This window comes from Megascapheus bottae, chromosome 13, assembly GCF_031878675.1.
Source record: "Megascapheus bottae isolate mThoBot1 chromosome 13, mThoBot2.hap1, whole genome shotgun sequence".
NCBI classification, from domain to species: Eukaryota; Metazoa; Chordata; class Mammalia; order Rodentia; family Geomyidae; genus Megascapheus; species Megascapheus bottae.
In genome coordinates, this window is record NC_143521.1 from 11,176,123 (window position 1) to 11,248,062 (window position 71,940).

At 41.7% G+C, this 71,940-nt stretch overlaps 3 protein-coding genes across 3 annotated transcripts; all 3 read left to right on the top strand.

Annotated features, from left to right (window-relative positions):
* Nucleotides 1-3,619: 3,619 nt before the first annotated feature.
* On the top strand, nt 3,620-45,736 carry Hpse (heparanase). Its single transcript, XM_090343299.1, has 12 exons — nt 3,620-4,068; nt 10,372-10,517; nt 13,019-13,144; nt 26,386-26,559; nt 28,046-28,214; nt 28,735-28,782; nt 29,594-29,687; nt 30,365-30,471; nt 33,089-33,203; nt 37,093-37,211; nt 38,666-38,812; nt 44,161-45,736. Exons 1-12 carry the CDS (start codon nt 3,827-3,829, stop codon nt 44,318-44,320), a joined length of 1,647 nt encoding a protein of 548 aa, XP_090199425.1. The 5' UTR covers nt 3,620-3,826; the 3' UTR covers nt 44,321-45,736.
* Nucleotides 45,737-64,993: 19,257 nt separating this feature from the next.
* LOC150055510 (large ribosomal subunit protein eL39-like) lies at nt 64,994-65,137 on the top strand. Its single transcript, XM_090343996.1, has one exon. It carries the CDS (start codon nt 64,994-64,996, stop codon nt 65,135-65,137), a length of 144 nt encoding a protein of 47 aa, XP_090200122.1.
* A 481-nt stretch (nt 65,138-65,618) lies between these two features.
* LOC150055511 (uncharacterized) lies at nt 65,619-68,534 on the top strand. Its single transcript, XM_090343971.1, has one exon. The coding sequence runs from the start codon at nt 65,619-65,621 to the stop codon at nt 67,857-67,859; it is 2,241 nt and encodes a 746-aa protein (XP_090200097.1). The 3' UTR covers nt 67,860-68,534.
* The last annotated feature ends 3,406 nt before the right edge of the window (nt 68,535-71,940 follow it).

Below are 71,940 nucleotides of genomic sequence, written 5' to 3' on the forward strand. Positions count from 1 at the left end.
AGTCTTGGAGAATCAGATGACAGCTGCATAATTCTTTATGGACTGGCAGCCATGGTCACAGGTGCCATTTTAGTTATGCTCTTAATTAAACAGGCACGAGCCTGTCTAATATTCACGTGGAGGGTGGATAGATCACCATTTTTCTACAGGAGTATGGAAAATTATACAACACTTGCTTCCAGCATTCAGTATCTAATTGGAGATGAGTCTCTTGCATTTCTCTGCCTTGGCTGGCTTTGAACTGTGATCCTTATATTGCAGCCTCTTGAGTAGCTAGGATTACAGGTATGAGCCACCAGTGCTCAGTTGTATTTCAGAAAAAATGTAAAAGTATTTTCATTATTAAATATTAAACACATTTTAAAGAAAAAGTTTCTAAGCAACTTTAAAATATTTTTTTATTTTTTATTGTAATTAATAAAAGGGTTACATGATATTTGCCAGATAGAAGGTGCATTAATTCACATACATTGATACCCTTTCACATGTCTTGGTACCCATTACCCTCCCCCCACCCCCCCACCCATTAAAAATATTTTTTTAAAAAACCTTTTAGGGATAGGATGGTAGCCTTGAGCTGAAGAGCTCAGGGACAGTGCCGAAGCCTAGAGTTCAAACCCCACGACCGACAAAAAAAAAAGTTGCAGGGCCAGGAGTTTGGCCTAGTGGTAAAGTGCTTGCCTAGCATACATGAAGACCCGGGTTCGATTTCTCAGTACCACATATATAGAAAAGCTGGAAGAGGTGCTGTGGTTCAAGTGGTACAGCCTCTAGCCTTGAGGAAAGCCCAAAGACAGTGCTCAGGCCCTGAGTTCAGTCCCCAGGACTGGCAAAAAGAAAAAAAAAAAGGCCGGAAGTTTGGCCTAGTGGTAGAGTGCTTGCCTAGCATGCACGAAGACCCGGGTTCGATTCCTTGGTACCACATACATAGAAAAAAGTCAGAAGTGGTGCTGAGGCTCAAGTGGTAGAGCTCTAGCCTTGAGAAAGTCCAAGGACAGTGCTCAGGCCCTGAGCTCAAGCCCAGGACTGGTAAAAAAAACAACAACAAAACAACAACAACAAAACCCTTTTAGCTTGGTCATGAAAATTCATGCCTCTAATCCTAGACTGGGGGAGACAGAGATAGAAGGAAAATACTTGGAGGTAAGCCTTAGGTACAATGCAAATTTTTATCAGAAAAATTAATACAAAAAAAAAGATAGGGCTATGGTTCAAGTGGTAGATGAAGGACTTGCCCTTTTGGCTCAACCTCCCCCACCTCCTCCCTTGCCACCAGTTCTGGGGCTTGAACACAGGGCCTGAGCTTTTTCTCAAGGCTAGTGCTCTACCACTTGAGCTACAGCACCACTTCCAGCCTTTTCTGTGTATGTGGTACTGAGGAATCAAACCCAGGGCTTCATGCATGCTAGGCAAGAATCTACCACTAAGCCACATTCCCAGGCTTGGTTTGTTCTTTCTACGGGAATATGAAGGATTGACCCCTACCATGTTTTCCCAGGTGCATACAGACATTAGGTAAGCCACCAAAAATGTGCAGACTGCCTGACACCAGCAGGAGAATCCACCTAAGTCTGAGATCTGAGGATTGAGGTTATAAATCAGCCCTAGTACTAAGTATGTGCACACATACACGCACACACATGCACACACAAGCACCCTTTGCATGAATCTTTAAAAGCCTAATGCCACTGAATTAATCAAAGCTCCATGTGGCAAGGTACCATGTTGTCAGTAATAAATGATTTACATGGACAGTCCTAATTAATTTGAGTTCTTTAATATTTGTCATTTTCATCACCAATTTGCAAGTCACCCAACTGGAGTGGTACAGTAGAAAAACTCTGAATTTGGAATTAAAAAACTGTGTCTAATGTATCTAGTTATGATGATGAAATAGGGTAATAACTTTTAAAATTATCTATTAATGATATACCTTGCATTGTATGTGGAGCCAAGAGTGGCACATGTTCTCTGTCAGTTAATTTAAAAATATGAAATGTTTATCATTACCTCCACTTTACAGTTAGAGAAAGTGAAGCACTCTGAAGCTGACAAATGGGCCCAAGAGCCAAGACTCATGGCTTACCAAGCAGTATGATGCAAGGGAAAGGACGTAACTTGATACAATACATGGTAAGCAGTAACTTGCTGTAAAACTGTACAATATCTTATCATAAAGTGACTCTGAATTTGGGCACCAGTGGCTCATGCTTGTAATCACAGCTACTTGGCCATACACAGGAGACCTCTTCTCCTCCAGTGGTGCACAACTGTCATGGGAAAAGTAAACAGGTGGGTCATGATCAAAGAATGGGCTTGTCCAGACAGCAAGCAAGGCCCTATCACAAAAACAACCAATGCAAAAGAAAGTACTGAAGCATGCTCAGCAGGACAGTGCCACCTAACTAGCATGAAGCCCTTAGTACAAATCTCAGGATTATCTAAACATGTCCTTGAAATAACAATTTCCAGTCAAATTCCTATTCACTTGTTCACTCCTTCCAGCTGAAGGCCTATAAAGTAGTTTTGTTCAGCACAGTAGGTCAAGCTTCAAGTCAGGAGCCAGAACATTCTGATTTCAGCTGAGAGCTATTGCTCAACATGTGAGCAAGTTATTTTTCTTTGCTTCCTCATTTAGGTTTCCAAGTTAACATGTGAGTCATTGAATATTGACCATACTAGTCAGCATTTCACAATATTTACAAATACTAGAACTTAGAAAATTTACCACGATTCAATTGTAAAATCACCCAAATATTACAAAGACATTGCTTGGATTTTTGCCCCCTAAGGGTAAGAGACAGGATATGGAACAGCTGTATGATCCATGTCCCGAAAAGTAAAAGAATAAAATAAAAAGCACTTTGTCTCCTATTTTTCCTCCACTGCCCTGCTGCTTTAGGATTATTCTTTCTGGGTACCTTTGTATGTGCAAATGATTTGTGGTGTGTGCATGTGTGTGTGTGTGTGTGTGTGTGTGTGTGTGTGTGTGTGACAGAGATATGTATACCTTTATTGCAAGATAAAAGTCAGATGCAAGTTGCAAAATTATGCATGTAATATTAAGTTGCTTACAAACAGATTGATGCAACCTGTCTGTCCAGGTTGGTTTCTAACAATGATCCTCACATTCTCACATTACAGACTCCAGGGTAGCAGCATCCCCTCCTTCTCCACCCTCCTCCTCATCTCTCCTCCCTCCCTAACGCCCCCCCCCCCAAAGAACTTTTGAAGACTGGTCTCTTTCTAGCTGCAGTTTAAAGCTCCCTGACATGACAACCAGTTTCCCGGGCAGAGGGCTGGGGTTGGGGGACAGGACTTGAGAGGCTCCAGGGAGCAGCTTTTGAGGCCAGCTAGCTGAGTTACAGGGAGCCCAGAAGCCCAGAGCACCGCACCGTACGGGAGGGTCCGGGGAGGCATCTGGCGCCACCCAGACGGGGCCCGGGGTGGCACAGCGGCCGCCGAGCGCGCGCGCGGAAGCCGGGTCCCGGGCTGAGCGCGGCTCCGGGGCGTCCACGCCCCAGACCTCCGGGGAGCCGGATCCCGGCCACCTCCGCGCCCTTCAGATGGGTGTGGACGGTTTCACAAGTGGACCTGACCGCCAGGGAGGGGGGAGGCTGCGAGGAAATGGGAGTGACCGAGGTGGGGGGGGTGGAGTGGGGAGGTCGGAGGGGAGGGATGGAGGGTGCAGCGGGGAGGGTGAGCAGACGCCAGCGGAGGAGGACGGGGCGGGAGGACCGGAGGACGGGAGGACCGGAGGACCGGAGGGCGAGCGCGCCGGGTGCACCCGCGGTGGCCGGCGGGCGGAGCAGCCAGGTGAGCCGGGATGCGTGCGCCCGCCCCGCCGGGGCCGCGGCTACTGCTGCTCCTGGGCGCCCTGGGCGCCATGCGTCTCCCGGGTCCCCTCTGCGCCTCCTCGGGCGCCCCGGCGGGCCCCGCGCAGGCCGAGGACGTGGCGGAGCTGGAGTTCTCCACCGAGCGGCCGCTGTACCGGGTGAGTCCCGCGTTCCTGTCCTTCACCATCGACGCCAACCTGGCCACCGACCCGCGGTTCCTCACCTTCCTGGGGTAAGCGTGGGTCCCGGGCCCCGTCCCTCGCCCGTCCTCCGCTCCCAGCGCCCGCCGCGCCCGCCACTCCTCCCTCTTTGCTCCCAGACAACTTTACGCCGGGGTCTGGGGAGACGCCGCCGCCTCCAGGGCGCCCAGCCCCCTCACTCGGGGCTGAGCTCCAGCTGAGCGCAGGTGTTGAGGGAAGGGAGCTTTGGAAGGGAAACCTGCCCACCCGCCCAGCACTTCCTTGGGAGTAGAGGACCCGGGGAAGCCCAGCCGCCGCCGGAGGACGCGGGTAGACTGCCTAAAATCGTGATCGGAAGATTTTGCGTGTTATTTCTCTTGCTTCTTTAAATGTGTGTGTGTGTGTGTGTGTGTGTGTGTGTGTGTGTGTGTGTGTGTGTGTGTGTGTGTGTGTGTGTTAGACCTGGAGGCTGACAAGGGGCTTCAGTAACAATCTCAGGTCATCTAGGACACTAAAACTTCCAAAGAGAACTACATATTTGTTTTAAGACAAGGGTCTCATTACATGAGCCAGGCTGGCTTTGAACTGGATACCTTCCTGCTTCAGGACCCCAGTGCTGAGTGCTGGTATTACAGATGTGTATCCCCCATGCCCTACTGCTGACCTTATCTGTACTGATCCATTTTTCCAATGGCAAAGAACGGGACACCATCAGGTTCCCTTCCAATGTCACAGGTAGCAGTCAGACCACCCTGCCTTGTTTCCCAACGGTGGTAAACTGGGTGAGTTGATATTTACAGGCTGTGCGGCCACTTCAAGCCTTGATGGAATATAGGTTTCTTCCTGCCTCGTTATAAGGACATGATGGGATAACAAGTATTTAGGTAAGTGTCTGACTTAGAATGTTTGAGCTATTTTTTCTTTCTGGGGAAATAGTGCTTGCCAGTTTTCTGTTTCTTTCAACTGTAACTTACATTGCTGTTGTCTCCAGCCCCTGGCTGTAAAGAATTTCCAGGTAGTGAGGTGTCCTGCTTTTGCCTTTCCTCTTAGGGATAAGAAGCTGACCTCAGGCTGCAGCTGGTTGGGGGATGGGAAGGCTGGTGATTTGTTGAACCACAGACATCCAGATCTGAGCACCCCTGGATGGGGCAGGGAGATAGGGAAGTACATCAGTAAAACCACAAGGATGAACTGGGAGGCCTCAAGTCCTTTGCAGCAGTCAGCAGAGGCTTACCACACCCTTGCCCCGAAAGACTAGTGGAGATTGCTCCCCAGAAAGACCTCAAAGCCAAACCCTGCCCTGTGACTTTCTGGGTCCAGACCCCAGTCTGAGCAGTGGTGCTTACCTCAATTAACTATCACTCCACCCTAAACACATGACTCTTCCAGTAGGCAAAAACCATCTCTTTGCTCTTCCTACATACCTTGCAGCTTTCCCTGGGGCTTTCAATCAATTACCTGTTAGCAAAGCAATAAATAGAACTGAGTTTGATGAGATTGGGTTTTTTGGTTTTGTTCTGTGGTTGCTGTGTTTGTTCTCTGATTTACAAAGCAGTTCATTCTTTTACATACTGTTTTGTTTCCCCCTGGGCTCTTCTGGGAGAGAGGCAGAACTGCCCTTTTCTGAGATCAGACTTTATTCCCTCCTTAGGGCTTGAGATTCCCTGTCCCCAGAGTGGGTAGCACCCCGCTCAGCCTCGCCCAGCCATCTTGGACAATGATGTTAATTAAAACCTTAGAGAAGGGTGAGACTGGAGGTTCATCTCAGTTCCTCAAAAGTTGGAGATGTGTGGGCAAGGATAGCAAGGGTTGAGCTTCTGAGTGTGGAGGTCAGGATGATGACAACAGCTAGGCCTTGAAGCCATGTCATTGCCAGCCCTGTCCCAAGCTCCTTCCGGGTGGTGATTCCTTCAGGCCTTGTCACTACACTGTGAAGCAATTATCATGAGATCATCCTCATTTTAAGAGTGGAAAACAGCTGGGTACTGGTAGCTCACACCTGTAATCCTAGTTCCTCCGGAGGCTGAGATCTGAGAATCAAGGTAGGAAGCCATCTTGGGCAGGAAAGTTCATGAAACTCTTATCTCTGATTAACAATACCAAAAACCTAAAGTAGAGTCATGGTAGAGTTCTAGCCTTGAGCAAAAACAGTGGCCTGGACAGTGCCCAAGCCTAGGTTCAAGCCCCAAAACTGGCACCAAAAAAAAAAAAGGAAAGAAAGAAAGAAAGTGAAAACTTCAAAGTGAAAAATTCAAACCTCCATGAGATCTTCAGTTGCTTTTCATACTTGGCAAATGCGATTTTTTTTTGGTTATGTGTGTGTCAGACATACAACTGTCAACACTCTTTTTTGATTTGGCACTCTGCCACCTGAGCCACACCTCCACTTTGCATTATTCATTTGGAAAAGCATGTATTTTGTTTGTTGTTGCTACTAGATTTTGAACTCAAGCCTTCAGGCAAGCACATTACCACTTGAGCTATGCCCTTTGTTGCCCTTTGTTCTAAACGCACAATTTGGTAATTGATGGTGGAAAGAGTCGCAGTTCTTCCACATGCCTATTTCTGGCAGAAATAACCATGGCCAAAGAGAGACAGAGAATTGCAAACACTCACAGGTCTGACCACTGAGGGGTGCTGGCGCCTTTGGCTTGGTAGTCCTGCTCTGCCCTCTCACAGAATAATCCTCCACCTCCTTGTTTTAGCATTCTACCACTAGGCCAAACTCCTGGCCCCCTTTATGGAGCTTTTGAGGACAGGCTACACTTTCTTCCATGCTCCATTCCTCTCCACTTCCCAGCACATCATCTAGATATTTGAAAATAGACTGTTGCCTTCCAAATCACTCCAGATATGTTACCTTGGACACATGATCTTCTTTTTCTTCAGGTCCCATGTCTATAAAAGGAGGATAATAATGATAACCTACTTCACTGAGTTGCTTGCCAATTTCATGCATAAAACACCCAGTGTGGCCTAGCTATGCCTATTTGAGATGGTGGTCATGTCTTCAGTATGAAATTCCCCATCTCCATATCAAGCTTCTAGTCATTGCTCATTGCACTGAACATTTTACCCCTCTTCTGTTTATTGATCTGATCTCCCAATTTCTTCTCTGCCTTTAAATGCCACCATTGCCATTGTCCTAGATATCTTCAAGTCTACCTGTGCCAACAGTCTTTCCAGTTCTTCATCTCCATATTATTTGGTCATCTGTACTGTGTTGTAATGGAGCTAGCTTGGAACCATCATGAGTTGTGTGTGAATTTCTTCTTAAATCTGATTGGTGACATCCCTCTCTGATCATGAAAAAAGATCTATGCTGGGACTCTTTACATCACAGAAATAGGAAAACACAAAGATCCGGGGCACCGTTCCTATGAAGTACCTCATGCTTTACTCCATCTTTGCCAGCTAATAACATAAATATGTCCTCATTCTCTCCTCTCTTCCCTCTTCTCTCTCTCTTTCTCTCCTTTTCTTTATCTCTAAGTAATGACAGAAAAGGTTTCAATTAGGCTGGGAGTTTGGCCTAGTGGTAGAGTGCTTGCCTAGCATGCACAGAGACTCAGCTTCAAATCTTTGGTACCACATACATAGAAAAGTGGTGCTCTAAGAACAGTGCTCAGGCCCTGAGTTCAAGCCTCAGGACTGGCAAAAAAATTTCAATTAATAAATAATTAAATCAGCTTATATATTCACTTCCATTATTATTTCCCACCTCCATAACTCTACTCATCTCTTCAAGTTACCTGATCCTATTTTAAAATATATACATTGAATATATTGACTGTATTCACCAACCCTTGCCTGCTCCATTTGTCTGTACACTCCCCTCCATGACCCCCAACTCTTTTTATTTTGTCAGTTGTGGGTCTTGAGCTCTGGACCTGGGCGCTGTCCCTGAGCACTTTAACTCAAGGCTATCACTCTGCCAGTTGAGCCTCAGCACCACTTCCAGTTTTCTGGTGGTTAATTAGAGATAAGAATCTCATAGACTTTTTAGTGCCTGGGCTGGCTTTGAACCACCAGCCTAAGATTTCAGCCTCCTGAGTAGCTAGGATTACAAGCGTGAGCCACCATGCCCAGCTCCCCAACTCTCTTTATCACAATCAATCTTTCAACATCTGAAAACTTACATTCAGTCCATCCACTCATTATTTCATGGTAAAAGCAAGATCTTCTCACAACTTTCTCCCTAAGGCTCTCCTCTGCATGGCTTCACCTTCCCTCCACTTCTTCTGTATCCAATTTAGGCTTGTGGATTTATCACTCAAGTCTCTCCTGTTCTAATGACCCCAAGCCCCTGTCTCATTTCATTCAAACTCCAACCCACAGTATAACCATATTTTCTCTCTTTGAAATCTGCAAGTTGTCCCCTAGATGGAAATAATATTACTTCATATTTACTGAAATTCACGTTTACTGAAATTAATATACCATCCTTGTCTTTTGCACCAAATATAAGCAACTTTTACACACAAGAAAATGAAGGGCTGGGAGTATGGCCTAGTGGTAGAGTGCTTGCCTAGCATGTACAAAGACCTGGGTTCGATTCCTCGGTACCACATACATAGAAAAAAAAGCCGGAAGTAGTACTGAAGCTCAAGTGGTAGAGCTCTAGCCTTGAGAAAGACAATGCTCAGGCCCTGAGTTCAAGCCCAGGACTGGCAAGGAAAAAAAAAGAGAAAATGAAAACACCTTCAGATAATTCCTACGTTTTTTCCCTCTAACAAACTGGAAATGGCTTTTTGCAGCTACTTTTATGCATTATTTTTGTGGCTGTGGGTATTTTTCTTTTTTTCTGTGTCAGATTGAAATACTATGCCTTTGATCAATTTTGTTTTTATAGAAACTTTTATAGATGTTTTCAATCTGGCTTTTGTCAGAGGACATCAATATTATAGCCTCACACCACAAGAATATTCCACTACAAAAAAGATAAACAAAAAGTTCCTTAATACCCAAATCATGAAATATATATGATTGTTTTTATGCCACAACAATCATAGCATGAGGTCTTAATTTTGTTCAAAAGCAATTCCTGTCTGACCTCCACTTGCCCTTTTATCAAGCTAGTCTCCCTGGTCATTTAGCAAATATTTGGTACAAACTAGCTGCATATGCCAAGCATTTGTCTAAAGTCCTACAAATCATACAAGATTTGGGTCTTCGGGAATCGACATCAGGGGTGACAGCCAGGATAGATAAATCAAGGAAGCTGATTTCAGAGAGGGGCGAATGCTTTATAGGAAACAAATCAGGGTATTTGGAAGTGATGGAGCCACCAGATATGATAGAGGCGCCATAGGTGATAGCCTGTGTGTCTAGGACTAGGATGTGGTCCTCAGGTACCTGACCCAGGCCAACTTTCAATGCTATGGCAACTTTTCCAGGTGTCATTCCCTTTCCTGAGCAACACCAAACTCTTGCTTACAGAAACTAGCTACACAAATCTAAACCACTTTCCTCTATGATCAAACATAATTGAGATTCCAAGGAGCAGAGTACCTGAGGGACTCTCTAGGGAAGTTCCTTATGGCTGCCTTGGGGCAGGGTCTTAGGATCTGTGGATCACTAGTCACTCATTTTATACTCAGGATTTCCTAGCCTAGCTGAATCTTCTGTGTTCCATACACACCGGGCCAAGGGCTGGATGGAGACATAGTTTTTGGTATACTATTTGCATCTCATATTCTAAAGCACAGATCTCTTTTGTCTCTTCCTCTTCCATCCTTATCTTCAATGTGTCACATCCAGTCTTCTAAGGTATTTCCTAAGTCTAACCCTTGAGTCCTCCTCCAAATATAATTAATTACTAAACTAGTTTGTGTGTGTGTGTGGGGTTGTCATGGGGTTTGAACTCCGCATAGGTGCTGTCCCTGTGCTCTTCTGCTCAAGGCTACTGCCTTACCCTTGAGCCAAGCTCCACTTCCTGCTTTCTAGAGGTTAATTGGAGATAAGAGTCTCAGATCCTTTTGTGCCCAGTCTGGCATGGAAGCTTGATCCTCAGATCCCAGCCTCCTGCGTAGCTAGGATTATAGGCATGAGCCACTGTGCCCTGCACAAACCACTTTTTTTTTTTTTTTTTACAACTGCATGGTACTTTTTTTTTTTTTTACATATTAGTATATCCTGAATTAGTCCATCTCTCCCTTCCCTCCTAAGCAAGATAACAGCTAGAAGTTTAGAAAAACTGTTTTTTAAGAGAGAAGGTGCATGCCTCTAATCCTTTGAAAAGGATTGCAAGTTCAAAATCAATCTGAGCTATAAGATGAGACCCTGTTTCAGAAAACTAAAAATCAATAATAATAATAATAATCGTTGCTGCACATTCTGTCTTGTCTTCTGAACAGTTCTCCAAAACTTCGTACTTTGGCCAGAGGTTTGTCTCCTGCATACTTAAGATTTGGTGGCACCAAAACAGATTTTCTCATTTTTGATCCTAAGAAAGAACCAACCTTTGAAGAGAGAAGTTACTGGGAATCTCAAGTCAACCAGGGTAAAACTTTTTAAAGAGTATATGTTTCAGTTAATTGTGTCTATCTTAAATGTTATAGTTCATACACATAATTAATAAGAGATAAATGATACCCCCCTCAATCTCCAAGCTGACTTGTAGAGATGGCCAAATAAAAAGATGTTTTATGACTGTGAGACTTCACAGAAAAGCATGTTTGGCAGAACATGCAACAGGGGTTGGTGCTGGAGGACAGAGCTGCCAGGAGAGAACATGTGGATAGAAAGATATAAACTGAAGGGAATATTTCTACCTGGCAGTAGTATTTGGAAACATCAAGCAAATATTCTGCCAACAATGGATTGAAATAAATTTATTGTGGAAGAATGATCTAAGGGAGGCTGTAGAGATCCACTTTGCTTCTAAAAATTGAATTCCAGACCTGATTTAATGTCTTTACTATTATGCCTACCACTGACTTTAGCAAGCTGGTCAGACGATTCTGATGTTGGAAATCTATGGAAGGCTGGAGGGATGGCTCAAGTCGGCTCAACTTCAAGGGCCTGAGTTCAAATTCTAAGGCCCCAAGTTCAAATTCCTCTACCATGCCCCTCAACCCCCCCCCCCTCGCCCCCCAGGCTTCATCTGAGAAACCTGTTTTGAGTGGCATGAGAATTTGTCCTAAGACTTTCAGGAGTGCTAACAGACATTAAAGAGTTAAATCAATATCCAAACAATGATTAAGCACACTATATCTTTGAGCTATAATGATGATTGTATAATATTCTTATTATTCCCTCTGATGTATTTTATTTTCTTTCAATTAGAAAGTACAACAGTTACTCAGATGTTGGGCTAGAATTAGTAGAGCATTCCTTAGGAAATCTAGAAACAGGCAAGAGGGACTAGTTCATTACCACTTGGCACTTTCTGACCTGTCATATGCTTCAAAATGTATCCTGAGTTCCAATAGGAAGAAGGTTCTTTCCACATCCTTATTCTTTATCCCGGTTTTTTTTTGGGGGGGGGCGGAAAACCGGGGTTAGCCCAGCTCCTCTGCACCATCCTTTGTGAACACAGGGAAGGAGGAGGCACTGGCGTCCTCTCACAGTGCCCTGCTTCCCAGGAAGGATGCCATCCGCTAGATAGCTGGCCCTGGCAGCCAGGCCCTACATGCCCTGCTGCCTTGTGATAAGGAAGCACTTACTTCCTGACAGGATGGTGATGAGGTTTTCTAGGTGCACAGTTTGTGGTTCCTAAGCCCTGGGTGCTACTAAATTTAAATAGAGAAAAGTCAGTCAACTGTGGTGGCTCAAGCCTATTTATTCAGAAAGACCTGCAGGAAGAAGCCCTTGAACAAGTTTCAAGGCCAGCCCAGACAGAAACTTCATGAAACTTCATCTCAACCAAGAAGAAAGCTTTGCACACTGATGTCCTATCATTCCAGTGATGCTGGAAACAGAAACTGGAGGATCACAGTTTGCATCCACATGTCATAAGTGCAAGACTCTGTTTCCAAAAATCATTAGATCATACTAGTAGTCGGGAATTTGAATGAAGATGAGCATGAGACAAGCAGTTTGTTTGCATGTATGAAAGTAGAACCTACTGAAGTTGTCTCAAGAAATTGTTTTAGATAAGGGAAAGTGATAGAGGGGGAGAGGTTGATCTACGTACGTCATCTACCTATGTGGAAATGTCACAATGAATCCCCCATTGTACAACTAATGTATGTTAATGAAATGTTTTGAAATAAAAGAAAGATAGCAAGCATAAAGGGCTAAGGGCGTGGTTCAAATGATACAACAGCAACCCAGCAAGGATAAGGCCCTGAGTTCAAACCCCAGTACCATGAAAATTAATAAAAACAGAGAAGAAAAGGAGGAGGAGAAGGAGGAGGAAGAAAAAATTCTTGCCCTGTGCTTATTTCATTAAGAGAGAATCACTGCAAGGCAGATATGATCTATCACGAATGTATTGGTATTTGGGGACGTTGTTTTGTTTGCTAAAAAGCCCAATTAGGCCTTGAACACACAATCTTCCTGCCTCACCTTCCCACTTGCTGGGATTACAGGAGGGCATCAGCAGCCCCAGCTATATATTGAAAACATAGTGACCATAAAGAGCCGAACTGGTTTTTTCTTCTTTCTGAATGACTAAATAAAGTCTTGCGAAGGGAAGGCTGCAGAGAATGAGGAAGGAGGTAACATTGTTCCACAAACAGTGTACTTATTTCCTTATGTAACTGTAACCCCTCTGTGCATCACCTTTACAATACAATTTATAGATAAATAAATAGTCATGTCTGATGCCCTGTATCTGGTGTATAGCCAAGATTTCTTAGGAAAACCACCTGCCTTTGATTCTTGGGGTGACTAGCCAAGCCTAGCACAGATAACAGAAGAGATCTTTCTCTGACCTCGTACTTTATAACCAGAAGCTTGGACCACATAGTAACTAAGTAAATATGTTAAGTAAATATGTGTACAGGATTTCAGCTTCCTCATTGTAAAAACAATTTCACTTCTCTTTTCTATTTGCAGATATTTGCAAATCTGTATCCCTCCCTTATGATGTACAGAAAAGGCTACAGTTGGAATGGCCTTTCCAGGAGCAGAGTCTGCTCAGAGAACAGTACCAGAAAGAGTTCAAGAACAGCACCTACTCAAGTAAGGCCTTGCAATCACAAAAAGCATTAGCTGGACTTGGAGCTTATCTAAAGGATCCTGAGGCAGTTGTGAAAAGTTCTATGCATTCATGGGGGGGCGGGGAAAGGCTGGAGTGCAGCTCAGTGGTAGAGCATGCAGTTACTATGTGCAAGGCGCTAGATACAATAACCAGCACACACACACACACACACACACACACACACACACACACACAAGAAGATTCAATAAGCAATCTTGAGTTCAGATCTTCTAGATTTTTCCATGTTTTCTGACTTAGTGAGTTCCAGAATGAACATCATCTCACTAGGTCTCTTACTTTCAGAGCAAGCTGCAGTAGTCACTCATTTATGAATTAATGCTGGCTTTTACTACTCTCAAGAACTAAAGAGTCAAGCAGGAATATATTCCTCACATAGGAGCAAAACGTGAAAGGATAACATGTAAAACGTTATTTGTTCCATCTCCCCTCCCAGAAGTAACTCCTACATGTTGGAAATCCCAGAAATCCCAAATTTGAAATCCCACCAAATTCAATTATGTCTTAGTCAGATTAGGGATGTTTATTGGTAAAGTTTATGTAAATATTCCAAAGTTTAAAAAACTCTGAAATATGAAATGCATCAGATCCCAAGCATTTTAGATAAGGACTAGTCACTTTGTGAGTTGATGGTCAGAGGGTCTTAAGTCATATCAGACAGGAGATAGAAGCTAGGTCAGTTCATAACCTTGTAGTGACCTCTGAGTATTTATATCTTGGCCATCAGGCAACTTTTTTCTTTCTTTTTTCTTTAGTTTTTACCAATGCAGGACTCACTCAATCAACCAGGCCTTTATTACTAGTCCTTGAAAGATTTCCAATCCTCAAAACAGAATGATGTAGGGCCAGAAGTTTTGCCTAGTGGTAGAATATTTGCCTAGCATGCACGAAGACCCAAGTTTGATTCCTTAGTACCATAGACATAGAAAAAAGCTGGAAGTGGTGCTGTGGCTCAAGTGGCAGACCACTGACCTTGAGAGAAAAGCCAAAGAATAGTGCTCAGGCCTGCTTCAGGACTGGTAAAAAGAGAGAGAGAGAGGTGGGGGTGGGGGGGAATGATGTGTCCTACAGGGCTTTCACACAAATGAAACAAACATCTGGGACTTTGAATTACATTTTTATCTGAAGGCTGATGTTTTATGACATTGCTCTGGATCCCTGTTAAGGTGGTGCTTGCTCACATACTCTGAAATGGTCTCCTTTCGTATTCGAGAAGAGACATTATCTTGACATGATTTATTTGGGTTAGGTGTGTGTGTGTGTGTGTGTGTGTGTGTGTGTGTGTGTGTGTATCCCTGCATGATCCAGTACTGGGGTTTGATCTCAGGGCAGAATCCTGTCCCTTAGCTTTTCCTCTCAGAGCTGGAAATCTACCACTAGAGCCACAGGTTCGCTTCCAGCTATTTGGTGGTTAATTAGAAATTAGAATCTCATGGATATTCCTGTCCAGACTGGCTTTGAACTGCAATTCTCAGATCTCAGTCCCCAAGTAGCTAGTATTACAGGTGTGAGCCACCAGTGCCCAGCTATAGTCATGTATATTTGAGTATATGTATACTTTATTCTATCATGCCTTGCTTTATTGAATTCCACAGGTATCAATGATTTGTTTCCAAACTGAAGGTTTATGACAACTCTGTATCAAACAAGTTTTCCAGCACCATTTTTCCAACAGTGTGTACTACTTCTGTTGCCTTTTGGTAACCTTTGTGTGTGTGTTCCGATACTTGGGGCCTTGTGCAATTGCTTGACTTTTTCACTCAAGGCCTGCACTCTACCATCTGAGCCACACATATCTCTACCTCTGGCTTTTTGCAGGTTAATTGGAGATACAAATCTCTTGAATGTATTTGCCTCAGATAACTTTAGGCCATAGTTCTTAGATCTCAGCCTCCTGAGTAGGATTACAGCTGTGAATGAGCTACCAGTATCCTGCTGCTGTTCGGTGATTCTGGAAATATTCCAACTCTTTCATTATTCTACCATTTGGGGTGTCTATGATCATTGATCTCTAGTGTTACTATTGAAAGTGTTCTTGGGGTACCATTACACTATAAACCATATCAAACTTGATAAATATTCTGCTGCTCCATCCAACTCCTTCCCAGATCTCTCCCTCTTCCCTAAAACTCAAGAAGATTAAAATTAGGCTGAGTCAAGTGAAAAGAAGAGCCATAATCTCTCATTTTATTTTATTCTAGTTTTTGTTTGTTTGTTTGTTTTCTTTGTGACACTGGAGGGGGTTTGAAGTCAGGGTCTCACTCATTTCACTCAGCCAGATACTTTACCATTTGGAGCACATCTCTCCAACTGGCTTTTATACTGGTTAATTGGAGATAAGAATCTCTTGGATTTGTTTGCCTGAGCTGGCTTTCACCCGTGACCTTCAGATGTCAGCCTTCTGAGGAGCTAGGATTACAGGTTTGAGCCATTGGAACCTGGTACATTTCTCATTTTAACCCAAAAGCTAAGAATAATCAAGCTTAGAGAGCCAGGCACAGGTGGCTCATGCCTGTAATTCTAGTTACTCAGGAGGCAGCCCAGGCAGAAAAGTCTCCAAGAGACTCTTACCCTAAATAAAACATTCAAAAGTCAGAAGTGGTACTGTGGCCCTGTGGTAGAGCACTAGCCTTGAGCATGAAGAGGCTCAGGGATAGCACCCAGACCCTGAGTTCAAGCCTCACAACCACTACCACCAACAGCAAAAAGCTTAGTGAGGAAGACTTATGAAAATCTGGAACTGATGGAAAACAGGACCTCTCTCATCAAATAGCCAAGTTCTGAATGCAAATGAAAAGTTCTTGAAGGAAATTGAACATTCTGGGTCAGTGGACACACGCCTGTTTAAAAAGAAAAAGGCAAGACAGCTTTATTGCTGATAAGAAGAAAGCTGTGGTGATGCTTGATAGAAGATCAAACTAATCACAACATTCCCTTAAACCAAAGCCTAAGTCAGAACAAAGCTCCAACTTTCCAGGATTATGAAGGTTGAGAAAGGAGAGAGCACCACAGAAGAAAGAAAAGTTGAAAGCCCAAGCCCGGCACGAGTGCTCATTCCTATAATTCTAGTTATTCAGAAGGCTAAGATCAGATCACAATTCAAAGCCAGCCTAGGCAAGAAATTCCATGAAAGTCATCTCCAATTAACCATAAAAATGCCAGAAGTGGAGTTATGGTTCAAGTGACAGAGTGCCAGCATTGGGTGAGAAAGCAAACGGGCAGTGCCCAGGCCCTGAATTCAAGTTCCTCCAACCCTGCAAAAAAGAGAGGGAAGAAAACAAAGAGAAGGAAGGGAAAGGAAGAGGAGGGGAGGAGAGGAGAAGGAGTAGAAGGAGGAGGAGGAGGAGAGAGAGAGACAGAGACAGAGAGGAAAGTTTGCAAATGTTAATGACTGAAATATTTTTTTCTTTGCCAGTTCTGGGCTTGAGCTCAGGGCCTGAGCACTGTCCTTGGACAGCTCTACCATTTGAGCCTTAGCTCCACTTCTGGCTTTTCTCTATGTATGTGGTGATACTGAGGAATCGAACCAGGGTTTTCATGCATGCTAGGCAAGCACTCTACCACTAGACCAAACTCCTGACCCTGAAGTTTAAGTAAAAAAAAACTCGTTGTTGTTGTTGTTGTTGTTGTTGTGGGTCATGGGGCTTGAACTTGGCCTGGTACTGTCCATGAGCTCTTCAGCTCCAGGCTACCACCTTACCCCTGGGCCTGGGTGTTGTCCCTGAGCTCTGCACCTCAAAGCTACCACCTTACCCTTGAGCCAAGCCCCACTTGCCATTTTCTAGAGGTTAATTGGAGATAAGAGTCTCAGGTCCTTTTGTTCCCTGGCTGGCTTTGAACCTTGATCCTCAGATCTCAGTCTCCTGAGGAGCTAGGATTACAGGTGTAAGACATCACGCCTGGCTAAGTAAAAAACCTTTCTATAGCTTAAAAGTGCCAAAGAATGTACATGCTGACAGAGAGGTTTTGGCAAGTTTCAAGATTGTCTAAGCCCAACAAATGAGGAGGACAGCTGTGTTAAACAACAGATTTTCAGCATAGACGGAGCAGCCTTATACTGGAGAAAATGATCCTGTTTCATAGCTGGAGAGGAAGTTACTGACTACTTTCCCAAGGTCTCTCGTTAGGGATTAAGCTTATGGAGACTGTAAGCAAAGGCAATGTTCAGCCAGCCTTGAGAACACACTGAATCTACTCTGACCACTTTGTGAACAGCACCACTAAGGCTGGATGACAACACAGCCACTCTTGAAAGGGTTTGAAAAAACTCCTTTCAAAATATTACTGCTTATTGATTGCATACCTGGTCACCTAGGCGGCTCTGAGTGGAAACATAGAAGGAGGTGAATGTCGTTTCGAGGATCCATTCTAGGTACTATTACTAACATTCTTATCCCATGGGAAGGCATCGACAGTAAGTTGGGCTCTAGTGGGTCCTAGTAATCCTTGCTGCTCAGGAGGCTGCAATTTGAAGAATGGCAGTTCAAGGCCAGCTTAGACAAAAATAGTCCACTTCATGTCATCTAAAAGATAACCAGCAAAAAGCTGGAGGTGTAACTCAAGTGGTTAATTGCCAGCTGAGCAAGCAAGCTTGAATGCAAAATTATTACTATCACCTCAAGCCCCAAAATGTCAACATAAGAATTCAGGAGAAATTGACTCCAACCTTCATGGAAAACTTTGAAGGAATCAAGACTTCAGTGAGAGAAGTCAGGGAAGATAGAAAGAGAAAGGGTAGACATAGAAAGAGAAACAGAATTAGAAGCAGAAGTGACTATATTGCTGTGAATACATGATAAAACATTCATGGAGGTGAAGAATTGTTTCTGTGGAAGAGCAAGGAAAGTGATTTCTTGAGATAGAATCTACCCTTAGTGAAGATGCTGTAAACACTATTGACATGACAGGGATAAATTTAGACTATTACATAAGCTTAGTTAATAAAACAGCATCAAGGGTTCTAAGATGTATTCCAACCATGGAAGAGGCTCTTCCCTAGGTAAAATGCTGGCAAATAACATTACATGCTACAGAGAAATCTGTGGCCAGTAGAGGAATCAATTGATAAGGTCACCTTTATTATTTGATTTTAAGAATTTATCATAGTCTCCCAGCCATATCCTGATTGGTTCACAGCCATCAATATCTCAGAAAGACTTCCCACCAAGATGATGACTTACGGGGTGGGGAGTTTGGCCTAGTGGTTGAGTGCTTGCCTAGCATGCACGAAGACCTGGGTTCAATTCCTCGGTACCACATACACAGAAAAAGACTGGAAGTGGTACCGAGGCTCAAGTGGTAGAGCTCTAGCCTTGAGAAAGTCTAAGGACAGTGCTGAATCCCTGGGTTCAAGCCCAGGACTGGCAAAAAAAATAAAAGTAAATAAAAATGATGACTTACTGAAGAATCAGGTGATTGTTAGCATTTCTTTTGGCAAATTTTTTTTTAAATTAAGATGGTACATTTTTAGATTGAATGCTATTGTACACTTATTACAACACAAAGTAATATAAACATAACCGTGAGCTGGGAGTGTGACCTAGTGATAGAGTGCTTGCCTAGCATGCATGAAGCCCTGGGTTTAATTGCTCAGTACTACATACACTGAAAAAGCCAGAAGTGGGTGCTGTGGCTCAAGTGGTAGAGCTCTAGCCTTGAGAAAGCTTAAGGACAGTGCTCAGGGCCTGAATTCAAGCCCCAGGACTGTCAAAAACAAAAAGATAAAAAAACAAACCTCTGTGTGTGTGTGTGTGTGTGTGTGTGTGTGTGTGTGTGTGTGTGTATTTGCATGCACACACACATGCAGTGTACCAGTCCTGGGGCTTGAATTCAGGGCCTGGGTACTGTCCCTGAGTCTTTTTTTTACTGAAAGCTAGCATTCTACCATTGAGCCACAGCTCCACTTCTGACTTCATTTTTGGTATTTTATTGGAAATCAGAGTCACACAGCTTTCCTGCCTGAGCTGGCTTCAAACCTTGATCCCTACATCTCAGCCTATTAAGTAGCTAGGATTACAGGTGGGCCACCAGCACCTGGCTAAACATAACTTTTTTTGGTCGGTCATGGTGCTTGAACGCTGGGCCTGGGCACTGTTCCTGAGCTCTCCAGCTCAAGGCTAGTACCCTACCACTTGAGCCACAGCACCACTTCTGGTTTTCTGGTGGTTAATTGGAGCTAAGTGTTGTGGACTTCAGTGCCTGGACTGACTTGAGCAGTGATCCTCAGATCTCAGCCTCCTGAGTAGCTAGGATTACAGGCGTGAGTCACCAGTGCCCAGCTAAACAAAACTTTTATAAATACTGGAAAACAAAGCAAAAAAGTGTGACTATTTTATTGTAATAATTGTGTTTTGTAGTTATCCAAACGTGCAACATTTCCAAGGCATGCCTAGACAACGTTTAAAATAATTATTTGTAAGGTACTGGTGACTTATGCCCGTAATCCTACCTACTCAGGAAGCTGATATTTAAGGATTGCAATTTGAAGTCAACCTGAATAGGAAAGTCCATGAAACTCTTTTTTGTGGGCCTTAAACTCTGGGCCTGGGCACTGTCCCTGAGCTCTTCACCTCAAGGTTACTGCCCTGCCCCTTGAGTCACAGCACCACCTCTGGTTTTCTGATAGTTAATTGGAGATAAGAGTTTCTCAGGGACTTTTGTAGTGGGCTGACTTTGAACCACAATCCTCAGATCTCAGCCTTCTGAGTAGCTAGGATTAGAGGCATGAGCCACTGGCACCCGGCTCCATGAGACTCATATCCAGTTAACTACAAAAAGCTGGAAGTAGAGTTGTGGCTAAAGCAATAGAGTGCCTTGAGCAGAAAAGCTAAGGGACAGTGCCCAGACCCAGTGTTCAAGCCCTAGCTCTGGCACACACACACACACACACACACACACACACACACTAATTAAAATGAAGCAAATCCTTTACTTTCATAATGTTGACAGTATACCAGCTGAATTTTAGTGTATTTTGTAATTTTTAGTTTTTACTATTTTTTTATAATTTACAAAAAAAAGATGATATGTAAGAAATCCAAGGGGCCGGGAGTTTGGCCTAGTGGTAGAGTGCTTGCCTAGCATGCATGAAGACCTGGGTTTAATTCCTTGGTCCCACATACATAGAAAAAAAAAGCCAGAAGTGGTGCTGAGGCTCAAGTGGTAGAGCTCTAGCCTTGAGAAAGCCCAAGGACAGTGCTCAGGCCCTGAGCTCAAGCCCAGGACTGGCAAAAAAAAAAAAAAAAAAAAGAAAGAAAGAAATCTGAGAGTGGATTATGTATTCACAGTTAATAGTTCTGTATATTCTGGTGTTCTTAAGTGAAGAGGGAACCGTTCTGACATTGAATAAACATGATTCCTTGTTGAATTAAATTTGGCATCACTCATGACCACCTCAGGTCCCATTAAAAAATAACAGAGAGCTGGCACCAGTGACTCACTACTATAATCTGATATACTTAGGAGATTAATTGGAGTATGTGATTCAAAACCAGCAATAGCTGGATATACAGGTGTATACTTGTCATTCCAGCTATGTAGAAAGCATAAATAGGAAGATCATGGTCCAGGCTGCCCTGGGCAAAAAGCAAGAACCTATTTCAAATATAATCAGCACAAGAAGGGCTGGAAGCGTGGCTCAAGCAGTGGAACACCTACCTAGCAAGCAAAAAGTCCTGAGTTCAAACCCAGTACCACAAAAATGAAATAAAATAAAAATACAAAGCAAACAGAACATATGTCAGATCTACAGTAGTTTTTTATTTGTTTGTTTGTTTTTACAGTAGTTTTTATTTGTAATAATGTTAGGAGAAAGTCCCCTGATATTAGATAATCAATGGATTCCTGATTTTTGGGGGGGAAGGTATCATAGTAAACATTTTTACCAGTTTATCTTCAGTTTCTAGAAAGGTTTGCTATCTTATATTGTCTTTCTGTTGGCTGGATAATAGGTTTTGAACATCTTTACTGACTTCCACTACTTGGACATTTCTAGTTCTTACAGCAGGGGGTGGTCTTTCTATTCCTGAGCTGTTATATAATTCTTTCATTCTGTTGGCAATGCTACAATGTAGAAGAAATACAGATGCTCTTTTGTATTGGGAAGCATTTGATCTCTTGTTTTTGTTCTCAATTTTAATTTTTGTCAAGGAAATCTATCATGTTCAACCTGGGCATTCATTATAGATGACAGATGCTTAAGAAGTTAATAAGTGTGTCCCCTCATTGTTTTGATCTATGGCTGGGGTTAGGATGGCTATGTGTCTTGGGGAGAGAGAGGAAGGGAGAGGGGAAGGGAGGGAGGGAGGGAGGGAGAGGGAGAGAGAGTGTCACTCAGAGAGTCTTCTATAGCAGGAATATGATCAGGGTTTGGTTAGTGGCTTGTCTCCCTTCACTCAGTGTCCTGGAAGACACAGGCAGGTTTTCTAACACCCAAGTCCTTTTGGGTGGTGTGTTCTACTTAAATAGACAAAACCAGTTCTCTTGAGAACATACACCATAAACCTGTTTGGACAGAAACAAAATAAAATTACAGGTATCATTCGGGATGTCACTGTCCTTATTAAACTAATCATATTTAATGAGCTAATACTATGCCTTCTTTGCTTCTACCTCTTTCTCATCACTCCACCACTAACTCTCAGCCCTCTGGATGCAAGAGCCCTTTTGTAATCCTATGCAAGGGAAGGAGTCTCTTCTATTTATAAATGTGCTATCTGGATGGTTTTCATTCCAGGGATCTTTTCTGGTAAGAGTTCAGAAAATAATTGAGACTAGGATAGTTAAGTTTCCTAAGTAAGCTGGGTAGGTTTTCTTCTGAGTTTTATTTTATTTTGTGCTAGTGCTAGAGCTTGAAACAAGATCCTAGGTACTATCCCTAAACTTTTTGCTTAAGGCTGGCCCTCTGCCAACTTGAGCCACAGCTCCACTCTCCACTTTTGGCTTTTTTGCTGGTTAATTGGAGATGAGAGTATCACAGACTGTCCTTCCTAGGCTGGCTTCAAATGGCAATCCTCAGATCTCAGCCTCCGGAGTAGCTAGGATTACAGGTGTGAGCCATTCACACCAGGCTTATTTTTATTTTTAAGAGGAGATGCAAGGCTGAGAGTGTGGCCTAGTGGTAGAGTACTTGCCTAGCATGCATGAAGCCCCAGGTTCAATTCTCTGGTACCACATACACAGAAAAAGCCAGAAGTGATACTGTGGCTTAAGTGGTAGAGTGCTAGTCTTGAGAGAGCCCAAGGACAGTGCCCAGGCCCTGAGTTCAAGCCCTAGGAGCTGCAAAAAAAAAATGTAGATTCAACTTCTGGGTAGAATGGTGCATATCTGTAATCTTAGATTGTTGGGAGGCAGAGTTGGGGGTAATGGTTTGAAACCAGTGGGAGTAAAACTTACAGACTTTATCTTAAAAACAGTAAGGGGTTTGGGAAAGATGAGGAAGGATGTTGGAAGAGGTAACATTGATCAAGATGCCTTGTATTCATAATCTGACTCATTGAATTGAAACTTCATTGGATAACCGTTCAAATATAAAAAACAGTAGGTTTGAACTTAGAAATACTTAGGGTTGTTTTTTTTGTGTGCCAGTCCTGGGGACTGAACTCAAGGCCCAAGCACTGTCCTTGGGCTTTCCTCATGGCCAGAGCTCTACCACCTGAGCCAGAGCACCACGTCTGGCTTTTCTATGTATGTAGTACAGAGGAATCAGCACTCTACCACTAGACCAAACTCCCAGCCAGAAATACTTAGTTTTTATTCTTACAGATGTTACTATTTATATTATATTGCAGGTATGGATAATAGAATTTCAAGGTACATGCATTCTAATACATTTGGAAGAATAAAAACTAGAAGAATGGTGGAGGTAGAACTGATAACATGGTCTAAAATGCAAGCATTCTAGGCTTTGTAAAAATGCCACCATCTTTCCAGGAGGCTGGCACATTACCTCTGGAAGAGTTTTCTTGGTGTACAGCTGGATTTCCCCTGTGTCCTTTCTACCTGATTTTCTGGGGTAGATTACTGCATGTTCTCCTTCGACGGCATCCATCGCTAGGGCCCTGTAGGACAAAGGCATTACAGACTATAGTTGTGCAAGCCGGAGCTGAGGATTTCTGATCTCAGAAGCTTCTGTATGAGTTTGCAGTGTTTAAAGCCTATAATACCATGTGACTAGGTATCTGAGTCACCCCTTTATAAAAGTGTCTGCTAATACCACTCTGATCAGAAAGCTGTGGCCGTAGTTAAAGCCCCTGCCTTACTGGCAATCTCAGTTTTTCTACATTGTGGCTCTAAGACCCAAGGGACCCCAAACTTCTCAGACTCTGATATGCATCACTCCGGATGGCTGGCCACAGTTCTGTGGAAGTGGGTGACACAGTGAAAGTCACAGACACCTGGAGCAGCTTGCTGGGCAGTGCCAGGTCAGCAGCTCTTGGCTGCACTGCACCTGCTTCTCACCGCTGCAATCTCCTGGGAGCTCAGGCCAGAATGAGGAACAAAACTGGAGCAGGCTCTCCACATGAATAGAATTTTGGATTTATTTTGTACCTAGAAGTTTTCTGGAGTGAATTTCAGTTTTACAGCTGACTCTGAAATACACATGAAAATCACCTGATATGCATAAGATTAGTGATTTAAACACCACATTTAAAATTCAGGTGTTGCCACTGTGATCACACACCAGCTAATGGGTCAAAGTCTGAGTACAGGAGTTCCCAAACCTGTATAGCACTTAGTGTCACTGTAATTTATTTGTTTTGTGACAATAGTAGAGCCTGTTCTCAGAGCCTGGGCACTGTCCTTAGGCTTTTTCATTAAAGGCTGATTGATGCTCTGCCATTTGAGGCACAGCTTCACTTCTGGGTTTTTAATAGTTAATTGGAATCCCATGGACTTTCCTGTCCCAGCTGGCTTCAAACTGCTCCTCAGATCTCAGCTTCTTGAGTAGCTAGGATTGCAGGAATGAGTTACCAGTACCCAGCTTATAATTTTATTTTTCACAGAATGCCTGGATTAAAAGAAATATCTGAGCCAAGCACTGGTGGCTCATACCTGTAATCCTTGCTGTTCAGCAGGCTGAGATCTGAGGACAGCAAAAGTCCATGAGACTCCAATTTACTGCTAGAAAACCAGAAGTGGCACTGTGGCTCAAAGTGTAGAACACCAACCTTGAGCTGAAGAGCTCAGGGTCAGCGCCCAGGCCCAGAATTAAGCCCCACAACCGACAAAAAGAAAAGGAAAGAAGAAAAAAAGGGCCAGGAATTTAGCCTAGTGGTAGAGTGCTTGCCTAGCATGCACAAAGACCTGGGTTCGATTCCTTGGCACCACATACATAGAGAAAAAAAATCTTTGGCAAGAAGAAAAAAAAATCTGAAGCTTGATTATTAAACATTAGGTTTAAACCAATTATACTAATAGTCTTATAATAGTAATAGTAGTGATTATTAAACATTAGATTTAAACCAATTATACTAATAGTCTTATAATAGTAATAGTAGTGTCCAACAGATGCTGCTGTTTTTCCCTGGTAAACTTAATAGGTCCTGAAATGCCCTGTGTGTAGGGTGGTTCTGATAGGTGTCAGCTGAATGGCAGCTCTTTAATTATGCAGTATTTCTCAACTATTAAGAATGCATATATATATATATACAACATTATATCTACATCATAACTGACATATATGTATATATACATATATATATATATACAGGGCCTATGTGCTGTCCCTATACTACCCTCCCACCCCCCAATAAAGCTAGTGCTGTACCACTTTGAGCCAGAGTTCCATTTCCTGTTTTTAAGTGGTAAATTGGAGATAAGAATCTCACAGACTTTCTTGCCCAGGCTATCTTCGAACCATGATCCTCAGATCTCAGCCTTCTGAGTAGCTAGGATCACAGGTGTGAGTCACCAGTGCCTGGCTTACTATCTTGTGTTTTTATTTGCTAACACTACAAGCATGACCAGGATTCACTGTGGTTCCCTAGGCTACCCTGGCAGCTGTTTAGAAACCACAGGCCTGTAGCCCTAGGCCAATGTTTATATGTAAGATTGTATTTATTTGAACATATTATACAGGAATTTTTTGAAGTCAAATTAGATATAGTCTGAATTACCTGCATGAGTAGAGCTATTTAGATTATAAAAGGTAAGTTATGCTAACTAATAATAATTCTGCTTTGATTATTGAACACTGAGCCATAAACTGTGGTTTCCTGATTTACTCTCAGTCACCTGAGCAAAACCTGAGTCTCAGACTTGATTTTCTTGTATCTTGCAAGGAGCACCCAACAGCTAAAGCAAATGAGGTCAGACATTTAAAATGTTTTGTAATAATTAGTATGCATCTAGGATTTTCCTAGCAGAGAATCAATAGCTCAAAAATGTTATGTGCATATGGTCATACGGGACAATGCTAAGTGAAATGGACTCTAGGATATGGAGACAAGAGGTTTATCTTTGTGGTTGTTGCTTTCAATGTACTGTGTGAAGTTTTTTGTCCTCTTCTTTTTCCCTTATGGTTAATCCCTTGTTGCTATTGTATCTGACTTTGTACCTAGTATATTATGCATACATTTATTTGTTTATTTGAATTAGGGAAGGGAATATCAGGATGATGAGACAAAGGACAAAGGTGAACCAGTGTAACAGTGATACTCACAAGATAATATGTTGGAAATGAACTTTACAACTTGGGGGGTGGTGGGAGGAAGGGAAGTGGGAGAAAAACAGGAGAAGGGGTAACAATGTTCAAGAAAATGTACTCACTACGTTACGAATGTAGCTGTAACCCTTCTATACATCACCCTGGCAATAAAATAAAATTTTTAAAAATTAAAAATGTTTATTGGGTCAGGAGTGTGGCCTGTGGTAATGTGATTGCCTAGCATGCATGAAGCCCTGGATTCAATTCCTTGGTACCACATACACAGATAAAGCTAGAAGTGGTGTTGTGGCTCAAGTGGTAGAGCTCTATCCTTGAGAAAGCTCAAGGACAGTGCCTAGGCTCTGAGCCAAACCCCAGGACTGGGAAAAAAAGTTGTTAATCCAATCTTGTCATCACTTAGACCTATAGAGTGTCACTTATTAGGAGTAGAATTGCTTTGATTTAACAAAAGAAATGGTAAGCCATCCTGAGAGTTAGCCTGAGGTGCTGTTCAGTGTGGTGCAGACCTGAGTACTGAGTGTAACATTTCTCTTTTAGGGAGTTCAGTGGATATGTTGTATGCTTTTGCAAATTGCTCCGGATTGGACTTGATTTTTGGACTAAATGCTTTACTGAGGAATGCAGATATGCACTGGAACAGCTCAAATGCTAAGCTGCTTCTGGACTATTGTGCGTCCAAGGGATATAACATTTCCTGGGAATTGGGCAATGGTAAGCACTCATGGGAACATTTCAACCAATAAGGAAATTCCCTACTGGCACATCTATTCCTAATTGTGATATTGTTTTAAAATATATATTAATTATGCCAAATAAGAGAGTTCATTGACACATTGTGACATTCTTTTTAATATTAGTGACTAATTCTTCCATGTGCTCAACAATGAAACTATTAGAATGGCATATGGTAGAACACCTTTATATGTCTAGAAGCTATTAGTAAGTCTAGCGTATTAACTTATTATTCTCATGATTATTGTTGTTATTGTCCCACACCCTTCCACTTAAAAAAATTTTTATCTTGGGCTGGGAGTTTGGCCTAGTGGTTAAAGTGCTTGCCTAGCATGCATGAAGACCCGGGTTCGATTCCTCGGTACCACATACATAGAAAAAAGCCGGAAGTGGTGCTGAGGCTCAAGTGGTAGAGCTCTAGCCTTGAGAAAGTCCAAGGACAGTGCTCAGGCCCTGAGCCCAAGCCCAGGACTGGAAAAAAAAAATTTTATCTTGAGTTGGCCACACTGGCATTGAACTTACTTTCTTCCTATTCAAGCTCCCCAATAGCTGAAATTACAGATGTGTGCCTCTAGGCTCAGTTTATCTTATTTTTTTTAAGGTAAGGAAAAACTACTGGAGACAGCAACTTCCCTAGCTCTCAAGTTACCTTGAGATTTTCAATCTTTTAAGCCCATTATGTTTGGAAGACTGGGTTTAGCAAAACTGTGGAGTAAATAATTTGATTTTACTCTTCACTTCCTCTCTCTTTCTCAAGTTGTCAATTTAACTCAACAACCCCATGTCAACGTAGCTCAAGCAAGAGGAAAGTTTCCAGTTTAGAATCTCACCCAGGCCAAGCTCCTGGAGTCCCCATCTACACACTTGTTTTGTAAAGAATTAAGCTATGTTTATCAAAATATTGACATATGTCAGTCAATAAAACTAAATATAAAGTGGAAAAATAAAATGCAGTAATTTCATAAATACAACCAACATCTGCCAGGTACTATTTCTGAGTAATCTTTTTGTTTCTGAGTAATATTTTTGTTCTGAATATTCTTTTTTTTTCATTGTTGGGATAATGTATAGAGGGGTTGCAGTTTCATTTGTCAGGTAGTAGGTGTATTACTTCTCATACATTGATACCCCTTCTTATGTTTTTGTCCCCATTTCCCTCCCCCCACCCTCGGAGTATTCTTTTTTTAAAGTAAGTTATTAAATACTATATATATAGGGTATTTCCCAACAATCCACTGGTTTAATATACTCATTATTAGTGCCATATTAGTAAATGCCCCTTCTCCCACCACAGTTACATAATTTAACTTGTCAAGTTTTTCTGGATATCTTCTTTATAACTTTCCTGACTTTGGATTGCTAAATTTTTATAATTTGGAAAATGTTTGTAACCTGTTTGCTTTTAAATAATAATTTTTGATAATTGTGTAGGTAAATGATGAGTGTGAGAATTGCTTTCTTTCAGAACCTAACAGTTTCTGGAAGAAGTCTGGTATTTTCATCGATGGATTACAGTTAGGAGAAGATTTTATTGAGTTGCATAAACTTCTAGGGAAGTCCACTTTCAAAAATGCGAAACTTTATGGTCCTGATGTTGGCCAGCCTCGGGGAAAGACAGTTAAGTTGCTAAGGAGGTAAGAGCTAGAGGATGCAGAACCACACATCTTGAATATTTCTGGTGAGGTGCTGGTGGCTTACTCCTGTTCCTAGCTACTCAGGAGGATCAGACCTGGAGAATTAGGTTTGAAGCCAGCTTGATCAGAAAAGTCCAAGAAACTAACTTATATCTAAGTGACTAGCAAAATCCTGGACTGGAGGCAAAGGCCCAAGTAGTAGAGCACCAGTCATGATCAAGAAAGCTGAACAAGGATGTAATTCCCACAGTTCAAGCTCTAATACTAGCACATAAATAAGTATTTCTCTCTAATGGAGAGTCTCCACTAAGCACATTGCTGCCTGACTATGTGGTTTAACAAAGAGGGGGCCTAAGCTCAGAAAACTAAGGATTCTGGGACTGATGGAGCCTATGATTCGTAAGTTTTTGACTGTCCAATCTTAACACAATAATCAGCCATTTCTAGAGGAAAGCCTTGTGCAAATGTTGTTCTTGTATATAATGATTGCATGATAGCATTAATGGAATTTTTGTTCTAGTTTCCTGAAGGTTGGTGGAGAAGTGATTGATTCAGTCACATGGCATCAGTAAGTATATTGCCCATTCTTTAATTCTGGGAAAGCAAAAATAGCCTTGTTGCCAGCTTTCAAAAACATATTCCTCTTAACTGCTATTGGATTTATAGTTCAAGTAAGAAATTGGACTTATAAGTAAGAAATGAATAGTATCTCAAGCATCATTATCCTCAGATTTTAATATTAATAGAATTAAAATATAGTGTTATTTTCAGTAATGGAGCAGTTTCCATAAAAATCAAAGTACCCTGCCAATTAACTTATGGAATATGAAAGCATATGAAGACGGTTGCTGGCTGAAGAGCCAGGAGTATCTATACTTAGGGCCATCGTTTATCTTCCTCTTCCTCCCCCCTTCCTCTTCTTCTTTCTCCTCTTCTTCCTCCTCCTCTTCTTCTTCCTCTTCCTCCTCTTCCTCTTTTTTCCTCTTCTTCTTGACCATCCTGGGCTTGCACTCAGAGCCTGGGCACTGTCCTTGGGCTTTCTCAAGGCTAGCACTTTACCACTTGAGCCACAGCACCACTTCCGGCTTTTTCTATGTATGCAGTACTTGAGGAGTCAAACCCAGTGCTTTGTGCATGCTAGGCAAGCACTCTACCACTAGGCCCATGTTGTCTCTTCTTAAGGCAGGGAATTGCTTTCTTGTTATGTGAGCAGAACTGTCTCTTCCCATATCTCTCTTATATCATGGTCCTTCCCTAGTAGCACTTCGGCCTATTATTATTATTATTCCTAACGTGTGAGAAAGTTAAGAAGGAGAACAGAGTTGGCAGTTGATTAACAATCAGGAAGTAAACTTGATTTTTTTTTCTGTATCAATTAGCTACTATTTGAATGGACGCATTGCTACCAAAGAAGATTTTATAAACCCTGATGTGCTGGATACTTTTATTTTATCTGTGCAAAAAATTTTCCAGGTAATTTTTTTTTAGAATTTTCCATGTAAAATAAATCTTCATTTATAGTTTAGCTAGTTCTAAGTTTTATAAATATCTATATATACAATAATTTAGTTTTAAGTTTATTTTATAGTGTAGTTAGTTCTAGGTTATATATCATATATAATAGGCATATCGCATATAGTATGTATATCACATACAATGTATGTCATATGTAATTTTATACAATTATAAAGAACAAGCACTATGTCTTTTAAAAAATTTTTCTTGTCATGGTGCTATACAGAGGGTTACAGTTACATATGTAAGGTAGTGAGTAAACTTCTTATTGGACATTTGTAATCCCTTCTGATTTTCTCCCACCTTCCCTCCTCTCCCCAAGCACTGTGTCTTAATTTCTCTCAGTTTTCTTCTCAGCGCTGAATATTATTCATGTATATTGATTAGAAACTAGAAGTTCTTACAATAAACTTGCAGTAGAATTAACTGTCACAAACCATAGTGTTAGGTTTGTTTACATTCCTTCTGTGCGTTGGCACTTTGATTGAAAACAACTAGCCCAAGATATAAATCATAGTGAATCCTGTTTATAACTGCAGAAGATGGAAACAGGTGGTTTGAATGCTGTGCAACTTCCCCAGCACAGCCAGTCGTGTTTGCAGTTACCATGGTGACATGACATTGTTGGTCCACAGGTGGTTGAGGAGACCAGACCCAGCAAGAAGGTCTGGTTAGGAGAAACGAGCTCTGCGTATGGGGGTGGAGCTCCCTTGCTGTCCAACACCTTTGCAGCTGGTTTCATGTGAGTCACAGGGGCCCGGCCCTGGGCTCAGATGTCTCTCTCATCTCTCTGTCAGTCTCATGACTACACACTCACCTTACCCTTCATGTCAAAACTAGATCAAAGGCAGTGTTGATGGTGCCAGGTTTTTGCAAGAAAATGATGTTCCAAAGCCTCTGAGACATATTTAAGAAGTGTTCATTGTTGTGACCCGTAAGAATGCCATGCACTCTGTTAGTCAGCTTCCTGTCACTGGACAAATGCTTGTGACAAACAACTTAGGAGGAGGAAAAACGGAGGTTTCAACCTATGGCTGCTTCACCCTTGCTTTGGACTGATAGTAAGGAAGCCTGGGGCAAAGGAAGCTGCTGGTATAATGAGAGCTGGGCCGAGAGAGAGAGAGAGAGGAGAGAGAGAGAGAGAGAGGAGAGAGAGAGAGAGAGAGAGAGAGAGAGAGAGAGAGAGGGAGAGAGGGAGAGAGGGAGAGAGGGAGAGAGGGGAGAGGAGAGAGGGAGAGAGGGAGAGAGGAAGAGAGAGGGAGGAGAGAAGAGAGAGAGGGAGAGGGAGAGGGAGAGGGAGAGGGAGAGGGAGAGGGAGAGAGGAGAGAGAGAGAGAGGAGAGAGAGAGAGAGAGATGAGAGAGAGAGAGAGAGAGAGAGAGAGAGAGAGAGAGAGGACCAGGGATCCCATTGTTCCTTCAAGGGCATGCCCCCATGTGGTACTTCTTCACTAGGTCCTGCCTCCTGAGGTTTCCCAAACATCCCAAAGGCACAAAGTGGCACAAGAGCTGTAGAGAGCCATTGCAATCGCCATTACAAGATGGCGCTGACATCTGCCTCCGTGGTTGTTTTTCTGAGTTGTTTATCTAAAAGTGTCCAGGAAGAGATGTGACTGTTCATGCTCTAATACATGATTAAAAAGTATACATGTAAGCCATATTGCTGTGTGTTCCGGAGTGTGCTGGAGACATACTTGTAGTTGATTGGATGTTAATGTTAAGGGAAATAATTGTGATTGGTTAATAAGCCTATTTAAGGTCTATGTTTGAGGAAGTTGGGGTCGACCCAGCATGGCTGTACTAGCTTGCTGAATAAACTGCTGCTCCGAGAAGAAGTTATCTTTGTCGTGTCCTTCCTTGCCGGCCGAGGGAGTCGCGACAAAGAGCTTTTATAAGAGCTGAGGACCAAGCTTCAAACACAAGTCTTTGGGAGGCATTTATGATCCAAACTATAAACAGACCTGCTGACAGAGCCCCTTGTTAGCCCAGTCATAGTGGTGTATGCCTATAATCCAGTTATTGGAGAGCAAGAAGCAGAATTTCAGGCCGGCCAAGGATCTCTCTCTACATATATTATATATATGATATATGTATGTATGTATCTCCTAACATGGAGGATATCTAGATAGATAAAAGAATATTTGTATACCTTTAGATCTATCTACTCTCTTTAGCTTAAGATCTAGCTAGCTAGAAATAGCCTGTGGAAATGAGAAGGGAAGGAAGGAAAGAAGGAAGGAAGGAAGGAAGGAAGGAAGGAAGGAAGGAAGGAAGGAAGGAAGGAAGGGAGGGAGGGAGGGAGGGAGGGAGGGAGGGAGGGAGGGAGGGAGGAAGGGAGGAAGGAAGGAAGGAAGGAAGGAAGGAAGGAAAGGAAGGAAGGAAGGAAGGAAGGAAGAGAGGGAGAGAGGGAGAGAAGGAGGGAGGGGCGGGCTTTGGTCTGAGGATACTTGAGTATGTAGCTTTATTATAGATTCCCAAGTAGAGTAGGTCACACCAGCATGGCTTACCAGTGAAGATAATGGTGACTAAATCACCTCATTATCCAAAAAGCATGAACTTGATTGCTTTAAACTACTGGTTTACCTAAGTCAGTACCTAATTCTCTAGTATCATTAATCTGTAGATTTTTTTTTTCCAGTCAGGGCCTGGGCACTGTCCTTGGTCACATTTTGCTCAAGGCTAGTGCTCTGTGACTTCAGCCACAACGCCACTTCCAGCTTTTTCTGTGTATGTGGTACCAAGTATTCGAACCCAGGTCTTTGTGCATGCTAGGCAAGCTCTCTACCACTAAGCTACACTGCCAGCCTTATCTATAAATTTTTGTCCTCAAGTTGCATTAAGATTATTTTCTTTCCTCTTCCATCCTTAATGTGTCCTTGACATCCTTTGCTGCCATATAAGTTTAGAATAAAGTAGGAATCCTTTATGTTCATGGGGGCATGAAGAATACATGTTTTACCATTCATTGACATGGCAAGGGAAGAGGTAAAAAGGGAATGTCCCTAATGGCTTAATTGTGGTTCTATTTAGTTCACATTTTGACTCTGCTGACTGCACCTTCTCTCCACAGTGTGGGGTGGGGGACAGATGAAAGAACAAGCAATTGTCTACAGGGGTGGGGATTTGTCTACTCAGCTTGAGTCTGACTAAGAGTCTTGTAGGACTCATTACCTAACCAAAATGTGGAAAGATTTGGAGGCAGGGGGCATGGCACACAGGTTGCCATTTCATTTGGCTGGCTTCTGCATCGTTAATGCTAATTTCCTGCCAACTCCTCCCACACAGATGAAACATTTATGTATAAGTAGAATTGAGTGAGTTTTTGCTTTCAAATCTGAAAAACTATGTCACTGTGTCGCAGGTGGCTGGATAAGTTGGGTCTGTCAGGCCGAATGGGCATAGAGGTGGTGATGAGACAGGTGTTATTTGGAGCAGGAAACTACCATTTAGTGGATGAAAACTTCGAACCTCTACCTGTAAGTGATCATTGTTTTCTGTTTCTGTGACGAGCTCAGAGCATAAAGTATGCTAAGGTCCCCTCCCACAAGTAGACAAGCCTCTCTACAGACAGCTGAAAGACCCTTAGTGATCAGCATTTTTGTATCTTAAGAGAAAAAAAATCAAGAGCCAGGGATAACTTTCAAAATATAACCTATTTAAATCAGGTGATGGTAGCTTGCACCTGTAATCCTAGCCAGTTAGGAGACTAAGACTGAGGATTGTGGTTCAGAGCCAGCCTGGGCAGGAAACTCTGTGAAACTCTTATCCTCAGTTAATCACCAGAAAGCTGTAAGTGAAACTGGCTCAAGTGGTAGAATACTAGCTTCAGCAAATAATTCTAGGGGCAGTGCCCAGGCTGCCCCAGCACCATCTCTTTCCCTCTCTCTCTCTCTCTCTCACACACACACACACAATATATATATATATATATATATAGTCCATTTGGAGCATGGCATATATATATGTATTTTTAGGGATAATTTGAAATTTTCTGACTCATTTTACAAGCTAACAAAAAATATTCTACAAAAATCCAAGTCAAAAGCACCATCTGGTGTAGCAGTGTGTACCTATATTTGCAGCACTCGGAATGAGGCAGGAAGAAAAGATAGTTTCACCTAGACAATATAGCAAGCTTTGAGGCCAGTCTGGGGTACATAGCAAAACCTTGTCTAAAAAACAAAAGCTAAAGTTGCTGCTGTTGTATCTAAAGCTTAAAAAATTTTATGTCATGAAACCATAATGATATTTAAAAAAAATAAGATCACACTACGTAGCTTAGGCTGGTCTGGATTTTTTAATATATTTTTTATTGTAATTAATAAAAGGGTTACATGATATTTGCCAGATAGAAGGTGCATTAATTCACATACATTGATACCCTTTCACAGGTCTTGGTAACCATTACCCTCCCCCCACCCCCCCACTTTTTTTTTTTTTTTTGGTGACAAAATTTCACTATGTAGGCAAGATTGGTCTACAACCTGCAGTCAGGCTATCTTTGAACTCTCAGTCTTTATACCTCCTCCTTAATTTCTGGAGTAGGAGTGTGCCATAACACTAGTTATGAAATAATTGTTTATTTAACTTTGTAAACAAGCCAGTACTATGTATTTTTTTTTTTTTTTGCCAGTCCTGGGCTAGAGCTCAGGGTCTGAGCACTGTCCTTGGGTTTTCTCAAGACTAGAGTTCTACCACTTGAGCCTCAGCACCATTTCCGGCTTTTTGCTATGTATATGTGGTACCGAGGAATCAAACCCAGGTCTTCATGCATGCTAGGCAAGCACTCTACCACTAGGCCAAACTCCCGGTCCCTTGTTAACTGATATTTTACATCATATTTCAAATGTCTTGTTTAACAAACAAGTATTCAAGAAGGGAATATGCAATCACTGAAGGTTTTTTGTTTGTCAGTTCTGGGGCTTGCACTCAGGACATGAACACTATCCTTGGACTTTCTCAAGGCTAGAGCTCTCTCGCTTGAGCCACAGTGCCACTTCTGGCTTTTTCTATGTATGTGGTACCAAGGAATTCGAACCTGGGTCTTTGTGCTTTCTAGGCAAGCACCCTACCACTAGGCCAAACTCCCGGCCCTCACTGAAGATGTTTGTTAAGAAACTCTCATGTCTTCTCCACCTACCTCTGGCAATAAACCTTTTACTCAGAATGCCACCTGAAAGATACCTGTGTCTAAAAATTAAGGTATAGTTGGAGTCCTAAGAAGTATGAGCTTGCTTTTTATAGTCTAAACAGTACTTGAAGATATCTATTCAAACAATAACTCTTAAATATAGTCAATGTTTTTCATTTCCTTATTGTCTGAAATATCATAGTTGATCATTCAAATTGCAGTTGCAATTAGTGTTATTCTGTTTTCTGAGTCTGTTCATTTTTAAATTCGTATCCATTTTTTCCTGGAAATTTGTTTATTTATGAAAATAGGTATTTTCTATGTTGTTTCCCCATACTCTAGATTGTGCTGGGTTTATTCCTGGTGTATCACTTATCACAATCCTCTGTCTACTGTGTTTCTGGTGACTGGTAGAAGCGGTTTTGTTTGTTTGTTTTTGTTTTTGCCAGTCCTAGGACATGAACTCAGGGCCTGAGCACTGTCCATGGGCTTTCTTCAAGGCTAGCACTCTACCACTTCAGCCACAGCACCACTTCTAACTTTTTCTGTGTATGTGGTACCGAGGAATTGAATCCAGGTCTTTGTGCATGCGAGTCAAGCACTCTACCACTAGGCCAAACTCCCGGCCCCAACTTTCGGTTTATTTGTCAATAATTTTTCACAGATGATATATACTGTATTCTATCAGAAAACACATAACATACCTTTGTCTCCATTTTTGATCTTTTGTTTTCAATTTAACCTGCCAACTTGGTAGTACAATTCATTTCTTTTTTCCTTTGCTTTTTTTTTCTGCCTGTCCTGGAGCTTGAACTCGGGGCCTGGGCACTGTCCCTGAGCTTCTTTTGCTCAAGGCTAGTGCACTGCCACTTGAGCCGCAGTGCTACTTCTTCCCTTTTCTGTTTATGTGGTACTGAGGAATCAAACTCTGGGCTTCATGCATGCTAGGCAAGCACTCTACCACTAAGCCACATTCCCAGCCAAGTGCAATTAATCTTGGTCAGTGCCACCTCTTTCATTATTCTCCCCTTTATCTATCCCAACCCCCTCAAGTAACCTGGCTCCATCTTCAAATATGTACATTAATTATTCTGCATTGCTCACCCATTCTCTCTCCATTGTTCTGTCTCTGCTATCCTTTAGCTCCACCCCCTCAATGTTGTTTTTTTTTTTAAATCTTGGTAGCCAGTGATGAATGTCGCCTGGTTCATTACTTAAAGAAAACTATAAGGTTTTAAAGGAAATTGTTTCTTCTTCTTTTTTTTTTTTTTTTTTTTTGGCCAGTCCTGAGCTTGAGCTCAGGGTCTGAGCGGAGGACTGCCTTGGGCATTATCAAGGCAAGAGCTCTACCACTTGTGCCACAGCACCACTTCCAGCTTTTTCTATATATGTGGTACGGAAGCACTCTATCACTAGGCCAAGGAAATTGTTTTTTAGGTAGAAATTTAATTTCAAAAAGTTGTCTGGGTGGTGGGGGAGTGAGTGCATGTGTGTAAAAGTTCTGCTTTATAAACCAGACCCAAAGGAACATAGGCTCAATGGTTTCCCTCATTTGTAATAATTAGTACAAAACTTGGACTCTCCTAGCAGAGGTTTACAGTAGGTCAAAACCTAGATACAAAAGGCCATATAGAATGAGGCTAAATGAAAGGACCCCCAGGATATGGAAACAAGAGCTTTATCTTGTGTGATTGTTGTTCTTAATGTACCATGTTATTTCTCTTCTCTTTTGTTGCCCTTTGGTTAATCTCATATTGTTACTGTATCTGATTTTGTTAGTTGGTATGTTTATATACATTTATTTGTTCATGTGAAATAGCAAAGGGAAAGGGGGAAAACAAGATGATTGAGAGGGAAATGGGGACAAAAATATGAGAAGGGGTATCAGTGTGTGAGAAGTAATGCACCTACTACCTGGTGAATATAACTGTAACCCCTCTATACATTACAATAAAAAGTTCTGCTTTAAGTTTTGCTTTGAATTCTTGGATTAAAGAGCAATGAGAATATTTTAACTCTCTGAGAAATAGCACAGAAAAGGGGTCCTCTGGGCATAAAAAACAGCAAACAAGATACTTCCCATTGATTCGTGAATATCACATGCATAAAGCAATTTCATTTACCTACAAGGTAACAGGCACACTGTTTGTGTAGTCATTATTACCAGGTTTGTTAAAATAATAAGGACTGAGTAAAGACTGGTTTTTCCTTCCCCCTCTTCACCACTACCATAGGATTATTGGCTTTCTCTTCTGTTCAAGCAACTGGTGGGCACCAAGGTATTCATGGCAAGCGTGAAAGGCACAGGCAAGAGCAAACTACGAGTGTACCTTCACTGCACAAATACCAACCAGTGAGTACCAAGTGACCCCCGGCCAGCCAGCAAGTTTAAATGTGGAAGCACATGGTATCCTATTCTGAATGGCATGATCCCCTGCTGTGGTCTGTCTATACACTGGGCCTCAACAGAGTCATTTTCCATAGTAGTACTGTGGCTTAAGGGGTATGGCAGTAGCCTTGAGCTGAAGAGCTCGAGGCCAATGCTCAGGCCCAGAGTTCAAGTCCCATGACTGAAAAAAAAAAGTCATTGCTCATTTTCCTATTTTATTCATTTTCCTATTTAGAATAACACCAGGATTTGACTTCAAAAACACTGCTTAAACAATGACATTTACAGTCCATCAAAGTATTTCTATAATGTTGTAGTTGTCATAATCAAGAAAGGAAATATATCTTGAGTCTTAGTAAATAGGATAGGTTACCACACGAAGGAAACAGTAATGTTTATATGAATAGTAAATTCATTGAAAGACTGTGAGCAAATGTAAAAATGAATGAGTTACTGTGAATAAACAATTATGACTATGTTTTTTTGTTGTTTTTTTGCCAGTCCTGGGCTTGGGCTCAGGGCCTGAGCACTGTCCTTGGACTTTCTCAAGGCTAGAGCTCTATCACTGAGCCACAGCACAACTTTCCACTTTTTCTATGTATGTGGTTCCAAGGAATAGAACCTGGGTCTCCATGCATGCTAGGCAAGCACTCTATTAGTAGGCCAAACTCCCAGCCCTAATTATGACTATTTTTATTTCCTAACAGCATATGGGATAAATTTACTGAAGGAAAAGAAAAAGAATGAGAGCAAAGGAGGACAATAATAATAATTTTCAAAAGCTGTAGCATAGTTTCTAGAATGTAGAGACCACACAGAGTCTTGCAGCCCTGCACTCTGGCTTTAGGTACCAGAACAGTTTCTTACACCTCACAGAGTTTCTCTCTTTCCTAGTTTGAATTTGTCATTTCTGATAGGACAACATGGAAATACTATTTCATTCTATAAAGCCACCTAGGATTCCCTACTTTTGGGGCTTGAAAACTCTGAATAGTGACTCCATCGAGGGGAGAGAGGATGGTTTGAAAGGGTACATTCTGAAGTGTGTCAGCAGATATTGTGGTTTTTTCAGTCTTTTTATGAGACTAGCAATAGCTTCTGCTTAATGGCATATAACCTGAATTTCCCGCAACCCACAGTTTATTTCTTTACCATTAAAACTTCTTAAACTTAAAAGTAGGTGGTCTAGCTGGCTTTCTAGGAACTTTGTCTGCCAAAGCAAGCAAGGAGTTCTAACTATGAGAGTAGTGAAGAGTGTCACATATTTAAAGAGAAAAATAGGACCCATTATTATTATTTGGGATGTCAACACTTAAAATCTACCACTGGACTTACTTTCAAGTACTTCATTTCTCTAACTACATATACAGTTTAACTTAACCTTATTTATTTATTTATTTATTTATTTTATTTTGTAGCCCAAGGTATCGAGAAGGAGATTTAACTCTCTATGCCCTAAATCTCTACAACATCACCAAGCGCTTGCAGCTACCAGATCAGTTATTTAACAAACAAGTGGATAAGTACCTTGTCAAACCTTCAGGACCTGATGGGTTGCTTTCTAAGTAAGTCGTGTGTGTGTGTGTGTGTGTGTGTGTGTGTGTGTGTGTGTTTATGTGTTGTATGCATGTGTGCACGCCTTTTAAACATCCTATAGATTTATTGGTGTTTTTCATAATAGATTTTTGAAAGGGAAGCAAAACAAAAAACAACCCACAAACACAAAAGCAACAATTTCAAGTTCTAGTCAATTTAACATCCAGGAAATGTATTTATAAATACTTATTAATTCAAACATAACAGCTGAGAGTCAAAAAGCAGAAGGCTGTGGCACGTTCTATCCATTATCTTAAAAGAAAGCCTACACATTTAAATAACCTGGTAGAACAGAGTCCACTTACATCTAGATTATTTTCTTGGAAAAGACATTAGTTCTTGGTGATACAGTCAACAAATCAAAGCATCACCAGACATGATTGCTAATAAGGGTATGGTAATAAAATACTATGGAAGATAAGTTGGGTATGGGTCTCTTACAATAATTGAAGTAGTAATTTTTAAACAGTTTTTTAAATTGTTGCTTTAGAGGTGATATGCAGTGGGGTTGCATTTACATATGTCAGGTAATAAGCACATTTTCTTTCACATAGTGTCATCTGTTCCCATGTTCTCTTCCATTCCCTCCCTCCCATCTCCCCCCCCCCCCAGTAGTGTAATTCACTTCTATCAGTGTCCAGTGTGCTCCATTGCTGCACTTTTTCACCCTTTTCCTCGGATTCTGTGTCCTCTCCCATCCTCCCACAGATGTGGATGTGAATGCACTGTATATAATGTAAAGAATACTGAGTCGGCTGAGTGTGGTGGCTCACGCCTGTAATCCTAGCTACTCAGAAGGCTGAGACTGAGGATCACAATTCAAAGCTAGCCCCGGCACAAAAGTCCTTGAGACTCTGATCTCCAAATAACCACCAGAAAACAGGAAGTGAAACTGTGGCTCAAGTGGTAGAGCGGTAACCTTGAGCCGAAAAGCTCAGGACAACACCCAGGCCCAGAGTTCAAGCCCCATGACCAACAACAACAAGAAAGAGAATACAGAGTCATCAGAAAAAGAAAAAACAAATTAGTCAAAGTCCTTTGTTTCCATATCTTTAGAGTTTGTTTCAGTATGTATATTATTTTATATGCATATGGAGAGGTACTTGGGTATTGCACTTTTGTGATTCTCTACTAAGATTATTTTCTTTTTGTTTCACTCTATGTGAGTATCTAGAATCTGTGAAATTTGTCATATTCCAGTGCATTTTAGATCTCATTTCTACATGTCAGGGAGAACATGCACTGTTTGTTTCTTTGATCAAATCACTTAACATGGTTTGTTTTAGTTCCATCCATTTCCTTGCAAATGACATTACTTTACTTTTTCTACTGAATATGTAAAATTCCATTGTATACTATAGTATACAATGGAATATAAGCATATACCAGCCATACTCTTCTTTCTGTATTTTGCAAGTAACTATCCCAGATAAGTCTGATAGTTATACAGTGTGTACACTGTGCTCATATTAATGCCTCAGAAGGCCAGAGAGTGCTTGCCTAGCATGCACAAAGATCCATGTTCGATTCCACATACATAGAAAAAGCCAGAAGTAGTACTGTGGCTCAAGTGGTAGAATGTTATCCTTGAGAAAGCCCATGAACAGTGCTCAGGCCCTGAGTGCTCAAGCCCCAGGGCTGGCCAATAAATAAATAAATAAATGACAGTGGTCACTCATTAAAAAAAATTGTGCAGGCCTTTGAACTTGAACTCAGGGCCTGGATGCTGTCCCTGAGCTTTGTTGCTCAAGGCTAACACTCTACTTCTTGATCCACAACTCCCCCTCCTAAAAATAAAATTTTAAACAATATTTGTAAAGTGTCTATGAGGGTCCTTAGTAGTAACTGCTCAATGACTATTTAAGGGAAATATTTTTAATAGGAAAGTAGTAATTTAGATTTATCTCAGATAAATGTGGCCCAGTACAAACCCTGTTCATTATTCTTTAGCACTTTATTTAGCATGAAGTTTGTCAGTTGTGTCTTCTATTTCCTTATCGTCATGTACTGTCTTCAAATTCAAACAAGCAGTTGCACTTAGCCAGTGTTCATTCACTGCCAGAAGATCTACTTTTAAGTCAAGGCAGCAAAATACTCTCCCCTCAAAGCATTTCTGGAACTTTCATGTGCACCTTTACAAGGTTTCTAATTTCATGCAAAACACTTCTTGACTACCATCGTACAGAGATGTTTTCAAGACCTATTTTGGGTTGTGGTTTCCTGATGGTGGTTCATGACATTTCCTCTTATACCTCATCTAAAATGCAATGTGATATGAGAAATAAAACAAGACCTTAAGGGGCCAGGAGCATGGCCTAGAGGTAGAATGCTTGCCTAGCATGCATGAAGCCCTGAGTTCAATTCCTTGGTACCATATACACAGAAAAAGCCTTAAGTGGTGCTGTGGCTCAGGTGGTAGAGTGCTAGCCTTGAGAAAGCCCAAAGACAGTGCCTAAGTCCTGAGTTCAATCCCCAGAGCTGGCAAACAAGAAACAAAAAGAAAGAAAGAACTGGAGACCAAGTGCTGTAGCAACTCAGTCGTGTTTGCCTCTGGCTTAGTTATAGGTGTGTTATTGATGTTTTAAGTTACCAGACTTCAAGCTGAGCATCTAACTGAGGTTAAGTAAAAGTTACCTTTTCTTTTCAGAGGCACTTAATAACAACAGGGATTGAGAGCTCTTTCAAAGTGAAAAATGCATCATAAGTCTACGTGAAAACAAAGTAATAGTAGAGGATTAAATGAATAAACTAACATACGCGTAGCCTAGAATCCTGTGCCTCTATTAAAACAATGCAGTGGACCAATGGTAAATCATGTGAACCAATAGAGGGATGTCTTAAGGCAAAAGAGTCAAGTTGCAAAAAAAATATATACATTATAACTATTTCTGTTTAAGTAAGAATGTGTATATATAGAGAAAAAAGTAGAATAAATACATCTTAAAATATTTTAAAATAGTTTTGAATATTTAACAGATTCCTTTAGTTGTATTTAGGTACCTGAATAATGATAATGACAGTACTTCTGTAGTACTTACTGGCTGAAAGGCAATCATAAGTGTTCTACATATATTATATGTATTACATATATGAATGTAACTGACATTAAATCTAAATTTTCAACAATGAAAACTGCTAGCTTCTTATAGCACAAAAAGCATTGGAGAAAATGATAGATATTAATTTAGGATTGAGGAAGTAACAGTAGAATTAAAGCTTCAATTCACAAAACTCTTCATAGACTGTTGTCTAAATTGTCTAAATTTTTTCTTGAGTATACATTGATTTTATTTAAATAGTAATGTGGATAAGAAGTAACGCTTGTCTTTAGTTTTTATTTTTGAACTCAGTTTTGAATTATAATTTCAACACTGAATACACAGAAGGCATATTTTTTTTCCTCTGTGATTTAGTCAAACAAAATTGTTTTTGTTTCACTATAGCAGAATGCAATCTACCAAAGCACATTACTAATATGAGGTGGTGAGAACATGTTTCTGATTATTGATTACTTGTTAGACAGTTTAGGGACATAGTTTCAAGTGGACATTTTAAGTTAAAAAAGTTTCTCTTCTCATATATATATATATATATATATATATATTTACCTTATAGCAGTAATTTTGGCTGTAGGGTGAGGATGGAGGGCATGGCTGGGGAGCAGCAATGCAAGGCGCCCTGCAGAATGGGAGGGGGCAGCTTGGTCTTGGCAGCTGTTCTGTCCCATGATGAAGATGGAAAGCTTTTGTTATATCCCTTCTTTCACAATTAAACACGTTCACATAAATGCAAATGGGGTCATTAAGCCAGGCACGCGGTAGCTCACACCTGCTATTCTAACTAGTCATGAGGCTGACATTTGAGGACTGTGGTTCACAGCCAGGCCCGGCAGGAAAGTCTGTGAGATTCTTGTCTCCAGTGAATCACCAGAAAGAAATGGAGCTGTGGCTTAAGTGGTAGAGCCCCAGCCTTGAGTGAAAAGCTCAAAGACAATGCCCATGTCCTGAGGCGCACGCGTGCACATACACACACACACACACACACACACACACACACACACACACACACACACACACACACAGGATCATTAAAGGAGGGACTGAGTGACTTTACTATTGGTTCTGATATATGTGTGTATATATGTATACATATGCATGTATGTGTATGTGTGTATAATATATAATGTGTGCAGTATATATGTGTGTAATACATATTGCACATATATAACATGTATCTATAATCTATATGTGTATGATATGCATCTGTCTCTATATGTTTATATGTGTGTGTCTATATATAGGTATCTATAGACATATATATACAATGTGTGTGTGAGGAAACCACTATGCATGACGTCTGATTACTGATTACTAACAGAGCCTAGCTGCCTCTCAAACCTGATCTGAGTGGGTCAGGGACTGGACCTTGAATCACAGGGCCACCTCACCTTCATGGCAATAAAAACATTTTTTTTTCAATCATTTTCATCAAGTAAAACTTCTATAACTTCAGAAGTTATCACGGTTTTCCTTTCTATACATCATTTATTTTTCCAGTCCTGGGGCTTGAGCTTAGGGCCTGAGCACTGTCCGTGGGTTTTATCTCAATGCTATAACCCTACTCCTTGAGCCACAACACCACTTCCAGCTTTTTCTATGTATGTGGTACTGAGGAATTGAACCTGGGTCCTCGTGCATGCACTCTAGGCAAACACTCTTACCACTAGGCCAAACTCCCAGGACATCATTTTGCCTGCTATAGATTGCACATGCTCTTTTTTTCTGTAAATAGTTTAGGTTTGGCCAACCACATTGGCTCATGCCTTTAATCCCACCCACTCCAGGAAGCAGAAATTGGGAGTTTGAGTACATAAATTGGCAGTACATAAATTGGCAGTTTGAGTACATAAATCTCAGGCAAAAAGTTAGTGAAACTCAATCTCTGCGAAAGAAAAGCTGGATGTGATGACACTGGCCTGTCATCCCTGCTGTGTGGGAAGCTGTTGGTATGTGAATCATGTTTCAAGACTGGCTCCCCAACAAAAACCTAAATCCTTTCTGAAAAATGACCTAAAGCAAAAGAGGGCCGGGGTCATGGGCCAAGTGGTAGGGCAATTGCCACATAAGAGGCTGTGACTTCAACCCTAAGTACCACCAATATGTAGTTATGTAAATTGTTATATATTTTGGTCTTTACAGGACATATGATATATGGATTTTTGTTGTTGGTGGTGGTGGTGTAAGAAACATTTCACAAGTTTTGTAGAGGGCTCGGTCCATGTACCTGACTTACTCAGGGCTATCTTTTGTCTTTGCAGATCTGTCCAGCTCAATGGTCAAACTCTGAAGATGGTGGATGATCAAACCCTACCTACTTTGACAGAAAAGCCTCTCCGCCCAGGAAGTTCACTAGGCTTACCAGCTTTCTCTTATGGCTTTTTTGTGATAAAAAATGCCAAGGTGACTGCTTGTATATGAAGTCATACACTAGGCTCGAGATTAAATATTTCAAGTATATTGTAAAGAGAGGAACAAAATCAAGCTATAGGAAAGCAAGCAGATTCAGTACAAATCAACTAGCAGGAGCTTCAGAGACATTGTAACAGTCAGTACAGAGGTAGCATGGTATTTTGATCTCTGTAATAAACACTGCTCATAGTGACAGTTACTAATACCATGGGTTATGCCTAGCACTTTGCATGCACCATTTTTAAGACTATGAAAAATAAGGCAGGAATGTTCTCAATATGGCCCAAAGGCAAATAAGGGAAGGACAAATTTTAAAAAGCACTTTCTTGCTTTTATTTTTTGAAAACTGTTAGCCAATTGTCTGATAATTTCCTGCAAATGCCAGCTCTACAGACTCCTATGGGGAAAATCTCCTGCCCCATCCTCAAAACTGGATGTCAAACAGGAACCACCCGTGTACACTGTTAACAGGAGGTATTTTCTAGATTCGGCAGCTTCATTCTTGTTTCTTTTAGCCATAGTTCCTGAGAGAACATGTGACAGTGTCAAAAATGGTGCATGATATTGAAGAAAAAAGAGATTGTGAAAACGTCAAAGGATATTATTTAAATGACTGGATATTGAATTGATTTAGAGAAGAAATTTTAGAAAAACCTCTGCTAATGTTTACTCTTCTCTACCTATTCTTTTATTCTTTTCACTTTGGGAGGCACTGGCCAATAAATAACAGAAAATCTTCATTTAGATGGGTTTAGCCAATAAAGAAACTTACAACCCTCCATTACAAGAAGGTTGTGTAGGGCAGGGTCCAGTTGCTGGTTCTGTCACCAGGGGAAAAGATTCTTTCTTCCCTGCGATCTGCCATTGTTATTACAAGCTTTCTTCTCAGGCAGCTCTTACAATGACCAGGGCTATTCTACAGACCCATTCAGAGTTGTTAAGAACCAGAGGAAGAAGAAGGGAACATTTTTTTTGTCCTCTTTAGAGATGTGATTTCATTCATAGGTTCTCACAGCAACTCTTTCCTCCTGTCTCCTTCAGTCAGATTGTCAAGAATAGGTCACATTACTCATGACTGTGAGATGCCTAAATGATCTTCCAGGAATCCTTCTTTGGAGCAGAGGTTTTGGGAAAACCACATACTGGGTATTACGGCTCTGTGCTCTATCTGTGACAAAAGAATTACATTTCAAGGATTCTATATATCACATATATATGTATATATATAAACATATATGGCTCCTATAAATACTTTCTCAATTAAATGCAAAATGCATTTTGAAAACCAGAACAAAGTTTGGATGTTACACACTCTTAAATTTTATATAAAAGTAGTTTTTTATATTTTCACATTTGAAAATATAGTGATTTTCATAGGCTTAATATTACATGATTATTCTTTAATAAAGTCTACAGATACTTGGACGTGATAGCCTGGTTTTTCTAGTTTGGGGTTGTGGCTTGGGGTTAGAATGTTTGTCTGCTATACGGTGATTTTGACTTTGATTTAAAAAAACAAAACAAAACAAAACAAAACCTTGCCTTCTGCACCCTCACAATTTTCTTACTTCCCACCATCGTTCTTTCAGCTTCCTCATCATTAAAGTACTTGGAGAAAAGGGGCCACAGTCATAAATGCTTTCTACACATCATATAGATTCAGTCCCAAAGTCTTGTCATCTCCATTTTTTATTTTCTTATCTTCTTTTACACTTAAAAATTTTACTTGCAGCCAGGCACAATGGCTCACTCCTGTAATCCTGGCTACTCAGGAGGCTGAGATCTGAGGATCAAGGTTCAAAGCCAGCCCAGGCACAAAAGGACCTGAGACTCTTATCTCCAATTAACCTCTAGAAAAGCGCTTGGCTGAAGGGTGGTGGTGGCCTTGAGCTGAAGAGCTCAGGGACATCTCCCAGGCCCAGGGATAGGGTGGTAGCCTTGAACTGAAGAGCTCAGGGACAGTGCCCAGGCCAAGTACAAGCCCTATGACCCACAAAAATTTCTTTTTCACTTGCTCACCATGACTTTGCTTAAAATTCTTATCAGCTGGGAATGTGGCTTAGCGAAAGAGTGCCTAGCATGCATGAAGCCCTGGTTCTATTCCTCAGTACCACATAAGCAGAAAAAGCCAGCAGAGGCACCATGGCTCAAGTGGCAGAGTGCTAACCTTGAACAAAAGAAGCACAGAATCGGTGCCCAAGCTCTGAGTTCAAGCTCCAGGACTTCTTATAGTCACAGCCGGCACCACCTTTCTCTTCAGCTGGTCCCTGTCACTTTCCTCAGTGCATTCTGTTTACCAAGTCCAGGTGGGCTGGAAAGTCCAAACATCTGTGACCTTGTACCCTCTGCTTCCAAGCCTTTAGTGTTGCCTTTTCAATTAAACCAATTGATTTACTTTAATTCTCCTCTGAAGGCAGCAAATGTTTCTGTTGGTGAAGAGAACCCTGCTATGGGTTTGCATATCTCCTCTATCACTCATGTAGTTCTCTTCATTTTCTTTACTTCCACAGGACTTTGTATTTACAATGGCATTTACCATTTTCAATGTTTCCCTAAATTTGTCTCATTTGACTTCAGGTTTACAACATATGAATACCGTATCTTAAATCATTTCTTTTCAGTGCATGGCATATTGTCTGGCACACAGAAACCAATCAGGCATCTTTTTTCATGACATAGAAGAACATTCAAATTGAAGCTAGGCTGATGTATTTTGATTTGGAATATTCAGGGTTGGGGTTTTTTTGCCTCCAAAAAGTAGGGCCTCCAACTTGCTTTACTTGTTTGCTCAGGACTGATGTTCAACCACTTAATACACACCTCCAGCTGGCTTTTGGCTTTTTTTCCCCCAGAAGTAATCTCAAAGACCTTTCTGTCTGAGCTAGCCTCAAACCATAATGATCTGGATCTCAGCTTTCTGAATAGCTAGGATTATAGAAGTATGCCAAGAGTACCCAGCCAGGAAATTTAATATTTCAGATCAGAGAAGATGTCTGCTATCAACCTAAAAATCTTTTTAGAGTTATTTTCAGCATTTTTAATGGTAGGTGGTGGTATGAAATTAAAAGCATGCTTCTATGAAGGAATGCTTATAGTTTATATATTAATGACTACTAAATGTAATTATATTAGGTGGGTATTTTGCTGCATAGCTGCAATCCCAGCACTGAGAAGGCTGAGACAGGAGGAGCTCAAATTTGAGGCTAGCCTGGGCTAGTAAGTGAATTCAAAGCCAACCGAGGCCACACAGTAAGACCCTTGCTTACAACAAAAAATGTAGTAACATTGACATTTGCTTAAACTTCCTTAGAATAAGCTCCTACCTGTCATGTCTTTGAGATTCTATGCTAGCATTTAATCGGTCCAATACTTGGATTTTCTACAATGGATCATATTGTTCAAAACTACATTGTCTTTTATTTTGGCCCCAATTTTGATTCACTTTCTTTCCAAAGGGTGAACAGATGAAGCAGTGGTTTCACCAGACACTATGTTGAAAATGTTCTAAATGACTTGTGGGTGGGGATAGGAAAGGAAAAGTAGGATAGAGTGGGGAAAGTATGACATTTTCCTAAAAGAAATTTATTCATTTCCTGACTTATATAAATGTAATCACTCCATACATCACCTTTATAACATAATAAATATATTTTTTAAAAAGCCCAGCTAGGAGCCAGTGGCTCAGGCCTAATCCTAGCTACTCAAGAGGCTAAGATCTGAGCTCATGGTTCAAACCAGCCCAGGCAGAAAAGTCTATGAGACGCTTACCTTCAATTACTCACCAGAAACCCAGAAATGGTGTTGTAGCTCAAGTGATAGAGCACTAGCCTTGAACAAAAGTAGCTTAGAGATAGCAATCAGGTCCAGAGTTCAAGGCTCAGGACTGGCAAAAAAAGATGCTAGCTGTTAAAAAGTAAGTTTCAAGATGACTTCTGATGATTCACACCTATAATCCTAGCTACTCAGAAGGCTGAGAGTGGAGAATTGTGGTTTGAAGCCAGCCTGGGCAAGAAAGTCTATGAAAGTCTTATCTCTAATTAACCACCAAAAACCCAGAAGTGGTGCTGTGTGCTGTGGTCCAAGTGGTAGAGCACTAGCCTTGAGTGAAAAAGCTCATGGAGGGCTGGGAATGTGGCTTAGTGGCAGAGTGCTTGCCTAGTATACATGTAACCCTGGTTTCAATTTCTCAGTACCAAATACACAGAAAATGCTGGAAGTGGCACTGTGGCTCATATGCTAGTTTCTTTTGCTCATGAGAAAAAGGGATAGTGCCTAGGTCCTGACAGTTCAAGCTTCAGGACTGGCAATAAATAAATAAAAAGTTTCAAAACACCATTGTTTTGTCTTATCTGTGAAGTACTTTTCACAAGAAGTATCTGAAGCCAGGCACTGGTGGCTCATGCCTGTAACCCTAGCTACTCAGGAAGCAGAGACCTGAGAATTATGATTCAAAGCCAGCCTGGACACAAAAGTCCATGAAATGCTTATCTTCAATTAACAATCAGAAAACTGAAAGTGGTGCTGTGGCTCAAAGTGGTAGAGTGCTAGCCTTGAGCTGAAAAGCTCAAGGACAGCGCCCAGCCCAGAGTTCAAGGCCCACAACTGACCAAAAAAAAAAAATATCTTAATTGAGATGTCTGAAGTATCTGATTGAAAATATTGGCCTGTTACTCAGCCTAGAACTTTAAGGAAGAGACTTCATAGGGAGAGTTTCTGCTAAAACAGAATTGTTATTCTGTGTGTTTGTGTATGAGCATGCGCGTGTGCACTTGAACTCACAATTCAGGGACTTGCACTCTTGCTGGGCTGTAAAAAAAAAATTACACATGACCATATTCTTTTCTGATGTACTAGGCAGGGGTATGAGTTAAAGATCTATGCAGATATAACTTGAGCTTAGAATGCTGATACACATCATTCAAAGATTTAGCTGTATTCTAGGTTTTCAGATTGAAGTGGATCAAAGGGAAAGTACAAAGTATGTGTTTCTGAAAATATTAGACTTATAGTGTAGGATTCCCTCTCATCTTCTCTTCTCTTTTTCTCTCTCCTTTATGTTCTCTTTTCTTTCTTTGTTTCCATCCCAAGACACCATGGAATGAAGAGCTCCAGATAAAACGGAAGTTTCAATGTCAGCCTAGCCTTTGGTTATTATTCATTCATTTTGTGGTACTGGGATTGAATGCAGAGCTTTTTTTTTTTTTGGCTGGTTGTGAAGCTTGAACTCAGGGCCTGGGCTCTGTCCCTGAGCCTCCCTGTGCTCAAGGCCACTTCTGGCTTTTTCTGTGTATGTGGTACTGAGGAATCGAACCCAGGGCTTCAGGCATGCTAGGCAAGCACTCTACCACTAGACCATGTTCCCAGCCCCCCATGAACGCAGAGCTTTGTACTTGCTAGCAACCACTTGAGCCACATCCCCAGTCCTTCTGCTTTTAGTTTGTATGTTCAGATACAGTCTTATTTATTTTTTTTGCTCAGGCCACCTTGGACCATAATCCTACCTTTGCCTTTCTACTATCTTGGACACACCCACCCTATTTTTTTCTTGTTTTCAATGTGCCTAATGCTGATAAGTCACACCTGCAATACTAGCAACTGAGCCAAGTCAGTGAAGTCCTGAGTTCAAGACTCAGTATTTGTACAAACAAAAAAGAGCATAAATGGTTTCCATTTTACAGTCAGTAACATTTCTTCGGTTCATTCATACTCAGGCCTTGACTAAGTGCTAAGCACAAGGCCTAATCAAGAGCTTCAGATCCCTGTTGTTTCTGGCTAATGGTCCTGCTGGAAGAAGGATTTCTGTGATAGGGAGGGCATCAGGTTCCAGGGTGATACTGCACTGCTAACTTGAATGATCAGGAGCAGCTTGCAGCCATCTGCCCAGCCAGCCAGTACTTGATTGATTGGACAAAGGAAAGAATGGAAACCAATCAAGAAAGATGACCTTTAATGCAACAAAGCAACTCATAACAGCTGCACAGTACCTGAGACCCAGGAAGATAAAGCACATTTGCTATTTTATATGTTGGATGCACATCAAACTGTGGACTTTGCAGGCAGCCTTCTATTATTAATTTCTTAAAACTCTTTGTCATGGAAAGGTATTGAATATGTTGAAAGTTTGGTCTGCATCTGTGAGGATGATCATTTCCTTTTTGTCCTGTATCCTAATAATTCAGTCTATCACGAGTTGATTTTCCCACATTCAACCTCATATCCTTGCATCCAAGGGTCAATTTCACTTAGTTATTGTGTAAATAGTACTTTTACTATGCTGCTGATATTTCATTTGTAAATTCTCTGTGGAGGGATTTTACATAGATGTTTATCAAGAATATTGGCTGATAGTTTACTTACTGTCTCTTAGCTTTTAGCATCAGGGTAATACTGATGTTTTATAATAAGTTTAATAAAATAAGTTCAATTTTGTTTTTACTGCTTTTCAGTAAAGTTTGGAAAAGATTGGCTTTAATTAATTAATTTCTATAAATACTTGGCTTAAATTCAGGGCCTGGAACTTTACTAGTTGAGCTACACCTGCGTTTCTGGATGTGAGCTGGTTAATTGAGAATAACAGTCTCATGAACTTTCCTACCCAGGCTGGCTTAGAAGCATGATCTGATCTCAGCCTCCTAAATTGCTAGGATTACAGGTGTGAGCCACCAGTCAAGCAACTTGGATAGAGGAGCTTGGCCTTCATTCCTTAAAAGTTTGATAGAATTAAACAGGAAGTCAGCTGGTCTTTGGATTTTCCTTGTTGATAGTTTTGATTACTGTTTCATTTTCTTCCCATGCTTTTTGCTGGTCCTGAGGCTTGAACACTATCTTTAAAGTTTTGGGGCTTAAGGCTAGTACTCTACTACTTGAGCCACAGTTCTTTTTCAGGCTTTTTGTGATTCATTAGAGATAAGAGTCTCACTGGCTTTTTTTGTCCTGACTGGCTTCAAATGAAGATTCTCAGATTTCAGCCTCTTGAGTAGCTAGGATTATAGACATGAGTTCCCAGAAACTGATTTAATTTCTGTAGTAATCATTATAGGTATGCTTTGATCCAAAAGAAATGCCTATTTGTGTAACAGATGAATTAACCAAATCAAGTCAGTAAGAAAAACCAAGTTATTTGACAAAAGGTAAATATTTAGAATAAAACTCTGTGGTCAAATAATTAACAACCTTAGTAAACAAAAAGTTTACTATCACAACCGTCACAGAATCAGAATTTTATGTCAAACAATCCTTCTACTTTTTTTTTGCCAGTCCTGGAGCTTGAACTTGGGGCCTGGGTACTATCCCTGAGTTTCTTTTGCTCAAGGCTAGCACTCTACCACTTGTACCACAGTGCCACTTCTGGCTTTCTCTGTTTATATGGTACTGAGAAATTGACCCTAGGGCTTTATGCATGTTAGGCAAGCACTCTACCATTAAGCCACATTCCCAACCCCTTCTCCGGACTATTATAGCAAATATTTCATCATTACAGGACAGCTTTTGCCATTCTTGGTAAATATTTTTATACAGAAACTCAAATTGCGTAACTACGATAAGTGTATATTTTCCTTCAGTTTTAGGATAAATTGTATACAAATATTTACCCAGCTTTTGTTCTAACAAGGTGCAATGTCTAGTCGAAGACTTAATCTCCTCAAAGTTCTCATTGAATAGCCTTGTAGTTCTTTACAAAGATTCTCACTCATTCATCATTGTAAAATCTGATACAGCAAACAATATTTTAGCCCTAACTCAATTATTGTGAGTAAATAAAAGGAAGGAAATCAGTAAGCCACATGTTGTATAACAGGACCAGATAGTGAAACCATTTTAATATAGGGGAGAGTTATCAAAAACAATTTTTGATTTAGGTAGGTGAATAACCAGTTGCAATAGTGCACTGAGCCTTCTAGGATAGTAGATATATTTACCCAAGCAGGTCAACTCCCATTGATAAGCATTCTTTCCTGAGGAAAGCGATTCCACTTCCTGGTGGCAGGTGGCAGCATTGCTTGTCACAAGTCCTGCTCAGTTGTGAATAGTAAGCAACAGCTTTACTGTGTAACCTTTAGTTCTTAGGGGATTTTATATCCTTCTTGACTGTAACCTGTGTGGGATGGGATGGAAAGAAACTTATCACATCTAAAATTCAGAATACTGACATAATGTAATCACAAGGGTATTGCCTATGATAGCTTTGTTTTAAATCACTTGACAATGTTTTAGATGAAGAAGCAGAGCTAGGAAGATGAACCCTGGGGCTTCAAATCATACTTTAGACTCATTTAGTGGACTTTGATTGACCTATCATTGTCTACTATAAATCTCATGACTATTTCATTATGAATCCCTTCCTCATAGGATAAAATATTTTTCTTTCCTTCTTTGCTTGCATTTGTGTGTGTGTGTGTGTGTGTGTGTGTGTGTGTGTGTGTGTGTATGTGTAGTGGGGCTTGACCTCAGGACTGTGAATTATCCTTTAGCTCAAAACTAGCACTGTACCACCTGAACCACACCTCTAACTCTAGCTCTTTTAGATCTAAGAGTCTCATGGACTTCCTGAGTAGCTAGCATCTGGAGTAGCTTGGAAGGCCAATAGGCTTCAGCCACTAGCACTGGATCCTCCATTCCTCCATTCCTCCCCCCCTTTTTTTTTGCCAGTCGTGGGCTTCAGCTCAGGGTCTGAGCACTGTCCTTGGATTTTCTCAAGGTTAGAGCTCTACCACTTGAGCCTCAGCACCACTTCCAGCTTTTTTCTATGTATGTGGTGTCGAGGAATCAAACCCGGGTCTTCATGCATGCCAGTCAAGCACTCTATCACTAGGCCAAACTCCCGGCCCTTCCATTCCTTTTAAAAGTAGTGGTAAGATACACAACAGAAAGCTTACCAGCTTAATAATTTTCTTTTGGTGCTACTTCTGGAATTTGAACTCAGGGCCTAGCCATTGTTCAGGAGCCTTCATTTGCTCAAGGGTAGCACTGTATCACTTGACCATAGCTCTACTTCTTGCATGTGTGCATGAGTGTGTAAGGGAGTGTGTTTCTGTGTGTGCGGGGTGGGGGAGTATCTGTGTGTGTTTGGTTAATTGAGTCTCATGGACTTATCAAAGGAGGCTAGCTTCAAATCTTGATCCTCATATTTCAGCCTCTTGAATAGCTAGGATTACAGGCATGGGCCACCAGTGCCCAGGTCATTTTTATGATTTTTTCTTTTTTTATTGTAATTAATAGAGGGGTTACAATTATATTCGCCAGACATTACTTCACACACACTGCTACCCCTTTTTATGTTTTTGTCCCCATTTTCTTCCCTCTACCCCTCCCCTCGTCTTTTCCCCCCTTTCCTTTCCTATTTCAAATAAACAAATAAATATATACAATATACCAGATAACAAAGTAAGATACTGTAACTATATGAGAATAACCAAGGGACAACAAAAAAGATGAGATATAACATAGTACATTAAAAGCAACAATCATACATTTCATAGCTCTTGTTTTCAAATCCTGGAGGTCCTTTCATTTAGCCTCATCCTATATGACCTAATATATCTAGGTTTTGAGCTATTGTAATCCTCTACTAGAACAGTCCAAGGTTTGTACTAATTATTACAAGTGAGGGAAAACATTGAGCTTATGTTCCTTTGAATTTGGCTTACTTCATGTAATACGATTCTTTCCAAATCTTTCTATTTCCTTACAAATGGGGCAATGTCATTCTTTCTGACAGCAGCATAGAATTCCATTGTGTATAAATACCACATCTTGTTGATCCACTCATCAACTGAGGGACATCTGGGTTGATTTCATATCTTTGCTGTGGTAAATAGTGCTGCAATGAACATCGTGCTAAGTGGCTTTAGTGTGTCCTTGTTTCTGGACGATTGGGTAAATGCCAAGTAGTGGAATTGCTGGGTCATAGGGGAGCTCTATGTTTAGTCTTTTGAGGAACTATCATACTGCTTTCCATAGTGGTTGGATGAGTTTACACTCCCATCAACAGTGTAGTAGTGATCCGACCTGGCCACATCCCCTCCAGCATCTGTTGATATTTCTTGATAATAGCCATTCTAACTGGAGTGAGGTGGAATCTCAGAGTTGTTTTGATTTTCTTTTCTTTTTTTTTTTGTTTGTCATGGGACTTGAACTCTGGGCCTGGGCACTGTCCCTGAGCTCTTCAGATCAAGACTACTTCCCTACCCCTGGAGCCTCAGCGCCACTTCCAGTTTTCTGTTGGTTAATTGGAGATTAGAGTCTCATGATCTGTAATGCCCAGATTGGCTTCGAACTACAATCCTCAGATCTCAGCTTCCCGAGTAGCTAGGATTACAGGCCACTGCGCCCGGCTTTGATTTGCATTTCTTTTATAGCCAAGGATGTCAAGCATTTCTTCATGTGTCTATAGACCATTCTTATTTCTTCTTCAGAGGAATCTCTCTTTGGTCTTTGGCCCATCTTTTAATGGGATGGTTGTTTTTTGAAGATTAGTATTGGAGTGATTCAATTTTTTTAGCTACTGATATATTTTAGATATGAGGCCTTTGTCTGTTGTGTGGCTAGTGAAGATCTTCTCCCACTCTGTGGGCTTTCTGTTTAGCTTCTTAATTATGTCCTTTGCCATACAGAAGCTCTGCAATTTAATGCAGTCACATTTGTCCACACTTTGTTTGATTTGTTGTGTTTCTGGGTCTTTATTAAGAAATTTTTGACTTGTGTCAAGGAGTCCTAGTGTATCTCCTGTTCCTTCTTTTAAAGTTTTCAGTGTATCTGCTTTTACCTCGAGGTCTTTGATCCATTTGGAGTTAATCCTGGTGAAGGGTGACATAGAAGAATTCAACTTTAGTTTTCTGCAGGTGCTTAACCAGTTTGCCAGCACAACTTGTTGAATAGGCTATCTTTCTTCCATTCTATTTTGTTGGCACCCTTATCAAAGATTAGGGGGCCATAGGTCTGTGGGTTGATTTCTGGGTCTTCAGTTCTATTCCATTGGTCCTCAGACCTGTTCTTGTGCCTGTACCAAGCTGTTTTGGTTACTATAGCTCTGTAAGAGAGTCTAAAGTTTGGAATTGAAATTCCTCCTGCACTGTTCTTTCTGCTAAGAAGTGTTTTTTGCTATACGGGGTCTCTTTTATTATTCCATATGAAATTTTGGATTTTTTCTTCTATTTCCTTAAAGAATGACATTAGGTTATTGATGGGTATTGCACTGTATTTGTAGATAGCTCTTGGCAAGATTGCCATTTTCATGATGTTAATTCTTCCAATCCAGGAGCATGGGAGGTTTTCCCATTACCTCAGTTCTGCTTTAATTTCCCTTTTCGGGGTTTTAAAGTTTTCATCATAAAGGTCCTTTACATTCTTAGTTAAGCTAATTCCTAGGTTCTTTATTTTCTTTGAGGCTATTGTGAAAGGGTTGCTTTCCTGATTGTTGCTTTGTTCCTCTCATTGTTGGCATAAAGGAAGGCAGTTGATTTTTGAGGGTTAATTTTATACCCTGCTACCTTGCCAATGTTTTGAATCAGTTCAAGCAACTTGGGAGTGGGCTGTATCGGGTTCTTTAAATACAGAATTATGTCATCTGCAAAAAGGGAAAGTTTCACTTCCTCTTTCCCTATTTGGATCCCCTTTATGCTTGCTTCTTGCCTTAGTGCACTGGCTAGGAATTCTAATACTATGTTAAAGAGGAGTGGAGAGTGGGCAGCCTTGTCTCATTCCTGATTTTAGAGGGAATGGCTTTAGCTTTTCGACATTAAGTATAATGCTAGCTGTGGGTAGACCTATGGCTACCTAATCTTTGACAAGGGAGCCAAAAAAATAGAATGGAAGAAAGACAGCCTCTTCAACAAGTTGTGCTGGCAGAACTGGTTAAGCACCTGCAGAAAACTAAAGTTGGATCCTTCTTTGTCACCTTGCACTAGAATTAACTTCAAATGGATCAAAGACCTGGAGGTAAAAGCTGAAAACTTTACAGGAAGGAATAGGAGATACACTAGGCCTCCTTGGTACAGGTCGAAATTTTCTTAATAAGGACCAAGAATCACAACAAATCAGAGAAAGGCTGGATAAGTGGGACTGCATTAAACTGCAGAGCTTTTGTATGGCAAAGGACATAGCTAGTAAATTAATTAGGAAGCCTACAGAGTGTAAGAAGATCTTCACCAACCCAACAACGGACAAAGGCCTCATATCTAAAATGCTGGGGCCAACCGGCAGCAAACCAGGGTTCGCAGATTGGGGTTCCTGAAATAGGGGGCAAGGACTAGGAAGAAATAGAAGAGAGACAGACACACCGGGTCCGGGATGTCCGCAGTCCAGGTAAAGACTGCCGCGTTTATTTTTCACTCCCGCTTCTTCCCTCCTCCAGACCCAGGGAACCTCCAGGTGCTACATTCATATGGTAAATCTCAGGTCATTTACATAGAATAGGGCCAGAAAGCAATAAGACAATAAAGCCATTGTCTGATGCAAGTCAAGGTACAGTTTGATTCCACTCTGGCTCCCAACACTAAAATATATCAACAACTCAAAAAAATTGAATCACTCCAAAACTAATCTCCAAAGTAACAACCATCCCATTAAAAAATGGGCCAAAGACTTAAAGAGAGTCTTCTCTGAAGAAGAAACAAAAATGGCCTATAGACACATGAAGAAATGCCCAACATCTCTGGTCATAAAAGAAATGCAAATCAAAACAACTCTAAGATTCCACCTCACTCCAGTTAGAATGGCCAGGATCAGGAAAACGAATAATAACAGACACTGGAGGGGATGTGGCCAGGAGGGATCACTACTACACTGTTGGTGGGAGTGCAAACTCGTTCAACCACTATGGAAAGCAGTGTGGCAGTGCCTCAAAAGGCTAAACATAGAACTCCCCTATGACCCAGCAATTCCACTACTTGGCATTCACCCAACCATCCAGAATCTAGGGCATACTAAATCCACTAGCACAACAATGTTCATTGCAGCATTATTCACCATAGCAAAGATATGGAACCAACCTAGATGTCCCTCAGTTGATGAGTGGATCAACAAGTTGTGGTATTTGTACACAATGGAATTCTATGCTGCTGTCAGAAAGAATGACATTGCCCCATTTGATAGGAAATGGAAAGACTTAGAAAAAATCCTATTAAGTGAAGTAAGCCAGAGTCAAAGGAACTTAGGCTCAATGGTTTCCCTCATTCGTCATAATCAGTAGAAACCTTGGGCTCTCCTAGCAGAGATCTGCAATAGAGCAAAATCTTGATACATAAGGCCATATAGTATGAAGTTAATTGAAAGGACCTCCAGGATATTAAAACAAAAGCCATATAATGAATGATTGTTGTCCTTAATGTACTATGTTGTCTCTCATCTTTGCTGTCCCTTGGGTACCTCATATTGTTACAGTATCTCACTTTGTTATCTGATATATTGAATTTATTTGTATTTGGTTATTTGAAATTTGATAGGGAAGGGGGGAAAACCAAGACGAGTGGGGGGGGTGGAGGTAGGGTAATGGGACCAAGACATGTGAAAGGGTATCAATGTATGTGAATTAATGCACCTTCTATCTGGCAAATATCATGTAACCCTTTTATTAATTACAATAAAAAATTAAAAAAAAGAATGCTAGCTGTGGGTTTGTCATACACAGCCTTTATTATACTGAGGAATGTTCCATAGATTCCTAGTTTCTCCAGAGCTTTTAGCATAAAGGGGTGTTGGATCTTGTCAAATGCCATTGCTGCATCTATTGAGACAATCATGTGATTCTTGTCCTTGCTCCTGTTGATGTGATGAATTATATTAATTGAATTGCATGTATTTAATCAACCCTGCATCCCTGTGATGATCATAGTGTATATTTTTTTTCATAGTATATAATTTTTTTGATGAGCTGCTGAAGACAGTTGGCCAGTACTTTGTTGTGAAGTTTTGCATCAATGTTCATCAAAGAAATGGGTCTATAGTTCTCTTTCTTTGATGAGTCTCTGTCTGGTTTTGAGATGAGGGTTATAGTGGCTTTGTAGAATGGGTTTGGCAGAGAGTCTTCATTTTCAATTTCATTGAAGAGCTTGAGGAGTTTTGGTGTGAGCTCTACTTTGAAGGCCTTATGGAATTCAGCTGTGCAGCCATCAGGCCCTAGGCTTTTCTTTGATGGGAGGTCTCTTATTCTATTTCTATTTCAGTACTTGAAATAGGTCTGTTTAATTGGATTTGGTCTTCTTGGTTCAGTTTGGGTATGTTAATATTGGCTAGAAATTCATCCATCTCTTCTAGATTCCCAAATTTGTTGGCATAAAGGTTTGAAAAGTATTCCCCTATGATGCTCTGGATCTTGGGAATTTCTGTCATAATACTTCCATTCTCATCCATGATTTTTTTTATTTGGGTGTGCTCCCTTCTGTTTTTGTTAAGATTTGCTAAGGGTCTGTCATTTTTGTTAATTTTTTCAAAGAGCCAACTCCTGTTTTGTTGATTCTTTTTATAGTTTTTTTTGGACTCCAATTCATTTAATTCTGCTTTAATTTTTAATTATTTGTTTCCTTCTACAGGAATTGGTATTGGTTTGTTGCTCTTTTTCCAAGAGTTTAAGGTGCGATTTTACTAATTTGTTAATGTATGCACTCAGAGCTCCCAAAGGAGCTGATATTTTGTGTGCTCCTTTTTGTTAAATTTCATAAACTGTTGAATTTCTGTTTTGATCTCCTCGATGACCCATTGGTGATTCAACAATGTGTTGTTCAGTCTCCATGAGTTACATGGTTTTCATTGGTGGAGATTGGTGTTCAGTTCCAATTTGATACTGTTGTGGTCTGAGAGAATGCAGGGAATAATTTCAGTGTTTCTGAATCTGCACAGGTTTGGTTTATGTCCTAAAATGTGGCCTATTTTAGAAAATTTTCCATGTGTTGCTGAAAAAAGTATATTGTGGTGTTGGTGGGTGGGATAATCTGCAGATGTCTGTTAGGTCTAGTTGGTCTATACAATTGTTCAATTCTGAGGTTTCTCCGTTGAGTTTTTGCCTGGTTGATCTGTCCATAGGTGACAGCGATGTGTTAAAGTCACCAGCAATCACTTTGTTTGGATCTATGTGTGGTTTTAGTGAAAGTAAAGTTTGCTTGATATAGTTGGACGCTCCAGCATTAGGTGTGTAGATATTTAGGACTGTTATATCCTTCTGGACCAAAGATCCCTTTATTAGTATGTAATAATCTTTGTTGCTTCTCACTAATTTTAGTTTTAAGTCTATTTTATCTGATATGAGGATGGCAATTCCAGCCTGTTTATGGGGGCCATTAGCTTGACAATGTTACATTTAAATCTCTAATACATGTCTCCAAACTTTAACTTAAAGTAATAAATCCCAAATTCCCTAATACCTCTGTGCTGAACAGGATACAATGTTTACAATGTAAAAACTGTATGCATTGCAGTACCAGATTTTAGAAAAATACTTTTTACCAGTTTTTCTTTAAAACAATGCAATAATCCTTTGAGACATAGGAAACATTCAAACCTACTAATTTTCTTGAAGTTTAGACTTAGATTTACCCAATTGTCTTTGTGTTTCAAATATGAGCTCAACCATTGTTTTATACAGCATGCTGATAATTTAACCTTGAACATGTTCACTCATACCCATTCGCACACACATTCATAACCAAAGATCTTAAAGTGCGCAAAATTAATATTGGCCGTTCATTTTCCGGAAATTTTAGTATCATGAGGGTTTTTTGCTAATCTTATTCTTGTGGGTGACAACCAAGTTTTAAAACAAAGCTTTTTAACAAAGCGACTAGTTGAAATTTATTTTTTCAGAGCTAGTTCCTGTATTAGACATATTACCATAATACCTTTTACAGATGAAAGTTGGGTGGGAGTCTTAAACTTAGGAGCACTAAGACTGAAGTTTGTGTCCTGCCACCAACTGTCTCCAGACTGTCACTTCAGCAGGTTGTAGGAAAAGGAAACTAGATGAAGCCTGCAGCTGCTTTGTCTGGCCTCTGCTCACCTCAGCTGCAGCCGATTGGGAGGGGCCATACCAGGCCCGAGTGGAGCCAGAACTTTTTACTTCCCAGAAATATTCAAATAGATAACAAGGATGTGGCTTGGGTACACGCAGAAAAACCATAAGGATCCATATTTAGAACTGGTACCAATTTTAAAGACAAAACTGGACAAGGAAAAATATGTAACAAGAGCAAGACAGAGAAGCGGAGACTTTTAAACAGAATCAGACATTGACATATAACAAGAAAATTGGACTCAATCAGATACACTTAACACAAAAACATGAGCTCAGATGAATGTTTTCACCAAACAGCTATTTTTAGATTTAGACATGTCTTGCTGGTGGGACTCTCAGGCATGTCCTGTTATCGACAAGAAACTCAGAAGGGGGGTCAAGGCGTCCCTTGACCACCCAGGCCTCTGTTTTAGGCCCAGAGTGCACTTTTTATTTATCTTTTTTTATAAAAATAAAACAAAACAAAACAGACAGGGGGTCGGCTGATACTTACCTCCGGAGGCCTTTGCTTTTCACCTGAGCATCTTTTACAAAAAAGGTTGTTAAAGGAAAACCACTGTTTCTAGAAAAAGCAATCTTTTTACCTCAATAGCATAAATATACAAATTATTAGGAATTGATGAAAGACTTGGGAGCCCTGGTTGGGTGGTTCCCATGAGCATATTTTGTGGGGAGATCATGAAGAAACCTGTATTTGAAACTTGTATTTGCCTGATCCTTATTAATTTTAGTAGCTCCAATTGTTTTTCCCACCAATAAGCCACTGCTCCCTATGCGATTAGACTGTGGTCTCTAGAATTGGGGGAGCAGTTCTATGCTAATTTTTTCATAACTAATGCAGTCATCATAGAATGTCACAACATCCGTATCTTGTCTCTCCCTAGAGATTACAGGGCAGGTCCTCTTTAAGAGTAGTGGCTGGATGGCTCTGCCAGGACAAGGGGCTTGCCAATTGCTAAGATGCTGCTAGGCCAACTACACCCAGGAGCTGGGGCTTGTGGCAGTTTCTAGGAGCTGGGAACTTAAGGCCTAAGAGAATTGCTGAGCCAGGCTTTGGAGGATGGTTTTGGCCCAGGGCGAATTAGGCCCATTTTTGGAGACTGCTTTCTTAAGCTCTTTTAGGGCAGGTCTATTGCCCCCAGGGTTAGCATTTATCAAGCATGGTGGGGAGGAGTAAAATGGCGGCTTAACCCGCCCTTTCCATTCAGGGGAGGAGCTGCCGTGATATGGCGGGTTAACCTCCTCTTCCAATTTAACACGAGGTGAAGCGCGGGAAGAGGGATAGTACTATGGCGGAGGTTCCTCTACACCCCAATTGTTTGCCACAAATTCCGGGGCAGGAGCACTTGGTGAAGGGCTCTGGGGCCCGATCCCAGGGTCAAAGGGGCCCAAAAATCCCTCCTCAGGGCGAAGCTCTAAACCCTTTCTTCCCTGAGCAGCAGGAGGGCCAACTCTCCACAACTCTGAGCACTCCTCAATTAAAGTTTCCTTGGCCCTAGATGCCTTAAGGGCAGACAAAGTCTGATAGACCCCCAAGGGGAGGATCCTCTCCCAAGTTAATCTTCCTCCTCACCAGGAGATATATGCGGTCCCATGTGGCCCAATTGAAAAGAATGGCCACCATTAACATAGCGCATGTTAAGGCCTCCCAGACCTTCTCGGCCCAGGGATCTGAAATCTCCAAACCTCTGCTTTTAAATCTAGACGCTGTGAGCACCGGGTAATTTTGTAGATCTGACCTGTCCTGAGCCGCCAACAAAATATCATCAGAGTGTAGGGATATTGTAAAAAAGCAATCTTTAACATCAATGATCATTTTATCTACATAAAACCAATTCTTGTCAAACACGTTTGGTAAAGGCTATTTACAGCATACATGGCCAAGCATGCACTATTTACAGTTTCAAGCAGAAAATGTTCCTTATTTGACCACAATTGCAATAATTACATGAATCTGATCTCCAGCTTGGCTCTGGGTTACCGGGAAAGCTAAGAGGGTTTGGTTTTTCCAAAGCAAGGTGGCAGAGTTCTGAATCGAGGGAGGGAACGCAACTCTAAGGAGTTGAATATGTTCCCGTCTATGTTGGAGTGATCGCCGCAAGGCCGATAAATCAGGCACGGGGGATCGGGCTCGTGGAGAGCAGGGGCATGAGAGAAGGGGGTCGGGAGGCCTGTGGCAGTACCTCCTCGCCATACTTAATTCTTTTTAACCCAAGTTCTTCATGTCTTGAGAGCCTATGAACAACTCCTGTGACGATGATGCCTGTCCCATGGTCAGTCACTTACCTTTCGCCATCTCCACTCAGCGTCGACCGAGATGTCTTGGGCGGGCCACTCCGAGCTGGTCACACAATCACTTGGATCCAAGTTTTCCTGGAAGACAGCAGTTCCTCAGCCTCACAGGCACTCGAGCCCCACGTTGGGCGCCATCTGTCCCGTCCGGAGGGACGTCAACTAGAGCCAAGAACCTAGAGGGAGGAATGAAAGGGACAGGAGACACGAAGAAGGCAGCAAGACAAGCATTCTGATCAAGCTGTGAATTTTATTTTTTACACAGGGGTTTATATGCCTCGTCAGGAGAGGCAGGAGGGGGTTGGGGTGTAGGAGCCGCTCAGGGCAGGGGGTCTGGTAGTAGGATGTTTCCTCCTGCTCCGGGTAGAGGTAGAGGCCAGGTGGTAGGATGTTTGCATATCAACACAAGCAGGCATGCAGGTACATTCTTACACTAAGAATTCAGGGAAGGGGAGAATGTCTCCGACAAGTATTCTTTATTTTTTTTTCTGTCAGCTGTGGGACATGAATTCTAGCCCTGGGCACTGTCCCTGAGATCTTCAGCTCAAGGCTACCACCCTACCTCTGGAGCCACAGTGCCACTTCCAGTTTTCTAGTAGTTAACTGGAGATAAGACTCATGGACTTCAGTGCCTCTGCTGGCTTTGAAACACAATCCTCAGATCTCAGCCTCCTGAGTAGCTAGGATTACAGGCATGAGCCATGGCACCTAGCTGTATGTATTCTTTAGGTCTCTACTTGTGTCATGCCTGTGGCACGTTTACTTTTTTTTTTTTTTTTTTTTTGCCAGTCCAGGGGCTTGAATTCAAGGCTGGGATAATTTCCTTGGGTTTTCTCAAGGCTAGCGCCATACCACTTGAGCCACAGCACTACTTCTGGCTTTTTAGGGTCATATATGGTACTGAGCAATTGAACCCAGGGCGTCATGCATGCTAGATAAATACCCTATCACTAGGCCACATTCTTGGTCCTGGTATGTCTATTATTATCCCATTCACCAAAGCAAGTTACACTGTCAGGTGCCAAAGTCCTGAGTTGGAATAATATAGCATTGTCTATAGAGAAGGGGGAAAATTGCTCATGAATATAAAAATTGCTATCTGCCTTACTTCAAAATTTCCATAAAATATTCACTTAAGAATGTGGTATGTCTCAGCTTTGAGATCCACCTGAACATAAACAAGAAGATTCTCATATTGACACATGATAAACATGCAGACGTTTATCTAACATATTGTATAACACATAAATTGGCCTGTAACATATAAGTTGTATTTGGGGAAAAAAATAAAGAATGTAAATGACTGAAGGGATAGGTAGATTAATTGGGTGGAGATAAATGTGGGTCCAGGCTCAGTGGCTTACGACTATATAATCCTAGCTACTCAGGAGGCTGAGATAGATCTGAGGATCAAGGTTCAAAGCCAGCACAGGCACAAAAGGACCTGAGACTCTTATCTCTAACCTCTAGAAAACAGGAAGTGAGGCTTGGCTCAGGGACAGAACCCAGGCCAAGTTCAAGCCCCATGACCCACAAAAAAAAAAAAAATAAGATATACTATCTAGCAATGAAAGAATTTTAAGTGAAAGTCACCATTGAAAGTCAGGAAATAATAGATTCATGTCCTATGAGAATGAAACTACAATAAAAAGTATAACATTTTGAAGAGGTCAAAGAGAATGGAAAGATGACACAGATCCATGAATCATGGAACTAATAATATAAAAAAAAGCTGTATATTGGGATGATTCTATACATTTAATGCAAATCACATTAAAAGTCTTCTCTATAGTCAAAAAAAGCACTCCTAATATTCATATGAAAGCACAGAAGACCTCTAATAGCGAAAGCAGTGCTAATGATAGACAGAGTCATATAAAAAAATGCAGCATACTATTGGCACAAAGAGAGATGCAAGCCACTAGAATCAAACAGAAAAACCTGGGAGGGGTCGGGGGGGGGGAGAACCCCACACAGTTATACATACACAAAAACCTTCTTGAACAAAACAGTTTTAAAACATCTCTCAGCTTATTTTAAAATCGAATCATAGGCCAGGAGTTTGGTCTGGTGGTGGAGTGCTTGCCAAGCATGCACGAAGTTCCAGGTTCAATCGCCTCATTACCACATACATAGAAAAAATCTGGAAATGGTGCCATGGCTTAAGTGATAGAGCTCTAGCCTTGAGAAAGCCCAAGGACAGTGATCAGGCCCTGAGTTCAAGCCCGAGAAGTGGCAAAAATCAATCAATCAATTAATTAATATAAAACCTAAGTGGATCTAAGCTGAAAAGATAAATCTTGAAACATTGAACTACTATTGAAAAAAACCTTCTCTTCAGCTTTTGTTCTACATTGTGGTTACTGCATCAGTTTGAGCTTCTCACCATGTCTTACCACAAGACTTTCAGAATCAAGCGATTTCTGGCCAAGAAACAAAAGCAAAATCACCTTATTCCCCAGTGGATCCAGATGAAAACTGATAACACAATCAGGTACAGCTCCAAGAGGAGAACCAAGCTGGACCTGTGAGGAATTGCACCAGACACCCACATATTTATGCTCCACCATGAACGAATTAAACTAACAACCTTCACAACATATGGAAAGCTACAGGGATACACAAGATTATTCCAAATAGAACTCAATAGCTCAACAACCGTAGAGATTTCTCAGAAGGGAAGAAAATCAAAGGATGCAGGGCCCAGCCTCTTCTAGGGCGACCAAAATTCCTCCGGTTCAGTCCACAATATCATAGAAACTGCAGTGATAGAGAGACTTCCGCTGAGGAATGCCGCATTCCACGCCCATTGTTCACAGAATTCTCTGTACTGAGATCCTAGGATGAGAGTGGGAGCTGGTGCCCGAGCTCCTATAGCTAGGATTTTGTGACTGTGCTTTGTGACAGTTTTTGAGCTAGAAAAGATTTATCTGATAGAGCCAGTCAACGCCTCCCATCCAAAGACCAAGGCTCAGGAAGAGCAACTCCTTGACCCCGTAGGGGGCCAAGGCAATGGGGTCCAAAGGGCAAGGCAAGCGCAGGGCCCATGCCACTAGGAGAAAGCTTGAGCTCAGTGCCCACAGACGTGAAGGCCGGACCACTGGGCCTCTCTCTGCTGGGCCTCCCTCCCCAGCTGAGGAGGTGACCACCCCCAGGGAGCACTGCTCCACCGCCACACCAGCACCTTCACAAGCGCCCTCCACTACCCAGGAGGAGGCCGCGGGGCACAGGCCGTCCTCAGCCAGAGCCCAGAGCCCCTGTGCTGCGGAGGGTGGGGGCCCCCGACCACCACCTCGTGGGGTCCCCTGCGCTGGCCTGGAGGTGACACAGCCCAGGACCTCCTGTTCCACCCGCAGTGCACATGGCGCCTCCTCTGCTGGCATGATGGAGCACACAGGCCCCCGACGACCACTGCCCGGAGCTGCGCCCACCACCCATGACCAGGAGGCAAACCTGGGCCTCGGCTCCTCTACCACCAAGCAGAGTGAGCCTTCCCGAGCCTTCTACCCGCAGGCAGCCGAGGGCCGGGGGCCCAGGAGACCTTCCTCCAGGCCTCGGCCCACCACTGACCAGGGCCCAGGAGAGCACGGGGCCTCCCCAACCACCACCCACACGCTGCAGCTGCCCGCCATCTCCCAAAAGGGAGAAGCCCTCTGCCTACTCCCCACGGGGGCTGCCTCCACACTGGAGGAAGGCCACAGGGCCATCTCGATGACCCCCACACACTGGGGGCTCTTCATTTGTCATGGGGGAGGAGAGGGCGTCACCCCCAAACTTCTTGCTGCCAGGGCCAATCTGGCAGCAAATGACAGGAAAGAGCGCAGGGGCCCCAGAAGGGCGTTTGGTGCACTCGGCCCCCTCAGAGTGGGGAGCGGAGTGGTCGGCCATGCTCTCAGGGCCAAGCCCGAAGCCCTGGAAGTTCAGCTCCCCAGAATCTCCTCTACCTCGGAGAGCTCCAGTGCCGTCCATCTGGCGGGAGGCTCCTGGGCTGCCGTCCACTCTGCTGGGGAAGATTGTCAGGGGGAAGATGGCAACGTGGACAGGGCCACCGCGAAGACGTCGAGCAGCTCACAGCTCGGTGTGAGTGCGCACGCCGTCCACGGACAGCCTATGAAGCAAACTACTGCCTTGGCCAAGGTGGCAGCAGAAAAGGCCAAGCACCGCAGGGAGGACGTGGCCAAGGCAGAGAACCCCTACGACTCTACAGTTACGGCTGTCAGCCCCACGGACGTCAAGAAAGTGGCAGAGAAACTGTATGAACTTCTTCAGCTTGATTTTATTCCACCTCTGCAATCACGCAAGGAGGAGCTGGACGCAGCGCAGGACAAACTCGACCTGAGGGCTGGCCAGGCCCAACCCACAGACAGACTGGGAGCAGCTGGGAAACCGCAAGAGCTCCCCCGACTTGACCTCCCTGGACGTCAGACCCCTGGTAGGTTCCATCCCTCAGAGGTTCTCATCACTGAGCCTCACACAGCAGCAGAGGAATACTTGTGCGCTGGGGACAGCCTCAGCAGCAACCCACCGTCCTCCCCAGAGTCAGATATTGAATGTATACCATTGCAGCCAGAGAAGTTACCCAAACGTAAACTCAGTGTCTGGGCCAAAGCACTTATGATGCTAAGGAAGTCAGGCGAGCACAAGAGAAACTTCCCAGTGCACCGTGTGGACAAGGACATGCTATTTGTAAGGGGTGAAAACAAATTCACGGAGGAATACATCAAAAGAATTGAGGAGGAGAGCCAGGAGAATTGTGAAGAGGGAGAGGAGGGAGAGCTGGAGCAGGAAGTATCAACCTCCACAAACTCCCAACAAAGTGTAGACCATGTCTACCAGCCACTGATAGCCAGGAAAGTTCAGTTCCAGGACCCCAGGCCACCGCTGCCTCAACAGGAGAAACTATCTAGGCATCTGCAGGCCTCACACGACAAGAGGCATATGGAACTTGCCAGAACAGCCCGGGAATGGAAGGAACACAGCCAGTTTATATGGCAAAAATCCTTTTTGGAAAGACAAATTCCTAACCTGGACGTGGTTAAAAGTGGAAACAGCAAAGTCAGGGAACTTGCCCTGCAGATGCAGCCCAGTGAGGGGAGAGCCAGCATGGCCCACATTGACCTGTGCCTCAGCACTAAAATGGAAAACCAGTATTTGCGGGACCAACTAGAAAAACTGACAAAACAGTACGAAAAGTTGGAGATAACAAAAAGGGAATTTTTAAGGAGAAAAGAGCATTTAGAGAAACCACGTTAGCTTCACAGCATTTGGAGGACAAGGAAAGGATTCAAATAGTCAGTGGACACCAGAGATGCAAATTTACCTTTACACAGTTCATGAAGATTGAACTCAAGGAGAGACAAGAATTTGTAAATACATGAGGAAGCGTTCTGTTTGTAAATTCTTTGTGGAACATCTCTGTGTTGTGAAGAATATTTTTTTCAAGTTTTTTTATCCCAGTTTCTGGAATACGTATGATTAATGTATTTTCCCCTTAGTGGAGCAATATTGTCCCCTATTCCTCCACTAGTGTGTATGTTCTAGAAGATGAAAAAAATCTGGAAAACTATTTTTGAATTGTTTTCATTACTTGAAATGTCTGCAGTAGACACAGTTAATTATCTTTCCCATCCCAGAACACTTCTGAAATATTGGGTCTACTTCCAGATGAGAGTTCGCAGGCTCAAAATGACTGGCCATATAGTTCTCTGTCACGAATGCCAAAAAATATTATTTGTTTCATGAGAGGTTGAGGCCAAAACAGTCCTTTGTGGGTTTCAGAATCCCTGCTTTGAAATATCTATATTAATAAAAAATAATTTGGAAGGGGGAATGAAAGGGGGACAAAAACATAATAAGGGGTACCAAGGTTCGAGAAGTACCATTACCCATTATAGTTACGAGTGTAACTGTAACGCCTCTATACCTTAGCCCAACAAGAAAATACAATAAAAATAATTTTAAACGTACCCATAATTTTAATTTTAAAGTGAATGTGTTGCCTGAGTGTGAGTGTGAATGAAAGGCTTGTGTTGGAGAATATGCAGAGATGTAGGGATGAGCAAAGGATGGCCTAGTGGAAGACCAAAGTGAGTGTGACATGGATCTAGTGTGACTACAGCAACTTTCACCAAAGACAGCTCAGGAAGAAGACTCGGGCCTATAAGGAATGGGATGCTTCCACTGGACATTTCACTTTGGAGATGAGGGCAGGTCCATTGTGAGATTGAAGTGACCTGTATACGCTGAACCTAGGAATCATTTCTGGTAAGAAGACAGAAGTAACAGTGTTGGAAGTCTCTGATAATATGTTATAGGCCTCAGTCCATCCTGAAAAAGTATCTACTGCAGTATTGTTGCTTTCATGAAGGTATGTGAGTGACATGTATCTGCCAGTCTTCCCTTGAGGTATGTCCCTGGATTTGGTGTATGGGAAAAGCAGCTGGTTGGAAGCCACCCTGTTGTGAGGTTAGAACAAGTAGGGCAGAATTGGGTAATAGTTTCTAGTCTAGATGTTAGACTAGGACACGATAGTAAAGATTTTAGAAGGTGGGAGAAAGGCTTATACCCAATGTGGAGGGCCTGGTGACTGTGTTTTGGGAAGAACAGACCACGTTCCTAAGGAGGACCACTATTCCTGTGCTTTCTGGGAGGCTCCAGGGTGGGAAAGGTCCTGTGGGGCACGAGAGGGTTGGGTCAGAGGCAGGAGAAAAGTAGCTGGATGTTGTCTCCGGGCCACTAGCTGTACCTTCTGATCTGCCTTTGAGTTACCAACTGTGATAGCATCCAGTCCAGTCTGATGTCCCTGGCAGTGAAGGATAGCTGCCTGTTTAGGAAGGGAAGGCACTTCCTGGAGCTAAAGAAGTTGAGCATTAATAATGGGGGTCTCTTTCAGAGACAGGAAGCCACATTCCTTCCAGATGGCTGCATGAGAATGGAGACAATGATAGGTACATTTTGGATCTGTGTAACTGTCAATCCTCCAACCCCTGTTTAGAGTTAAGGCCTGAGTTAAGGCTATAACTTCTGCCTTTTGTGAGGTAGTGCCAGGCAGGGAGCTGCTTTCAATGATGGTACAGTTATTAATGATAGCATAGGCCACAACTCAACTGCCTGGGGAGGTAGGCATGGAACTGACACTGATGTACCCGGTGTCTTCCCGGTCTGGAAGGGGAGTTGCCCATGATGCCTGTAAAGTGAGGTATGAGCTCCAGCAAGGTCTCTGTATAGGAGTGGAAAAGAGGGTTAGAGTTGGATGAAAATAAAGTGGCTAGACCGAGAGGAAGGCAACTTTCCAGTGAGAAGTTGAGATTTTTCAATAAAAGTGACATGAAATAATTGTAAGTGGGAGGGAACAGGGAAGCCAAAATTTTATGAGATTAAAGGTCTTTTAGTCTGTGTGGAGAATGAATGGTAGTGAATTGGCCAAAAGTGAGTTTTGTGCTTACTTGGGCTAGAGTAGCTGCTGCTGCCAGAGTCTGAAGGCAGGCTGGCCAGCCTTTTACCATTGAGTCTAGTTGTTTTGAAAGATAGTTCATCAGTTTGAAAAACAGCCTGACATTTGTCCAAGAAGCCTGCAGCCAATTCAGTGACATAGAGTAGAAAAGATTCTTTAAGGTTGGGAAGAGCCAGTGCTGGGGCCCAAAGAAGTGCCTACTTCGTCAGTGGGCTTTGTATGGTTCGGAGGCTCTGAAAGAGATCTGGCCAAGGTAACAAAGCCAGATATCCAAATATGAAGAAAGCCTGCAAGTCCCAGGAAAGACAAAAATGTTTTCCTTGGGTCTGTAGGATACAGACTCAATATAGGCTTTTCTATCAAGAGTATTTTTTTTTGTCTGTCATGGGATTTGAACTCTGGGCCTAGACTCTTCAACTCAGAGCTAATGTTCTACCAATTGAGTCAAAATGCCACTTCCAGTTTTCTGATCATTAAACATATATACAATCTATCAGATAATAAAGTAAAATACTGTAACAATATGAGAAAACAAAAGAGATGAGAAATAACATAGGACATTAAGAACAACAATCACACATTATATAGTTCTTGTTTCCATATCCTGGAGGTCCTTTCATTTAGCCTCATCCTATATGTAGGCCACGTTCTTAAGGCCAGCCACCATGCAAGTTGTTGTCCTATTTCTGTTTTCCTTTCTGAGAGCTATTTGGTCTGAGCCTTCAACTAAGTCTCACATCATCTCAATGAAGCATGTATTCAATCCCCGCAGTTATCAACTTTCAGTGTTGGGTTTCTTCTGAGACTCAAAGCAAACTCATCTATAAGGAGGAAAACTAAAATAAGACACAATGTTGGAAAAATAATTTTGTAGCATGACAGAAAAGTGGACTCACAACCACAATGTTTATAACTCCATTGCAACAAACAAGACAAGACAATGAGAAAATGAGAGGAAAGGGTGATCAGAAAAGGAGAGTAATAACCCCATAAAGTTATTCTAAATATCAATTTTCATCAGATAACCACAAATAAAAATCCAAATGAGAGTGTCCACTGTCCACTGGATTGGAGGAATCACCCCCTTAGCTGTCATTTGGTTTCAGTCAATTCAGACACCTGTGGTCAACTAATATCTAAATATACTACATACAGAAGTAAGACAGACTCAAAGGAACATAGGCTCAATGGTTTCCCTCATTTGTCATAATTAGTATAAACCTTGGATTTTCCTAGCAGAGGTTTACAATAGAACAAATCCTTGATACATAAGGCCATATAGGTTGAGGCTAAATGAAAGAACCTCCAGGATATGGAAACAAGAGCCATATAATGTGTGATAGTTGTTCTTAATGTCCTGTTATTTCTCATCTCTTTTGTTGTCACTTGGTTATCTCATATTGTTACAATATCTTACCTTAACTGATATATTGTATATATGTTTATTTGTTTATTTGAATAGGCTAGGGTAGGGGGAAAAACAAGCTGGGAGGGGTGGGGTGGGAAATGGGGACAAAAACATGAGAAAGGGTATCAATGTGTGTGAAGTAATGCACCTTCTATCTGGTGAATATAACATAACCCTTCTATTAATTACAATAAAATATATTTAAAAAGAAATTAATGTTATTGACATTGCCTTTATTTTATTAAAGCAAAAGAAATGTTTAGCCATCAAAAAATAAATATATTACGTACAAACCTTCAAATACAAATACTACATTAGACATGCCATTATGAGAAGCATGATGAAAATTTGCCTGTCTTGCCTGTCCTGCCAAAAACATAAGGCATTTCTTTCTTTAGCACTGTGACACACATGCACTAACTGTCCTGGAGTCAGTACTTCTCTCAGTTATCCTATTGATGAGTGGTATTGCT

Excerpts from the sequence above, each read along its gene's own strand:
- Hpse (XM_090343299.1), top strand. The coding sequence starts at position 3,827 with ATGCGTGCGCCCGCCCCGCCGGGGCCGCGGCTACTGCTGCTCCTGGGC. Across the intron at positions 10,518-13,018 it reads GGAATCTCAAGTCAACCAGG|ATATTTGCAAATCTGTATCC; the intron begins GTAAAACTTTTT and ends TTCTATTTGCAG. Across the intron at positions 28,783-29,593 it reads GATTCAGTCACATGGCATCA|CTACTATTTGAATGGACGCA; the intron begins GTAAGTATATTG and ends TGTATCAATTAG.
- LOC150055511 (XM_090343971.1), top strand. The coding sequence starts at position 65,619 with ATGGGGTCCAAAGGGCAAGGCAAGCGCAGGGCCCATGCCACTAGGAGA.
- LOC150055510 (XM_090343996.1), top strand. The coding sequence starts at position 64,994 with ATGTCTTACCACAAGACTTTCAGAATCAAGCGATTTCTGGCCAAGAAA.